The sequence below is a fragment of the Sinohyriopsis cumingii genome, chromosome 1 (genome assembly GCF_028554795.1).
Source record: "Sinohyriopsis cumingii isolate HCF-2022 chromosome 1, ASM2855479v2, whole genome shotgun sequence".
In the NCBI taxonomy this organism is placed as follows: Eukaryota; Metazoa; Mollusca; class Bivalvia; order Unionida; family Unionidae; genus Sinohyriopsis; species Sinohyriopsis cumingii.
In genome coordinates this window covers 144114661-144186749 of record NC_142961.1, presented here as the reverse complement: position 1 = coordinate 144186749, position 72089 = coordinate 144114661, and the positions used below count along the sequence as shown (strand labels likewise).

Sequence of the window (72089 nt, the reverse complement as noted above, 5' to 3'; positions counted from 1 at the left end):
ACGATTCATGCCTGAAAACACCGTGGCTGTCATCAGTCCTCAAACGACCAACTATGTCAAACGTCAATACTCGGTCAAAGCCTTACGTTGGTTACATTACTTGTGCGATAAGGAAGACAAGTGGATTCAGCATGCCCGCAATGGAGGGGGCGAAAAGACCATCGGAACGTATTCGGTCGATGGCTGGGACTTAGAAAACCCCAAGATCGTGTACGAGTTTAACGGTTGCTTATTTCACGGATGTCCCGTCTGTTACCCTGACCGTGGCACTAAAAATCAGTTTTTGCAACGAACCATGGAAGACTTGTACCAGGACACTTGTGAGCGACGCCTAAAGTTAGAACAGCAAGGATACCAAGTGGTGGAAATGTGGGAACACGAGTACGATCACCGTTTGAAAACCGATCCCGAGTTTAAACGCCTCGTGGAAAGTTACCAGTTCATGGACCCGCTGAACCCGAGGGATAGTTTGTACGGAGGAAGGACCAATGCCACCTGTTTGCTGTACCAAGCCGACGAAGAGAAAGGAGAAGAAATCAAATACTTGGATGTGTGTTCGCTGTATCCCTACGTGTGCAAATATTGTCGCTTTCCTGTAGGGCACCCGCAATTGCTGACGGAACACATCGACCTGAAAAACATTCGACAATACGAAGGCTTGATCAAGTGTAAAGTTTTGCCTCCCACGAACCTATACCATCCCGTCTTACCTCACCATTGTCAAGGCAAACTGATGTTTCCCTTGTGCCGTACTTGTGCCGAAACGTGCAACCAAGACCAACCTTGCCATCACAGCCAGGAAGAACGGGCCTTGACGGGAACCTGGGTCAGCGTAGAATTGTTCAAAGCTCTGGACATGGGATACCAACTGTTAGAAGTGTACGAAATTTGCCACTTTCCCAAGACACAACAATACCACAAGGGTGACCCCACACAGAAAGGCATTTTCGCAGACTACGTGGATGCCTTTTTGAAACTGAAGCAAGAAGCCAGCGGCTATCCTTCCTGGTGTCACACTCCCGAAGACCAAATAAAATTCAAAGAGAAATACTACGAACAAGAAGGCATCACTTTAGACCACATCGAGAAAAACGAAGGCAGGCGATCGTTTGCCAAAGTGATGTTAAATTGCTTGTGGGGTAAAATGGCACAACGACCGTGTTTACCCAAGACGGAATATTTGACAGAACCTTCCCGCTACTTCCAGATGATTCACGACAAAACCAAATACATGAAACACGTGGACGTCGTTCGAGAGAATTTGATCTTGGTCAATTACGAAGAAGATCTGGACTTTGTACAAGACGACCCTTTTGGAAATGTCATCATTGCGGCTTACGTGACAGCCCATGCTCGCTTAAAATTGTACGAAGCGTTAGAACTGTTAGGGGAACGCGTCCTGTACTTTGACACGGACAGTTGCATTTACATCCATCACCCGATTCAACATCACCCTAACATCGAAGGAGACCGTTTAGGAGCCTGGACAGACGAGCATCCCGACGACAAGATTCTAAGTTTCGTCAGTGGCGGTCCCAAAAATTACGGCTACGAATACCGTGACAAACAAGGAGAAGTGCACACGACGTGCAAAGTGAAAGGACTGACTCTGAATTATCGTACCAGTCGTGTGGTCAACTTTGGGGTATTGAAAGAAGCCTTGCAATCGGAAGAGGATGGAAACTTTAAAGTGACCACCTATCAACCGAACAAAATTGTACGTTTACCCACTCACCACATCGTCAGTCGACCCTTGGAAAAAGTCTATCATATTGTATACCAGAAGCGAGTTCGACTTCCCAATCATTTCACCTTACCGTACGGTCACGTCGGTATTGGTCTGTATATAAAAAAGGAACCCTAGGCAAGATCGATAGTTCATTGTGACTACCAAGACCGAGCGAACAAGATGAATACTTTCAGAGAAACACAGAACAAGTTGTTTAGAAGGGCACAATTCAAGTGTGAGGCTTCGGAAGTGGAATGCGATTGTGAGCCTTGCGATAGGTACGATGCTGTACGTTGTGACCTGAGCGATGCCGTAAAGCATCATGGGAACTTTAGTGTCCCTACCCCTATCATGGAAAGTGATGCTGTGCGTGTCAAACCTGAGGGATGCGAAAGTGATGCCGCTCGTCCTCTTGGACATTTTACTGGGTTTCGTTTTAAAGGGGAATGTTCACCTTCACGTCTACCCCCTTACGGATGTCATCCAGCCTTGAACAAACTCCTGTTCCTGTCACCCAACCCTCATCGAAACGAACCTGTGAAAGACGAATATTCGTTCCCTGTGCGTTTGTCGGAATTCTGCGACTTTGAAAATCGTCTTCAATCGTTCAAAGGAAAATGGCCAAAGTATCTGGGAGGACCGACCCCCGAAGAATTAGCCAGAGCCGGATTTTTCTACTTGGGCGAAGGAGATAAAGTCAAGTGCTTCAATTGCGGTGTGTCACTTCACCACTGGGAACCGCAAGATTCGGCCTACGTTGAACATGCTCGATGGTCACCGAATTGTCATTACTTACCTTTAGTGGGACCGAGACATTGAAGTAACTTCTTACCATAATAATCTGTTCATAGATACTTTACAAGAGAACATTCGTGCTTTGCCTGTGGAGTTGAGAGAACGCATTTATCGAGAGCTGGTCAAAATACAAGTGAAACGTAAAGAACAATTGCATCCGTTACGTCACCGGTGTTTGAACCACTGGTACCTGAAGGCTATACAAGGATTGATTCAATTGAAAGTGTTCCATTGGACAGACATTGATGAACGATCCTCTAGTTTTAAAAAGGATTGGTTTGGTATGGACGATTCTACCTACATCATTGTAAACGTACTGCATCGAATTCCAGAGGAAGATTTAACGAATTACCAACATCTTGAACACAATGTCAACTTAGTGAAAGAGGAAACTTCTGAACGAATTGTAATGTGTAGATTAGTGACTCAACGATTTAAATTTGACACTGAAGTGAAACCATGTTTGTGCAAAGAGTACATTTCTTGTGTCAGACCAAAGAGGATTTAGTATGACCTATTCATGGATACTTTGCTAGAGAACATTCGTGCTTTGCCTGTGGAGTTGAGAGAACGCATTTACCGAGAACTGATCAAAATACAAGTGAAACGCAAACTCAAAGTGATTCGTCCGTTTTTAAATTATGCTCTGTTCCAAAGTACAAGAAGATTGATTATGAGTGGATATTACATTAGGCACAAAGGTAAACGAGGCTATTGGTCACCACCCAACGATTCCAAAAAACAGTGTATATAATTATGGATACTTTACAAGAGAACATTCGTGCTTTGCCTGTGGAGTTGAGAGAAAGGATTTACCGAGAGCTGGTCAAAATACAAGTGAAACGTAAAGAACAATTGCATCCGTTACGTCACCAGATCTTTAACCACTGGTACCTGAATGGTATAAGAGAACTGATTCGTCAGAAATTCTTTCAATGGTCAGACATTGTTCAAAACTTTGAGGTCGCTAATGATCGACATGTTCATAATTATGGTTACTTCGAGATTCACCTACAGCAATACATTGAGGAAGACAAGGTAAAGGATTACCAACATTTGTTACGTGGAATCTACTTAGCGGAAGAGGAAACTTCTAAACGAACTCTGACGTTTCGGTTACAGTATGCAAGATTTAGATTCCCTACTGGAGAACGAAGATCTCTGGCTAGAAAGTACGTGTATTGCATCCAAAAAAAAGAGAATATAAAAACAGGCTGCCATGCCACGGTTTATGTCACATGTCATCCAACAGATTCCGTGGAAGGAGCTCAATGACCATATTCAAACCGTGGATCATTACCATCAATTATTACAAGAATTTTATCCATTCAATTTTGGACGACAAGTGGTGTGTGTCTTAGTGACTTGTTTTCTGGGATTTCGTTTACCAGCCGATTCCTTGTGGACTCTTTACGATCAGTACTTACCACCTCCATGGCCTTAAATGGTCACGAAAAACTCCTTTTGCTCAAAGCCTTGCGTTTTCATTTGGATACTTCTCGACCTCAACAGGAAAAAAAGATTCGTCAACTTTTAGCTACCCAAGACGTGTATGACGATGTGTGTGTAGCTTGTGACTTACATCCCCATTGGACAGATGTCCGTGCCTGGAAAGAATGGGGTTTTGAGGCTTGGACCCAAGAAGTGGCCCAGTATGCACGAGAGTTGTTCAAGGAAAAAAGTTACTTTTCAACCCGTGTTAGTAACGGTGCCAGAAGAACGCGTCACCCAGGACGGGACTGTCGTGGACAGGCCTGAAAGACCCTTTCGGGAGGACACTTGTGTGACCTTACCCCCTACTATAGAACTGGTTAGAACATTACCCAAAACATGTTGTACAGACACTTGTTTTTATTCCACGTTCATCGTTATCATGTGCCTTTTATCATTGTACTTAAGCCTTTGGCTTTTATGTATTTTTGTCTTTCGTATTCATGTTTGATAAAAAACATTCAATAAACGTGTTCTGAAAAAGTATATAAACTCTTGTCTTGTTTGTTTTCGTGTCACAAGTGACATTTCTCACACCATGGCTACCTCTGCTGTCTCTGCTCCCTCTTCCTCTACTGTCAAAGTCATCGACGAACACTTAGATCGTGCCAGTTGGGAGGCTTTGTATCTTCGCCATCCCTTTAACATGCTCATTGCTGGACCTAGCGGTTCAGGCAAAACCGAATTCGTCAAACGTTTGATCGAACATAAACATCATTTGATCGATCGACCCCCTCAACGAATCGTGTGGTGTTACAAAGAGTGGCAATCGGCGTACAGCCTCTTGCAAGAAAGTCAAGGCGATTCCATCGTGTTTGTGGAAGGCATTCCTAAAGAAGACGATGGCATCGTCTCTGACTCCCGTCTAACCCATTTGGTCATTTTCGACGACATGTTAGGAGAAGACGAAGAAGAAATTAAACTGTGGTTCACGCGCAAAGGGCATCACCGTAATGCCAGTGTCGTTTACATCACCCAAAATTTGTTTCAACAAAGTAAAGCACATCGCACCATCAGTCTCAATGCGCATTACGTGGTCTTGTTTAAAAGCCCTCGAGATAAATCGCAAGTGCAAGTCTTAGCCAAACAGTTAGGAACGCCTTGGCTGACTCAGGCGTACGACGATGCCACTCAAACGCCACACGCCTATTTACTCGTCGATTTGAAACCTACGACCCCCGAGGATTTGCGATTTCGTACCCACTTGTTTCACCACTGGTGCCAAGACGGAGGGCCTGTCCTGTACACGTCTCCGTCCTCGACTTCATTTCACTCCCCATAAAAAAATCTATAAAAACCTCAGCCCCTTTTTCGTCTGTCTCACACAGTGTGAACATGACGTCCCTTCAGTCGCATCTTCCCGTCAAATTGATTCGTGCCTTGTATGGCATCAGTCGAGAAAAAAATCCACAAACACGAGCTCGTGTCTTAGAAGCTAGTCTCAAAGAAGTCTTACGATGGTTCACGGTGACGGCACGTCAAATACTCCAAGGAATCATTCAGATTCCTCATCAAACCCAACGCTTTTTCGATCGAAACAAAGTTGCTTTGGTCCAACTGGCCGATCCCCGCATCGACACTCAAACCAAAAAACAAATCATTTTGAAACCTGGAGGGAGCGGTACTCTAGGAGGGGTCATCATTCGCTCACTCTTAAGATGGGATCCTAATGCCCCCAAAGTTATCCCCAAGACAAAAGTCCAACGAAGCCCCAAGAAGAAAAAGAAAAAGACCAGGTCCCCAAGAAGAATAACTTCTCCAGTGGCAGGACCCTCCTCTTACCAGACACCACCCCGGAAAAAGAAAAGAAGCCCCCAGAAAAAGAAACAGAAAAAAGTCCCCAGAAAAAGAAAAGTCCACAGAAGAAAACTAGTCGCAAGAGAGGCACTTCGGCCAGGACGCAACCTTACACTCGCAAACCACGACCTGTCTCCGGCAGCCTCACGTTTATCCACTTCTCCGTTGATGTCACCAGGAACTGAAGAGAACTTGGAGACGTTGATCACACCAAGAACTTCTCCGTTGATGACCTCCAAAAGAACTTCCCCAGTGGCAGGACCTTCCAATTTAGCGGCAGTGGCTGCTGCTCACAAAGTACCTTCTCCCAAAATCAAAGTCCATGAAAGATCGGGCATGTTACAAAGTTTACTGGATTTGTCCAAGCAAGAACTGGCTCGATTTAGTCCGTTGCGTACCCCTTCACGACGTGTCATGCCTGTCCTCAAACTGATACGACGTAAAGACAATCAGTGGCGACGCGTTCCAGTATAAAAAAGACCTGTGACCAAGTCGGGGTATCAGTGAACTTGTAAAAGATGTCACCTCCAAGAAGCCACAAAAGAAAGAGACAAAGACAGACGCGTCATCCGACAAAGCGCTTAGCCAAGCATCGACGTTACCCTAAAAAAAGACACAGTCGTTCCAAGAAAAAGAGGCGTCAACAAAGGGGAGGATTCCTTGGCGATTTTGGGAAAAACATTGTCACCTTTATGATAAAGCGATAGTCCCAAAAAAAAGATAAAAGGGTGTGTGTTAAGTCATCGACGTTAGTGTCTGTTTGGTGAATGTCCCGGAACCCACAAGCAAAGATGTCACCCTCCAGAAAACCCCAAGGAAAGAAAAGAAAAGGACTACCACCACGTTTAGCCAAACATGGGGACATGTTATCTGTCCTGTCCAAAGCTTCTCCACCCCTACGAAAAAAACTCATTCAAACGGCCTCCAAAGAGGTCATCGATACCGTGTGCGAATGTTGTTTGAACGTTTTGAAAGGCACGATCCCTTTGTCCAAACACCAGAAACAATGCTTAGGCAAACATCGTCACGTTCTTCGGAAAATGGTTCGAAAGAAAATTCCCATTCGTCAAAAAAAGAAGATGTTAGTGCAACGTGGAGGTATTTTGCCTCTCTTGTTAGGCCCCATACTGAAAGGAGTCTTGGGAACCATGTTGGGAGGACTGGTGGGAGCAAGATAAAAGGCCTTCGGAAGTCCCAAGATCTCAGAATCGACCCCTGACAACCCCATGGAAGGACGAAAACTAGCTTTAGTGCCTTACAAACGATGGATGGAATACCATCGGTGGCAAGAACAACGCACCCCTCATTTACCTCCCAATCCCAATTTGAGCGAGATGTCCCAGTTACAACACGAATTGCAGTCCTTGATGGATCGCCAAAATTTGTCCGAAACAGAAAAATCGCAAAAGTACGGTCAACTCTTGCAACGACTGCAACTCTTTCACCAGAAAGCTTTAGACGAAACAGCTCTACCCACTTTGAAAGATTTTAAGACCTTGATGAAAAGTCCAGCACCATCACCAGTAGCAGTACCAGTACCAGTACCAGTGGTCAAGACAGAAAAAGGAAAAGAATTTGAGCGAGATGTCCCAGTTACAACACGAATTGCAGTCCTTGATGGATCGCCAAAATTTGTCCGAAACAGAAAAATCGCAAAAGTACGGTCAACTCTTGCAACGACTGCAACTCTTTCACCAGAAAGCTTTAGACGAAACAGCTCTACCCACTTTGAAAGATTTTAAGACCTTGATGAAAAGTCCAGCACCATCACCAGTAGCAGTACCAGTACCAGTACCAGTGGTCAAGACAGAAAAAGGAAAAGAAGAAGAAGAAGGGTTTCAAACTCCACCAGAAAAAGTACGCAAGTTAACAACACCACCTACCTCCAGAATTGGATGGATTAAAAAGATGATGGCCACCCCTTCTTCATCACAAGAGAAAAAGAAAGTGAAGACAGAAGTGAAGACAGAAGTGAAACAAGAACCGATATCCCCTCCTCTTCAACACCTATTGTCGGTCGCACACGCAAAGCCTTGCAATCCAAGAAAATACCCCAAGAGAAAAAGAGTAGCCTCTTCCAAGAGTGGGTGCCTTATTAACACACAAACACAAAAAAATGGAAAAAGTCTTAGCCAGCATTTACTACGATCCCTCGCATCCTGCAGGTTACGCAGGAGTTCAAAAATTGTATCGTGCTGCCAAAACTCGACTGAAAAGTCTCCGTTTACCTCAAGTGCAACGATGGTTACAAGAACAAGCTACCTACACTTTGCACAAACCCATTCGACGAAGGTTTGCCAGAAGTCGCACCCGAGTGGAAGGCATCGATCATCAATGGCAAGCCGATTTAGCCGATGTCTCTCATTTGGCCAGCTACAATCGTGGTTACAAATATTTGTTTTGTGTCATCGACGTCTTTTCCAAATTTGCCTGGGTCGTGCCCTTGACTTCCAAATCGAGCAGCGAGTTAGTGCGAGCCCTGCAACGGGTGTTGAAACAAAGCGGTCGTCACCCTCTTCGATGGCAAACGGACAAAGGCACCGAATTTCTGAACCAAGCTTTCCAAAAAGAATTAAAGAAACGTGACATTCATTTTTTTACCACCGAGAATCCCGAAACCAAAGCCAGCATCGTGGAACGTTTTCAACGCACTTTGAAAGAACGCATGTGGAAATATTTTACGCATCACCACACTCTGAAGTACATCGACATCTTACCGCACCTGGTGCAAGCGTACAACCAATCTTACCATCGAAGCATCGGACGTGCCCCGGAAGACGTGACTCCCGAGAACGAAGTGTTGGTGTTTGAGCGCCTGTTTGGTACGTCCCCGACGAGGGCTGTCCCCAAGAAAAGTGGAGAGTTGACCGTAGGAGATTGGGTGCGCATTGGCAAAACCAAACGCACTTTCGACAAAGGTTACTTACCTAACTGGACGACCGAATTGTTTCGCGTCACTGGACGAGTGCATGGCCGTCATCCTGCCGTCTATAAATTGGAAGACATGAACGGAGAAGTACTCAAAGGAACGTTTTATTTGCCCGAGTTACAACGTGTCACCAAAAAAGAAGACGACGTGTACGACATCGAAAGCATTCTCGAACGCAGAACCCGTAAAGTGGGCAAACGACGTGTCAAAGAAGTCAAAGTACGTTGGAAAGGATATCCACCCAGTTTCGATTCTTGGATCGACGCTTCGCAAGTCATCGACTATAAAAAGAAGTGACCATCATGCCCTTTCACACATCAGACGCAGCTACGTCGACCACTCCTTCTTCCCCTAGTTCTTCTGTGCAAGATTTACAAAAACAACCCTTGTGGGTGTGGTGTGGAGAACGTGTGCCTAAAACGCAAATCGTCTTTTTCTGCCAAATCTTCGTGGTGTATTGTGTCATCGGGGCAGCCATCGCCAATCTGAGTTTGCAACAAGGAGACAAACAATTGTGGACCATTTTATTGAGCAGTTTCATCGGTTACCTGCTTCCCAATCCCTCCCTGAAATTCTCCTCGAACGGGAACGTTGTGTCCAGTGCCACTGTCAGTGCCAGTCACCAGTCCAACCATAATCAGAACCCCATTTTGGGCGGAGACACGCCTCTGACGTCCAGTAATATCCCCTCGGACAGCCACAGAACTCTAGAATTATGAGTCACCAAAACCAATTTTACTTGACCTTACCCAGTGACAGTTCCATGGAGGTGTTTCCCAAGAACACGTTGTGCTGTTACACGGCCAAATTACCTCAAGCCATCCCCTTAGATCACGAAGCCCATTGGGAAGTGGCTTTAGTAGAAATGATTCACCCGACCCAAGTCCTCAATGTCCTTAACAATCAAAATTATTTTAAGGTGGAAATTCATGACAAACAATTGCAAGATGAGTTGGATAAGATTGGCACATATACCAATAAAACCTATGATGACAAAACTAAAACGTGGACCTACAACTTGCTGATTCCCCCAGGCTATTATTTAAGTGGTCATCATTTGGTCAGCGCCATAGCCTCCAAGTTTAATGGCGTGTTTGGGGAAGCTTTTAAGAAGGACAATGTCAAGAACAAAAGTGTCACCATGGAGTACCACAAAGTAGCTCGTCGCTTCTTGATGAAATTTGAGCGAAGTAAAATCGTGTCCATTGTATTTTGTCCTGAATTGTTTGACATGTTGGGCGGAGACATGGAGATGAGGAAGAGATTAGAACAAAAACAAAATCCCGAATTACCAATCATTTACGACAACGAGACTTTTGGCCAGTATTTTCGTACCCCGGTAGAACTGAACCAAGGACTGAATTTGATGTTTGTGTATTCCGATGTGGTGGAGTACAACGTGGTGGGACACACCTCTGTGCCGTTACTGCGTGTCATTCCTTTCAAAGTAGATTCTGCCACGAACGCTGACGAAGAAGGTGGAAACACTTACCACGTCCACCGCGAATTTGTCCATCCTCACTATTTGCCGGTCAGCAAGTCGTATTTGGACACGGTCAACATTACTATAAAAGGAGATTTGGGACAAAATATTCCATTCACCAAAGGAAAAGTCACGGTGAAACTCCATTTTCGAAAACGGTTGTCTCACGACTCGTAAGCAAGTCATGTATCCAGTGTACCGAGGGGTTGCACGACAGCGAGGACACGGTTTAGGAGACATGTTAAAATCGGCCTTTCGTTCGGTGGCCCCGGTGTTGAAACCGATGGTGACACGCGGATTGCACGCCTTGAAAGATGCGGCACTGACGCAAGGCAAAGAATTTCTCCAAAATGTCATCATCGACAAACAAAACCCTAAAGAAGCCTTCATGAGGGCAGGCAAAAATGTCTTGCTGCAAACGGGCAAAGACATTTTAGGCCGACGAGACACACCTATAAATGCCCTGCACGCTACCGAGTCAGGCATTCAGCAAGGACAAGGCAGAAAGAGACGACGACGAAGAAAACACCCTTTCACCAGACTTCAAGCGAGAAAGGCCAAGAAAAGAAGAACCGTTCGAGACTTAGACGTTTTCGATTATTGAGAAAGAGACAAAAAATGATGCACCGAGAGTCTTGCGCTTGTTCCAAGACGGAACTGGATCTGTTTGCCATGCCCCCTACCATGATGACGATGCAAGAATCCCAGTGGGTGGAATTTCATCCCGTCTCCTCATTGACCGATTCCGCTCCCATCGAGTTTGAAATCAAAGGACAACCCGAAGATTACATCGATCTGAATAGCAGTTACTTGTACTTGAAAGTCCAAGTTCTAGAAAAAGATGATAGTGGAGTAGATGACGCTGACGAAATAGCTCCCGTCAACAATTTCATGCATTCCTTGTTTAGCTCAGTGGATTTGTACTTGAATAACAAACTAGTCAGCAGCAGCATGGATACTTACCCTTACCGTGCCTACCTGGAAAATCTCTTGACGTACGGAACAGATGCCAAGGATAGTGATCTCAATGCCTGCGTGCTGTGGGTACCTGACGAAGCAAACAAGTTCGACAAAACAGATGGAAGCAATTCCGGCTTTGAGGCAAGAGAAGACAAAATCTTAAACAAGAGAAGTTTAGAACTGATGGATCGTTTGCATTTGGACATGTGGTTGCAAGAGAAATATTTGCTGAACGGGGTCGATGTTCGCTTGAGACTGAATCGCAGCAGTGCCGCTTTCCATTTGCAGGCTGCTGATCCTGCTAAGGCTCCTAAAAGCACAATCGTGGAGGCCAAACTCTACGTACGACGCGTAGAAGTGTTACCCAAAGTGGGTAACGACATCAGTCAAACGTTGAGCAGAACGACTGCCAAGTATCCCATACGACGTGTGGAAGTGAAAACGTTCACCATTCCCGCTCAACTTCATTCCATAATCCAAGATCATCTGTTCCAAGGACAGTTACCCAAACGTTTAATCCTTGGTATGGTCTCGAATTCAGCCTTCAACGGAGCCTTCCCTGAAAATCCTTTCAACTTTCAACACTTCAACGTGAAGAAAATCGAAGTCAGTCGCGATGGCAAGACCTTGTGTACCAGACCTTTCGAACCTGACTTTGCCAACAAAAATTACTTGAGATCGTACTTGTCCCTGTACGAAGCCACCGGACAGTTAGGAACCAACACCAGTCACGGCATTGAGTACGAAGATTACGCAGGAGGCTATGCTTTGTGGGCTTTCGATTTCACTCCAGACCAAGGCAGCGACGAGGGACATTTCCACCCTATAAAATCCGGCCAGATTCGTGTGGAACTTCAGTTTGCAAAGCCACTGGACAAGACAGTGAACGTCATCCTGTATGCCGAATTCGATAATACCATAGAAATCAACAGTTTGAGAGAAGTCATTCTAGATTATTAGAAAGCCATGGAAGACTGTTATCCCTCTTTACCTAGTGGAGAAACTTTGGAGATGGAATGTGAGGAGACCGTGGAAGGAGAAGAACCCCAAGACAAAGACGAAGAAGTTGTCATGATGAAGTCGAGATGGCCAGAACAAGAAGCCCATTTAGTCTCCTGTTTTGCCAAACACTTGGTCGATAAAATGACGGAATTGATAAAAAAAAATTGCTATGGATGTCAAAACGATCATCCCAGTCAAATTCAACACGATAAATGCCTGATGTTAAGTCAAGAAGAAAAATTGGACGAGTATCTGGACGAAGCTTGGAGTCTCATCTCGAACAAAGACGTGTTGCATCAGTGGTATAAAGACTTGCGTGAACATTCTTGTCCACCATTAACCACTCAAGAGATCCATCGTATCGAAGCTCTCCTGAATCAGAGTGAGGAAACAGAACAAATAACCGTTTATTCGTCAGACATTTTCAAGCAAAAAGTCAGGATCGAATTGACAACGTATTATTACCTGTGAAGAAAAAAAAACACACACACAAATCAATGGATACCTGGGAACTTTATTACCTTTTGAACCACAGTTCGTATACGTCTTCTTGGAATCCTGTCGTCTGTGCTAAAGATGAACTCCCTCATCGCAAACCTAAAGACCATCAAGCTTACGTGATCAACACGGACGACAGTCATCTCCCAGGAACCCACTGGGTAGCCGTCTACTTTCCTCAAGAAGGATGTGTGGAATATTTCGATTCGTACGGATTGCCCCCTTTGGAAGACGATATCATCGACTTTATGAGAAGAAATGCTCAAACCACCCGATTCAATAACGTGAAATTACAAGGCACAGATTCTTTGGTGTGTGGACAGTACTGTGTGTATTTTCTGCATCATCGCAGCCTGGGCTATTCCTTAGAACATTTAGTGACTCATTTCGATCCTCGTTCTTCTGCTAGAAACGATGTGAAAGTAGATCGATGGTTTTGTGACCATTATGCTTATCTTTTGTCTCAAGCTAGGAAACGTAGTGTCCATCAATGGCCTAATGATTTCCAACAGTGGAAATCACAATTTCATTCACAACGTTGTCAGCCCTGTTCAAAGTAGATTGTCTATTGAGAAAAAAATGTTTGTGATTTGAAAAAAAAATTGTTTGATGTTATAGTGTTGGATTATTGTTAAAAAATGTTAGAGTTGTTGTTTAGTGTTAAGTGATTTTTGAATAAAAAATGTTGTTTTGAAAAAATGCTTTTGTCTTTTGTTTAACTATAAGAATGTTGGATTGATGCTCTTTGATTTCTTACTATCCCTCTCATGACACTCACTAAACGTTGCGGCTCGAAAACCGTGTGTGGGATGTTTTCCTTCACGTCCGCGCTTTGACTTTAAGAACCGGGGTTGTTTCCAGTCTAACCATCCATTGTCGACTCATCCTCCTACGAAGATGTGCTCCAAACTAGCTAAGCTCAACGAAGCCTACGTGAATTTGCATAGGGTCAGACACAGTCTGATACCGAAGCCAGAAGAAATAGAGAATGTGAGAATGTTAAAAATCACTGAAGACCTGATAGAAGAGCTCTTCAGAGAAGAAATGAACAGGGAAAAAGAAGAATGGACAGAGAAGTACAGACTTCAGAGACAGCAGCAACAGCAGCAACAACAGCAACAACAGCAGCAGCAACCTGAACCTGACAGAGGCTTTGTCGATTGCCGTATCGACACCAAAGGGTTCTTCTTCTCTTTCCGAAGAAGCAGACCTATCGCCAGAAAGTCTATCCTCAGAGGACATCGCATTCTTAGAAACTAAAAAAGAATGCCATAGCAAAACAAAAAAAACAGCCCTTTTCAGGGCTACCCAATACTCTAGAAAAGAAATAACGATCAATTTGCCAATGTGTGTAGGTAGAGTAGTGTGAAAATAAACACTAACTCTTTATTAAAAAAATGTGAGGGTATATGTTTGTGTGTTAGTGTTAGTAAGAGCTAACGTAAGTTGGTGTGGATAGTAGATTAAAATGATGTCTTTTTTTTGGTGTTTGAGGTGTATATTTAGGGTTAAATTGGATTGCTTTGCGTATGTAAATAGTCTATTGAAGTGATTTATAAAAAATTTTAAAATAGTGATGGGTAGCATAAAAAGTGAGTGAGTGTTTCTTTTAGGTCCGCGCGTTGTTGTTGTTTTTTGGTCATGATCTAGGTAAGATGAATTTTATGTTTTTAGGGGGATGTTTTCCTTCACGTCCGCGCTTTCAGTATAAATTGAAACTCGTTCGGCAGTCCAGCTACCCTTGTTGATTGATCAACAGTAAAAAAATGAGCAGCAGACTGACTAAATTGATGGAACTTCAGATGCATCTGGAGTATGCCAGATACCTACTGAACGAGCTGACTGCGGAGGCCCTTGTGGAAGAAGTGAGAATAGAACAGGAGGAGGAGGAGAGAAAAATGAAAGAAGAGAATGAAAGAAAGAGAGAGATCAGGTGTCACCCTATGATGAACCCTGTGTGCAAGGTGACACCTGAGGCAAGGACATCTCGCCAGCCTGCAACTGAACCACAATCACAACGAAGACAAAGACAAAGAAGACAGAGGGAAGAAGAAGAAGAAGTGTTCACTATTCCGCAAACGGAGGAGTGGGATAGTGAAGCCACTCAACCCCCATCTGCTCTTCAAACAAGTCATGTGAATTGGACTAATGATTGGAGTAGACGTTGTGTCTGTGGTGCCAGACCCGGAAGGTGCCACCATTAACCAGGGCCTCTTAAGTTAAAAAAAACAGCCCTTTTCAGGGCTACCCCAATACTCTAGAAAAGAAATAACGATCGATTTGCCAATGTGTGTAGGTAGAGTAGTGTAAATATAAACACTAACTCTTTATTAATAGTGGAAGTGTATGTGTTTGTGTGTTTGTGTTTGTAAATGCTGAAGTAAGTTTGTGTGTTTGTGTTTGTGTTTGTAAATGATGAAGTAAGTTTGTGTGAATAGTCGATTATGGGTTTATTTATTGATTCTTAGCGTATGTAGAGAGTATAGTTAGGGTTATATTATATGAAATGAGAAAGTAGGGGATGTTTTCCTTCACGTACGCGCGTTGTTGGGTCATGATCTAGGTAAGATCAATTTTATGTTTTAGGGGGATGTTTTCCTTCACGTACGCGCTTTCAGTATAAAACTAACAGTGTTGGCCATTGGAAACCATTCTACGGAATAAGCAAACAAGAAGATGCCAGCAGCTTCAGCTTTATACAACGATCTTATGGGAAGTTGGTATTGGATGGTGGATGGATTGAGTGTAGTAGAAAGGGTTGAACAGGAATGGAGGTATGCAGTGACAAAAGACTTTGTCTCAAGACAAGTAACCAGCCTTCACTTATCCGTAAATATTGTAAAAGAAATGATAGAGGATGAGGAGAAGAGAATCAGAGGTTTAATTAACCCACCGTATGTCAAAGTGGGTAAGTTAAAAGAAGCGATAGATCATGTGACGAGTGCAAGGTGCTTTCTAGAAGACATTGTAGAATGGACAGATTGGTGTTTCGCGAAGTGGGGGTTAGAAAAACTTAAGAAAGCTGAAGAACTAATGAGGAATGTGCTGACCGAAGAGGTCAAGAAGATCAAAGAAAAGTGGTCAAAGGAAAGAAAAGAAGAAGAAAATAGAAAAAAAAAGGATGAATTCGAAAAACTGAACACAAACTGGATGAAAATCCAAGAGAAGTTCCGGGCCATGGGCCACCCGGACTGGCTGCCGGAAACAAAAAAGAAAAAGAAGAAAGGAATGATGGACAAAATAAGAGGATGGTGGAAGAAGTTAAGAAGTTAAAAGAAGAAGAAAAACCCAAAGGCCCTTTTCAGGGCCAGCCATATTTCTCGAAAAGAGATAGCCTTTCCATTGCCTACCCCTTTTTTTAAAAAAAAATAAAATAAATACCCTCCCTGTTTCAATTTTACATAGACCCTATACAGTCCCAAGGGTTTTTGGCCATGTTAAATTTACATAGACCCTATACAGTCCCATGGGTTTTTGGCCATGTTAATTCCCATAGACCCTATATTGTCCCACGATTTTTCTCCATGTTAAATTTACATAGACCCTATATTGTCCCAAGGGTATTTTTAATGATAAGTCCCATAGACCCTATAATATCCCCCTTCACTACTATTGATGTACTTTTAACATTCACTAAAAACATAAGAATTTCAGAGGAGAAACTGTATGTGTATTGTCAAATGCATGAAACTGCGACTTAATTTTAAGCTTTTCCCCCTTTGTTAACTGAACATAGAAATTTCAAGATATATACATAACATTTCCTATTATCACCCAAGTGTGAGATATGAATATCTGTCAACTTCAGAGTGGGGTCATGAAGGTAGAAACTATGTCGGTGTGCTAAAACTTTCATTCTCTACACCAAAATATAGCAAGCAATATGCCATATGCATAATTATTTCTAAGACCGTTCCACTGGTGACATTCAATATTCACAACAGTATGTTTATGAATGATTCCTCTGAATTCTATCTGCTCCTGTGGAGTTAAATTACTTTTAAGAATACATGTTGACATGCTATGCAATTGTTTATGAAACGTGTATTGAAACGTAAATGATATTCATAAAAATAGGGGTGCAAACCTTGACAGCTACAGAAAGTGCAAGACAATACCCCATATTTAGTAAGTCAAGTCCAAAATATGCTACTTTGTCATGATGTAAACAGTTTTCACACTGAGGTACACAAGACTGTTACATTCAAAGAGCATTACATACAACACTAAGTGATATATGGAAAAAGGAAGGAAATATAATGAAGCTAATGCATAACAATTATTTAAATGTACCCAAAGAAATAGAAATATATAATAGATGTGGCTGACTGCACCAAACAATTTTTATCAATTTTCCTTAAGAGGGCAGGGGCCAGTTTTTATGTACAAACTTAGTGCCGCAATCAGCCACCTAGTATAAAAATTCAAACGAATACTGCAATAAGATCTTATTCGAGGTAAAGTCAAGGATATGATTCAGAAAGAGAGAGAGAGAGAGAGAGAGAATGTAATATAATATTAACAAATAAATCAGCCATCATACACATCACACAAAAGAAAATTCGACGGTACACCATCGCAGAATATTTGCATTTGGAAATGGCGCATGTTTCAGACTGAATTATTTTTGAAGTAGTGCTTCATCAATCGATCGCCATCGCATATCAACAAATATACTTCCCCATCTCCAAACCCCAGCCCCTCTTCTAACCTTTCCGCTGGACAATTACCCAGGGACCAGAACCTAAAATCCATTACATATCCAATGTTCATTCCGGATTTGGTATTTATAGAAGAAAAAGTTAATATCTTTAATGGCGTAAAATAAATTATCTATTTATTCTATATCCATACCTTTCGGTGATTAAAATTAATTCCGTTGTAAAGTACTAACAAAGATTTGAAAACTGTGATGACATGCTTTGGTGATGTTCTATTTTTATCCCTTTTAGAGGCCACATAAAAATGGACCCCCTCCCCCGCAAAACATGCGCTGTAACAATCATGATTTGTTATGTATTTAAAACTCTTCTAAAAGGGGAAAGTAAAGACAGAAAGATAAACTTGATCAGCCGAGAAAAGTGCAAATATATATATATATATATATATATATATATATATATATATATATATATATATATATATATATATATATATATATATATATATATATATATATATATATATATATATATATATATATATATATATATATATATATATTTATATATATATATATATATATATATATATATATATATATATATATATATATATATATATATATTAATCTCTTAACCCCACTTGTAAGGGGGGTGAGGGGTAAGAGTTGGTGGGGAGTGGTGGGGTTTGCACTCAAATTTGAGCAGCTTAATGACAACCTATATCCCAATGTCAAGTCTGCGTGTTTTGAAGCCGTATCTTGAAAAGAACAACATTTTTTTTTTCCTTTCAATAATGAAGAAAGAACATCGCTGCATTTTGACCGTTTACCATGTCATAGGGTCGCTGACAAAGTCGGAAACCTACTGCAAATCCGCATCCGTTATAGAACTCATCTTCAGTTTCAGCTGCTATACCCTTAATAATCTCAGAGTTTGCAAGAAATGTGACGAACGGACGGACTGACTCACATACCTACCTACTGTCACCTACTTTAAGTAATAAATTAGAAGTATTTCTATGGATGAATATCATGAATATCAATATGGTGTTTTGCATTAAGACTACAGGCTACAAACCGACTCGGTATATTTTTTGTAGCATTTATTTCATACTAGGTATATTTATATTTTTTTCATACTCAGTATGTTTATAGAATTTTTTTCATACTCGGTATATTTGTAGCATTTATTTCATACTCGGTATATTTATAGATGTTTTTTCATAGCTGGACTGATAATATAGTACCTAACTGTATGCATCAAGTACATTACAAAATGAAATGTTTGCACTACATCTCTTGTCGAAACCAGTGTTTCTGAAAAGATTTTGGAGTAAAACAAGTTCTATAAAAATTATTATTTTCAAAGAAAAAGGTTGTGATGTGACCAAAGATATGTGACGTCCAGCATCACCTGAGGTGAACAGTTTATACTCCACCAGTTAGATCAAACCATGCCACTTATGTAAAAACTGGAAATGTATAACAAACCTTTTTATTAAATGTAACTATTATGAATGTCAGTTCCTGGTTTCTCTTCTTTTTCTTTCTACCTTGTTTATATAGTTCTTCAAAAACCACGATGCTTTTCATTAAATATAAGGTATGTAGAGTATGGTAACCTTAAGGTAATTAACACAATGTAATAGGACTGTATGGAATGTACATGTACATGTACACGATGGAATATGACTATGGAATGTACATGTACACGATGGAATACGAGTATGGAATGTACATGTACATGTACACGATGGAATATGACTATGGAATGTACATGTACACGATGGAATACGAGTATGGAATGTACATGTACGTGTACATGATAGAATATGACTATGGAATGTACATGTGCACGATGGAATATGACTATGGAAAGTACATGTACACGATGGAATACGAGTATGGAATGTATATGTACACGATGGAATATGAATGTATGGAATGTACATGTACACGATGAAATATGACTGTATGCAATAGTCGTATCGATGTACACAGTTGAATTTGACTGTATGGAATATACATGTACATGGCACGATGCATACATACATACATACATACATACATACGCATCTCCATAGGTTAGTACGTGGGTTCGGGGATTACAGTACACATTTGTCACATTTTACACACACACACACACACACACACACACACACACACACACACATAAATATGTATGAAAAGATTTCACACACAAACTTCTCACTCACATATGCAGATATATACGCTGTCATGGTGAGATGTTGTATCCAAAAACAACCGGTAATATGGCCTCTCTTTGTTTTGTGATTTTTCCGGGGGTTTCATGCGAATCGTGAGAAGTTTGACATCCTATTCAACCTATTGACAAATTCTTTCCTTTGCTGAATAACTCTTTATATGAGCACTTTTTGTTTCCCTACTGAAGTGCATTATGTTGACGATAACACTTTTCTTTCCCCAGTGAAGTGCATTACTTTGAAGATAAAACTTGTTTCCCCAGTGCATTACGTTGAGATAAAACGTTTATTACCCAGCCCCCCCCCCCCGTGCATAACGTTGAAGATACAATTTTTGTTTTCCCAGTGAAGTGCATTACCTTGAGGATATACCTTTTGTTTCCCCAGTGAAGTTCATAACACTGAAAATAAAACGTTTGTTTCTCCAGCACTACGTTGAGGATAAAAGTTTTGTTTCCCCAGCGAAATGCATTACCGTGAAGATAAAAGTTTTGTTTCCTCAGTGAATTGCGTTACGTTTTATGATGGGAGTCGAATTTGGAAGGGCAACCTTTTGCAGTAACGAGGCAGCAAATTTTAAGCGCTTGCTTCCTGCGTGCACATCATTTCAAACTCATTCTTTTCTCTATCCAATATTAAAATATGTATCTTAATCATCGAACTCAGACAACGAACGCTAAAAGTCCGTGCAGAGAGAGAGAGAGAGAGAGAGAGAGAGAGAGAGAGAGAGAGAGAGAGAGAGAGAAAGAGAGAGAGAGAGAGAGGGATGGAGGGAGAAAGAAATAATAAAAACATGCACACTATATTATTTATTCACTCAGATCATAAAATATGTTGGAATATAAAGTTCAAGTACAAGGCGAATAATTAAGCATTCTTGTAACATCAGTTCAAACGAGGTCGAAATAATATGAGATGCAGTGACCTATTAAACATAAAGCTAAACCATGCATAATTCTGGTTCCGGTTTCTCTAAAATTATCAACATTTCTGCTTAGTTTGAGAGTTTAGGTCTTGAAAGAAGATCTTGCCATGACACTTCCGACCATATCAGACTAGAGCACGAACTGTGAATTGTACTCAGTACAGGATATGTAAACAAAATCGGAAGAACTTCTGTCAAACTTACACACAAGGATTCCATTATATTGTGTATCATTTACGTACCCCTATAAGTTGTAATGTCTCCAAAAGTTTCTTAGAATGACATATTCTAATGCAAGTTTGTGGATACTTTCGTTTTATGACCATTATTTAATCATTGAAATGCTCCGTTATACTTTTAATGCGGAATATATAAACTGCTCTGTACTAGCGATTTTGCATAAAACAGCAGATCTGACTCGCTTGTAGCGAAGTCGGTGGAGACCTTTTAGACTGAGATGGCTTACTTTGTATTGATGATAGGCAAAATCGATGAGCATAGATCCAATATTTTGCTTCATATTTTCTTCAAAAGTACATTAGGATAGCAAGAAATGTATGTTTCCCCCATTTGCTGCCTTCAAGATAGGGCCGAAACAAGTCCATGTAAATTTAGTATACTGTATGTACATAGTCTCGTGTTCGATACATGGGGAAGTAAGTGTAAAACCAGATATTGGCGTCCTTTGCTTAGATGTGACTCAAGCAGCTATTCCAATTTTAGTAGATCCTACTCCATATATTCCGTGTTTTGTTTACATCTAACTCAAGCTGTCCCGCTTTCTGTGTACATCTGTCTTAAGCTAATCCATTTGTGTGTACATCCGACTTAAGCTATTCCGTTTGTGTGTACATCTGACTCAAGATTTTCCGTTTTTGTGTACATCTGACTGAAGCTATTCCGTGTTTGCGTACATCCGACTTAAGCTATTCCGTTTGTGTATACATCTGACTCAAGATTTTCCGTTTTTGTGTACATCTGACTTCAGCTCTTCCTTGTGAACATCTGACTCAACCGATTCCGTTTTTGTGTGTGTAGATTTGGCTCAAGCTATTCCGTTGTTTGTCTGCATCCTCAATATTGAGTACAATTCACCGTTCATACACTTGTCTATTCGTCCATTGAGCCTGGAAGAATTCTAACAATTTTAACAAGAAAATAATAGACAAAACTATTGGTAGGAACTGCTGACTATGCGTACTTTTATATCATAATGTGCTTCCAAAGGCTTGATTGTCAGGGCCCATGGTGAGAAATTCTTAAGTATGCATGCAATAATGTAATTACACAATATGTACAGAAATGTTAAAAAACTGATTATTTTTGCTGTTCTTTTTAAAGTAAATAATACAAATAATTCGTACTTTTGCACGTAGCACAGACAACTCACAATATTCTCAACCAAAATTTTGGGAAATTTAAATAATATAAATATTTCCCTGACTTTCACTAAGCTGAAATCATAAAACCGTTAATAAATATGTGTATATTTGTAAAGAGCGTGAAACAGAGTTTGCTTTCTTATATATGTTGAAATACTTGTCAGTTTACATTAGAACTCACATACAAGAAAAAAAAAGCAATGATGGATACAGACTGCCAAACAATTGGTTAATAAAAGAGCATAAAGCCACACAAATAACAACACAATTGGTGCAGTAGAAAAAGAAAAAAAAAACATTTTAATGACTCACAGTACTAATGGTATTGAAAAATGGGAACCATTCTGGAAATCGGTGAACATAGAACAAAGTATATATGGGTTTGGCTGGCCAAGATTGGTAGATAAAGAAAGTTAGATTTTGGTACAAATAATCGTTTGAGAGCTTATCCTAGGGGGGCATCTATACTAGCAAATATGGGTTTGACCACGAGCACTCAGAAATTGAAAGTTATTGAAGTTTGAATATCATGGTGTTTACATAGGTTTACCATGAGAAATGAGTTAGTACCTTGAGTTCTTAAAGGATGAGTATGTAAATGATAAAGGTCGACAACTCTGAAAAGCAAACTAATCTTGATCCGAACTTTGTCATTATGATGACACAGCAATTCTTCGCTAACAGAGTTTATTTGCTTTGCCATGACGGTTGAGTGCTCGTAAAATTTAACTATTTACATTTTCCGTCAAACTATTTTCATGCAGAGGTTTCGTTTGTTTACATTTGTGAGGACTGACACAGGGATTATGTTTTTAAATCTGTCTGAGGAATTAAACGGGAATGATGCTTTTAAAGCGGTCTGATGTCAGCTGATGGTATGGGTGATAAGAGTAAGTTATATGGGACAAAAAATGTATTTGTAAGTGTCTTCATTAGTTTGGAGAATTCTAAAATATTGTAGATCATATCGTCTAGGTCTAGTATCAGCTGGTACGAGTGTCTAGGTCGAGTTTCAACTGGTATGAGTGTCCAAGTCTATTATCAACTGGTATTAGTGTCTAAGTGTAGTATCAGCTGGTATGAGTGTCTATGTCTAGTATCAACTGATATGAGTGTCCAAGTCTATTATCAACTGGTATTAGTGTTTAAGTGTAGTATCAGCTGATATGAGTGTCTAGGTCTAGCATCAGCTGGCATGAGTGTCCAAGTCTAGTATCAGCTGGTGTGAGTGTCTAGGTCCATTATCAACTGGTATTAGTGTCTAAGTGTAGTAACAGCTGATATGAGAGTCCAAGTCTAGTATCAACTGGTAGGAGTGTCCAAGTGTAGTATCGGCTGGTATGAGTGCCTAGATCTAGTATTTTCTACTTTGGTATGTTGGTATAGAACGCGCGATCATGTCGAAATGAAATGTACCGAGTTTTACATAAGCGGGCAAATTGAAAATCCATTTATCACATAAGATATTGTTGTTTTCCTGGAAAGACATTGTATTGCTGGCAATGAGGTGTTCAAGTATGTTGCTATGGAAACATGTAAATAAGATGAGGTAATATTTGTGTCATTTAAATAAACCCAAGCCAAAAATAAAATAATTCATAAACCCTTTCAAATATCTAACAAAGCAAACAAACAAAACAAAACAAACAAACTGGGAAATATCTGCGGTGATTTTTGTTCATCTGTCTGTAGATAAAGATTTCTCACAATTCTCTGTCCAAATTGTACATCTGTCTGATATGGTTGTTTTATATTCCTTGGACTATTCCATGGAGTTCAATATATACTGGGATTATTGTTTCTGTAGGGAATTAGAACTAGGTCCTTTGTCTGGATTGGATACTCGGAATAGGGAAGACATGATCTGGGCACTGGACTGCGGAATCCTTACAACAAACAGTCGGAACTCTTGCCAGCAGTGACTGTTTTTCGATTTCTTCTTTCAGAGCGCCTACTTGTATTTCTAACTGTTGGGACTAAAATAAACAGCGGATAATAAATATAAATTCTTCTATATTTGTTCAAAAGATGGTAATATAACTGATTTATTCAAAATCGAGTTCATAGTTTAGCAGCTTCAACACTCTGTAATTATACACAGAACAAAATTTTTAATCATAAACTTATCAGAATTTTGTTAACTTTGGTTTCTTTTCATGAACTTTAATCTTAATACTGTATAAATTTTGTACTGTGATTGATTTGATGGAATGTAAAGCATGGTCAAATAAGTAAAGAAGAAATTCTACCAAAATATTGTCGGATGAACTGTTCTGTGAAGTTGTAAAATACGCCAAAAATGGAATCATGAGGGAAACATATAATACACAAGTATTCAGGAATTTTTAAAAAAAACCTCTTCCTTACCTTGAGTTGTTCTCTTTCCAATCGGCGTTTCAGTTCTTCAATATCCAACAAACGAGCGTGCAGATTGCCCTTTTCCTGTCTTAACTCTGAGATTTGGATCACATTTCCACCAAGTTCCATTTTCAGGATCACCACCTTTTCTTCCAGATCCTTCTTCTGCGTGGCTAGTCGATCACGATCCTTTCTTATGGCTTTTAGCTCTGTGGACTTTTCCATAAGCTGCCTCAGGAAGGCATCTTTGTCTCTCACCCTGGAATGAAGCTTGCCATTCTCCTTCCTCAGACGTTTAATCATGGCCTCCTGCTCTCTACACACAGACTGAAAATTGTCGCATCGCTCTTGCATTTCTGTCGTCCCGGAAACGACGTTCCGGATCTGGTCACCGAGTTTGGTAGCCAGAGAAATATTCAAGTCTTGTTCTCTGAAATATTTACAAAATTACATACGTACCGTTTACAATATTTGAATTACATGTTACTTGTTTTTGTTGCTTTGTGTGTAAGTTTTCGTGTGATGCGTTTTTTTTCCCGGGGGATTAGAGGTTTACAGAAGTTATATATATATATATATATATATATATATATATATATATATATATATATATATATATATATATATATATATATATATATATATGGTAACGATCTAAAATGCAGTGAAAAATTCAGAAGTCTTCAAGAACTAGTTGGAGAGATGTGTGTTTAACATTTTCTACTTTCAACCACGGATCACGGGAGTGAATTCTGCTGAACATTTTGCTTTAAAAAAAAGTATTTTGGTTTGACCAGTTGTGACTTCAACGCTGCTTAAAACATTAGGGTTTTGATCTATCTTTCTAATCTGTGAAAATTTATTCTTGTCTTCCAAGTATTCGTAATTCAGGGAAGAAATTATATACCCGCTGTGATTACGTCTTTGCGCATCTTGTTCTTGAAGTTGCCTTATTTGTTCATCAATGTCCGCACGCTGTGCGTTTAACTTTTGAATGGTCTCCACGAGGTATTCTGTTTCCTGTTGTAGATTTCTGTAATCCAGTCTGTAGATTTCAGACTCTCCGTCACGATGACTGACATTTTGCTGCAGGCTATCGGTACCATTCTCCTGAACTCCTACCTGATTGTTCTCTCTTTCCACTTGCACTTGCTCAGAGACGTGAACTGTTGTCATCTGGCTTCACCTTCTGTGGAAAAAATCCACTATAGAAAGGCGTGACCAGAAACCTAAATAAAAAAGAACACATCACACTATTGAGAACTCAGGTGAATTGTAATGGAAAACAAAATGTGCGTATAGTGGAAACAAAATATAACAACTACTAAGACTTAAGTAGACCAAAGTTCACTAAACTTGCTTGTATTTTTCCTTGCGTTTTACATTAATGAACGCTGAGAAAAGATCTTATATGTCTCTAACTTCCTTATTTATATAAAGGTTTTGCTTCTCACGAAGAGAATTCCTTAAAACATTGTACTCATAAACAAAACAATGAACTCGTATTAAAAACACGAATCATGTCATACTACTTGCGTTCCTTGACAAAGTCGTCTTCCGCAAAACGATCCCAGTAAAAACAGCGTATATATCTGGACTCCACGAGTCCACTAGAAGCAGGGCATATTATCTAGACTCGACGGACCCAGAAAATCCATCATATATTACCGGTACTCCACGGGCCCAGTAAAGTGTGTGTGTGTGTGTGTGTGTGTGTGTGTGTGTGTGTGTGTGATTTGGATTTTTAACGTAGCTTTAACAATTTTTCAGTCATATCGCTATGATGTGTGCAGTGTGACAGTTTATAGTGATGTCTAGCACTGGGGCATCATGCCTCAGATATGTAGCATGATGTCCCACCCAGTAAAAGTATCCTGACACCAGGCCGACCAGTCCTAACACTAACCTCTTAATGCTGAGCGCCAAGCGATGCAGCTCTGAGTACCATTTTTGTAAGTTTTTGGTATGATTCGGCCGGGGATCGAACCCACGACCTCCCGCATCCGAGTCGGACGCTCTAGCCACTAGGCCACCGGAGCGGTTCGGGCCCAGTAGATACAGCATATATGACCAATGACTCCACTGCCCAGTAATTACAGCATATATTACCGGGACTCCACGGGCCCAGTAATTACAGCATATATTACCAGGACTCCTTTACAAAATCAGGATAGTATTACTCTGTAGGTCAAAGCGAATGAAGCATTCACACCAACAAACTCAAAGTTTAGGGAAGATACGGTATTTAAACGATAAAAGCATTCACACCAACAAACTCAAAGCTTAGGGAAGATACGGTATTTAAACGAGAAAAGCATTCACGCCAATAAACTCAAAGTTATGGGGATATACGGTATTTAAACGAATGAATAATTCACACCAATAAACTCAAAGTTTAGGGAAGATAAGGTATTTAAACGATAAAAGCATTCACACCAATAAAATTAAAGTTCATGGAAGATACGGTATTTAAATGATAAAAGCATTCACGCCAATAAACTCAAAGTTATGGGGATATACGGTATTTAAACGAATGAAGCATTCACACCAATAAACTCAAAGTTTAGGGAAGATACGGTATCTAAACGAATAAAGCCTTGATGTAGTTAATGTAGCATGTTTCACACAAATGTATATACAATTAAAGGACTATACAGTTTTACTCTGTGGATAAACACGAATAAAGCCTTGATAGATTGCGCTTCACACCAATATACACATATACAAGGGACGATATACGTTTTGAACCAATTCATTCTCAAAATCAATCGAGCTTTATCATAACAAAATAATATTTTCACGTTTATTAGGTCATGGCCAGATACTTTGAATCTGAAATACGATAAATTTTGGTTATATCCGGCCTTAACTGAAAGGCCAATTTCACAAGCCCGTAACTATTTAAAAATGTCCCCTAAGTAGTTAGTCGTCTAGATGAGTGCATGGCAGAGATGATACAAAGCAGGGAACCAGACTATTTCATGCATTTCATCCTGAGGGAAAAAAGTGTTGTTGTTGTAGGTTTTAACGCCATTTTTCAGCACAAGATAGGCTATACATGGCGGCCAATATAAATGGTAAAGGAAGCACCTGGGTAAACCACGGAAAGAAGCAGCGGGGGGGGGGGGGGCGAATCCGACATTTTGTCCAATCGTCATTTGGCTTAATTGATACCTTCTGCACTCAGCGGATCCTGTGTCGTCAGCGCCTGGTAAAAAAAAAGACGACGTCGTCGTCGGGGGATCGTCCAATCGTCATTTGGTTTAATTAACACCTTCTGCGCGTCGATCCCCAGCGTCGTCAGCGTCCGGTAAGCACATCGACGACCGCGTCGATGTCATTGCCCCCCCCCTGCTGCTATGATCTTACAAACAGAGTGATCACTAACTCCTCCTCTTGCAGATCAATTAGGTTATTTGACTGATCGGTAATTCTAAAATTAATTCTCGTTAAAAACCGATCATGGCATCGCATATAGACCGGATTAATTGGACTCTCAACGATTAAGAATCCCGGAGGGGCTGTTGGTGAAAATGAATAAAGGATATACCCCTGTTGAGCCTGATTTGATTGCTTGGTATCCACCTGGTAACTCCCTTCGATAGCATCACACACTAGATTGATCGCTATCACCGATGCGATATTTACGTTGTACGGGGCAATATGCCTACCATCATCTCCGTTATCGTGTCTGAGGATATGAGTTGATGGATTGAGAAAATCATTAAGAGACTTTCTTAGTTCTGGCGCGTTGTATCCTGGAAACCTAAAATCGGGTAAATCGGCTTCTGCGATATTATACTCGGTTAGGAATTTTTGTTTGTTATCATCGCTGCTATCGGATATTGTTTTAACGATTCGTTCATTGATATATTCCATGTCTGATATAAGTTGATTTAACACCTCAACGTGTTTTTGTGCTTTTGTTTCCCGTAGTTGTTCTAGTTGTAATTGGTAATAACGATTAATCTCGGCAAACGCATCAGTGATATCATTTAAACCAACTCTGGCCGCGTCGGACAATTTAGGAGTTTGCTTATACGGAAAATGCCATTGCATGTTATTCCTGTCTTGAAATACAAACCTGCTGGGTAATAACGCGCCTTTTATAATAGATAAATCAATTCGATAATTGGGATTAATCTCATGATACGATTGCTTGTCCGCGGCGATTTCATGAGGTGGATTCTTAGGCCATCCTAGTATGGTTCTTATTGAACTACCATAAATATCAACCATATACCCCGGTGTGCTTATTTCAATCGTCGACGATAACGTCGGTTCATGAACCGTAATAGCGATTTTTGATTCCTTTCCTGTGATCGATTTTATCCTGCGCTGAAATTCTTTATTGATTTGTTCTATTTGGTATGACCCAGTTGGTATTGTAACCTCATTCCAGTCTGGGGTCCCATCGGGCTTATTTGTCCATGCAAAAACCAGCGAGTTATTAGGTTGTTGTCCGTTAAATGCGTCCGCTCGGATATTAGGCCAACTGTGATATACTCGCAATTTTGCCAGCGCTATTTCCTTCACTGGAACCGGTGATGGGAAGTTCACACTGAATTCGGGTTTCGTTGACGTTATCGATATCATATTTGTTTGTACCGGAGTGGTATTCTCCGCGATCCGCTGAAGTAATTGAAACCCTTCGGGGTTCAGCGACATTATTATTATTCGTTGTTTTTAGTGTCTAATTTCAACAACCAGGTGGTTCCGGCTTCCAGTTGAAAATCCTCGATTTTTGACATCGCGGAGCTGTACAACTGGACCATCGTGGAGAATTCAACATCGGATATGAACAAATTATCAATCGATAACGAGATCAACCCGGATAATTTCGAGTACGCGTCGGATACTATTTGATGTTTTACTGTATACTCGTCGAGTTTTTTCTGAAAACACGATGATATCTTTTTAGTGATTGCGTTGGCGACTCCAGCAATTGTTGTCATCGCGGAGATAGCGATTGGAACAGCGATCGGGGCTATCGTGGTTACCGTGGATAAAATAACACCGGTACCAGCTACTATACCCGACACCGAGTACACGACCGCGTCGATGGTGGTTATTTTTCTGCAGTATTTTTTTATTTTTGCGCGGTATTGTTCGGAAAGCGTTTTCAAATTCGCGGAGAATTCTTTTGCGGTATCGAATCGATATTGATGTGACGTCGGTGATACCTCTGATTCAATTACCCTGGTGGTCATTTTTATTTTAAAAGAGCTAGTGTTTTTAATTAATTAGATTCGCTACAAATTCCACATACCATGTGATGTTTGCCCCGGCTAAATTTCCATCAACGGCATAAATTGTAAACTGTTCAGTTGCGTTCCTGTCTATAATTGTTGATATTGTATTGTTAAACCCGGATGAACTCGACGATAATATACTAAACTGCATCATTGAAACCAGTGTCAATCGATAAATGCCCTTAACAGTTGCGGTAATATTTACTGTATTCTGTGTAGGAGTCCAATCGAATGATCCATGCCGAATCGTGTATACTGTGTTGATGATGTCCTCATGAGGGGTTTTTATTTTTTCGAATTGCTCTGCTACTCTCGGTAGTCCGTCTTTAATCGCTTCAACATCAGTTCCGATTATTTCTATTCTCCGCCAATTCGCGTCCATATTATTCTTGTTCGCTGCAACATTAGTTTTGATTGTTTCTATTTCCCGTGTATTCTCGGTTATACTTTTTTTGTTCGCTGCAACATCAAGTTTGATTGTTCCTATTTCATATGTATGCACGTCTATACCTTTTTTGTTCGCTGCAACATCAGTTTTGATTATTCCTATTCCCCGCCAATACGCGTCTATATTCCCTTTGTTCGCTTCAACATCAGTTTTGATTGTTCCTATTTCCTGTGTATGCGCGTCTACACCCCTTTTGTTCGCTTCAATATCAGCTCTGATTGTCATTATGTCCTGTGTATGCGCGTCTACATTATTTATGATCGTTGTAACATCAGTTTTAATTGTTTCTATTTTCCGTTCATGCGAGTTTACACTATTTATGATCGTTACAACATTAGCGCCGATTATTCTTATTTCCCGTCCATGCGAGTCTACATTATTTATGATCGTTGCAACATTAGCGCCGATTATTCCTATTTCCCGTTCATGCACGTCTACACCATTTCTGTTCGTTGCAACATCAAGTTTGATCGTTTTTATTTCCTGTCCATACGCAGTGATATCATTTATAGTTATTGTAATCTCATCCGGTTTGACATTTTTTTTACCAAGGAATTTATCAACGGCGCTATCAACCCTGTTAAAATTTTTTCGTAACGTGTAAAATTGGCCCGACAGCGTTGTAAACTCCGAAATAGTATTTTTTATTGTTGCAAGATTCGGTTCGGTTACCGTCGGGGTCCCGAAAAAACTAGCGGTAGTGAGTTGTATATCGGTGACAGATTTTTTCACCTCGGTGACAGATTTTTTCACCTGCGCGTCAAGTTCGGTCACCGATTTATCCAACCTTATAAAACCGTCTTTGACTAATGTTACCGCCGATATATGTTCACCCGGTTTGAGTCGTCCGTCGCTGGTATACAGCGCGATAGTGTCCTCGGCGGCATCACGCCGTCGTGTTAAAACGTCATCCAGCGACACATTACTGGATTTCAATTTACCCTGGCGGTCTTGAAATACAACTATTTCACCTGGGTCAACACTTGTTAAATTCAACGTATCAGCGATTTCATCCTCGATTAGTTTTTTTATGTCATCGGTGGCGGGCGTTTCCGTGGACTCTTTCAGCGCCGAAACCGGTCGTCCCCAGATATCAATCATCGTTATTGTAAAAAAAACAGCGTTTCTAATTAACCCGCCGGGCCTCTACGACCCCACTAGTGTATTCGTTTACAACCACATGAGGTGGTTTCCGCGATGATGAAATGGCCGCGAGTACGTTCAATACCTCACGGCCGCATATCGGTGGGTCACTTAATCACTGTGTTCGCAGCGTGGAATAAAAAACCCGGGCTGAACACGCCCGGGCTGAACACGCCCGGATATACCGCATGAACTCTTTCGGCGGGGCCAACCCGTATGAATCAAAATAGACGATCGCACGCGGATCAATCGCGTATGCAACCCAATGAGTTCCCGCTCCGGAGGACCCATCGAGGTTAATTATGCCGGTTTCAATATTCCTTGGTGCCGCCGGTAATTGATCCCTCATAAAAACACCTCTGAAGTTTTTATCGCTAACGCGTTTGCGGCGTCTATTAAATCAAAATTAGACATGGGGGTCATTGACCCCCGGGTCAATAAACGGCTCCCGGTAGTCTTAGACCCTTTCCCGAGTACCATGAATACGGGGTTCCCGGTAGTCTTAGACCCTTTCCGGCTACGGGTCGTTTTTTTTTATAGCCTTTCCCGGTCGCCTTCTTCAATGCCATCCCCGCCGCGGTACCAACGGCTCCTAACGCCGCCGCCTTAGCCACTGCTGGTGCGGCCGCGGCAATCAACGCTGAAATCGCAGCTAACAGCGGAAATATCCCACCGGTCTTTTCCATGTCTTTGATCGCTGCGGCCGAGAAATCTATTTGAACACCCTTTTTATTCTTCATCGCATTATTGAAATGTTTTATTTGACGCGCCGTCAACGATATCTTATGATTACCACCTGCCATCTGTGACGGCTTCAGCGTTATTGTGGTCCCGCATTGTTTAGCCGACTTTGATCGTAATTTCTTGACTTGACCATCAGTCAACTCTACACTGACGACACTATACGACATTTTATTGTAAACGCGTTTGTGCTTTCAATTACATGTTTTCCACTGGTGCATCAACGATTCTCATTCGTCCGCCAACACCTTCCAACAGCATTGATTTATCGCTGAGAATGACAGCAACCGCTCTATAATTGGCACCAGCCGGGGCTATACGAGCTCTAAAGTGTATATCAACGACGGATTGTCTCGTTAAATCAAGATGCTCCAACGAAAAATAATAAATCGGATACAGTTTTTTAAAATCAAGTTGTGATATTTGCAAACCAGTGTCGACGTTTTGATCACGACCCATATATGAAAGCAATCGATGGTACACACGTGCGACATGGTTGTCGCCGTAATTAAGCTGTATATCCTCGGATGGTTCCTGTTGTCCGTTTATTCTCAGCGAAACATCCCTGACTCCTAATTGATCAAATATCATATGGCTGCGTTCTTGATTACCCAATCGTTCCCTATTCTGTAGCGCTATGAATATATGACGCGGGGCTGAAACACCCTGTTTTGACGCCAAGTGCCATGTAAACGTATCGGCGACGTTATCCTCTTTAGCATCAGTTGTTACCGCTAGCCAACTCAACAACGATTTTCCCCCCTGTTCCATAAATGCTAACAATCGTGCTTCCGTGGTAACTGATGGAGTCAGCACCGGCATCCACAATGCCATTTTAGTTAAAATGACTTTACCGGCAGCGACGCCAGCAGCACGCCATATTGCATTGTTATCATCGCCCCTTCGCGTTAGCGCGATTGTATGCTTAGCCCCATAGATGACTTTTCTAACATTTCTGCAGAATCCAAATATGTGATGGAGTGGAATCGCGCATGAAAACTGTCGGCGTGGTCTTTGCAACATTGTTACTCGTGCTGCGAATCCCATATTGTAATTATCGTTAAGACTTTTTATAATATTGAAATTAGCGCCTGGTCTTGCTCTGCGATCTGGATTGGCTGCTTCAGCTTGATCAGCAATTGCGGTATCTCTTTCTACCAGCACGTTAACGTACTGAAAATGGTCAGCGTTATCGGCGGAGTCCTTCGCAAACATCATAGATGGGCCCGCCGATCTTGTATAATCGTCCGAATATCTCGCTAACCCAATTATCGTCGTTGCAACATCAACCTCGCGTTCTATTGACTCAATTTCTCGCCCGTCAATAAGATATCTGGCGCTCTCAAATAACGCCATGATACCGTTGTTGACGAAACCAACTCGAACATGATTGTCATTTGCGTATGGTGCATTATCGGCGGCATTTGTCACGAGTTCTCCCTCAATTTCGATAAACGCTTCACACGGCAGAAAATATTTACTGGTATCTTGGACTTGAAGTTCAATTCGCGATCGTAGGTCGGGTTGCGCTGCATAATAAGAATAATATTGATAATCACGGACAGAATCATCCCTGCGCACTGGGGCGTCCATATCAAACGCGGGGTCAGCGGTTCGCGCAAACATTTCTATTATTATTCATGTCGGTGTTTTCAATTGCGATTTTTTCGTCGTAAATTCTTTGAACTCTGTTTAAGACCACTCCCCCGCTATTGCGTTCATGGGCGCGTTGGTGGATGACTGAGTCGCCAACGACTCTAATTTTTCTTCCACGGCGTTATTTATTACTTTACTGACATTTGCAGGCATCACCGTCGTTGATGGCATCACCGGTGGTTTCTGTTTTTTTCTCCTCACCAACGACATTAGTTTGTCCCGCGCGGCTGAAAGCGCCTTTCCGGCAACATCCCCAATAGCACTAATACCCTTATCACGAATAACATCAATAGCCTTCATTCCTAATTGTTTGGCTAACGGCGCTACTTTTGGAGCCGTTCTTGTAAATAACCCCGCAATGGTGCTACCGAGACCATCTCCATAGTACGCGCGGTAAACAGGCAATCGCGAGTTTACCACGTAGACGAGTACTGGTTTATCGTGGTTGTAGTGTATGATCATCTTTATTATAAAAACACCGGTTTTTCAATTAGTGATTGTGATCACCAGTGATTGATCACCCCCTTCCCACCGCCGTGTGGAAAACCGGAATAAATTTTATCAAAATTTCCTTGGGTTTTTACCCTCGATAAAAATCCGGTTTTTTCCGGTTTTTTCTTGATTTTTGGTCATTTTTTGTTGCCTATAGTCGTTTTTTATTCGATTTTTCAGCAAAAACATCGATTTTCTCTAAATGATTTCCTGGGGATTTTGCCCTCAAAAAACGGTCAAAAAATGGCAAAAAACGGTCAAAAAATGGCTAAAAACAGTCAAAAAACGACCAAAAACGGTCAAAATTGACGCGGATTTACAATATTATATAATTTTGCAAACGGTTGACGTCAGTTTTGCAAAACAAAATCGATCATCAGTATGGAGGAAATGTCATAATTCCTATAAGAAATTAATACTGACATTTCCTCCATTACCACTGTCATGTGGAAAACCGGAATAAATTTTATCAAAATTTCCTTGGGTTTTTACCCTCGATAAAAATCCGGTTTTTTTCCGGTTTTTTCTTGATTTTTGGTCGTTTTTTGTTGCCTATAGTCGTTTTTTTCGATTTTTTCAGCAAAAACATCGATTTTCTCTAAATGATTTCGTGAGGTTTTTGCCCTCAAAAAATTGTCAAAAACGACCAAAAACGACAAAAAAACGGTCAAAAAATTAACAAAAACGGTCAAAAAACAACAATTTTAATCGTCCACTAACTCGTCTATGAGCGTTCGATACGCACTAACGTCCATGATACCGCCCGTAAATAACCGCTTGCAAATATCAGCGGCCTCATTGATTATTTCCGGAGAGTTATTTCCGGCTCGTTTTCCTCCGATTAGTACCTCTAGCCGTGATATATCACTGAGAACACTATTAGGACAAGCGTTTTCAACTAGACCACTACCACTTGGATACCCCTCTCCGCTTGTTTTTTTAGAACCAGCTTTTTTTTGACGTTTTTCTTTTCGCTGTTCTTGTTGTTGTCGTATATCATAATCATCAATTCCTTTTTTAAATTCTTTATATCCCAATTCTTTTGTATCCAAGCGATCAATCTCTTTATTCGTTTTATACAACTAATTAACCCAGTCATCTCGTTTTATATTACTGTTTTTATACTCGTCTTTTAAAAAGTTTTTTCTTGAATGATAGCTTTGAGCGGCAGAATTACCAAAAACCCTATACTCGTCGGATTTCAGTAATTGAGGTCGTTTTATTTGTGCTATAGCCTTTTCAGTGAGTTTATCCATAAAGGAAACCCCTCTTTGAGTGGAAATTTTTTGAAGTTCACCAACATCACCCTGTTCAGAATCATCAATATCAGCTAATCGTTCATACTCTCGTTGGGTTTTTATATCACTGGAAAGTTGTTTTATCCGTTGCTGTGTTTGTTCTGTCTCTGCTGCTATCTTTTCAAGTACAGGAAAAAGAGGCGCCTCTTTCCGTTCGCCTTCCTTAGGAATATCTCCATATATTGCCCGTTCTGATGCCGCCGTAACATCTTTGGTCGCTTTAGTTACCGGGGCAAAGAGTTGTTCGCTTCCAACAGCAAAATCAGTTTGCATTTGCTGCCGTGTTTGAAGTTGTTCTCGGACCCTGTCTCGTAACGGTATGAACTTTTTAAGCGCCGCTAGCCGCTCTCTGGCTAGCCGAGTAGTAAGTGATTCGCCTACCATTATTGCAATTGCGAAGCAATTTCTAATTTCCCGCCGAGTGTGCCATCGGGGGCTCCGTCTATAATCCTTCTAATGTTTTTGATCTTGCTAGAAATCTCCCGGCGTCGTTCATAAACACGTCCGAGTTTTTTTCGTATTATTTCAACGGCAGTAAATAGTCCAATGAATGCATTTGCGTCATTGTGGTACAGGTTCTCATTAATCGTATGTTGTAATCGTTTTATAAAAAAGTACTCGCGGGCCAGGGTGAAACGCCCCCGTTTCGATTGTTCGTTAATAATCTCATAATCGGATAATATTTTTTCACTGTCGAGACCATCAGATAATTCAATTCCTTGATTTTTTAATTTTGAAATCTCGGCTAATATATTATTGATGTCTTCGATATTCATTATTCTTATAAAACATCTTGTTTTTAAATAAAAAAAAATGAAACCCCGCGTATCAATCCCGAGGTGTTTAATAATTCGTTTTCTTCCGGAACAGACAATAACGTTTCACACTGTCATGGCGACTTCGTCAGCGCCATGGGCGCCGGTGGCCTTATTTATATATGAAAATCGAATTCTGTGGCTCGTCTTTTTTGAGATCGCTGTTTTAGTTATATTCTCTGCAACATCTCGAACTGAGGCTCTACAAATATCGAAATATTTTCCTGCCTCATTCATCGACTGAAATATTTTTTCCTCGTGCGTTGACGTATCAAACGATTTGACGCCCCTTGCTTGCTTTGAAAACTTGCCAGTTTGGCCTTTTTTATTGTTTTCACTCTGAGAGATGGCTTGCAGGTTTGTAAGAGAATTATCAGTCTTATTATTATTAATATGATCAATAACGAGACCGTCGTTGATCAGTCCGTTAAATGCTTCAAATACCACCCTGTGAACAAGATAAATTTTCCCCCCGGCACCAAATATCAAATACCCGTGATTATTTACGGTGCCAACCGGTTTCTTCAGTCTACAATTTCTAACAACACCGTCGCGAGATGCCTCGTAATTAACGAGCACAGGATGCGGCTGAAATTCTTGGTCCATTTGTATAATAATACTACTTGTCTAATTCATTATTTGGTTTAATTATAAACCTTTCAACGTAGTCTTGGGGGGTTTTAATGACGAAGTCAGCGGTGGGGTCAATGACGGCGTTTTTTATTCGTTTGTCATAATAGCGTTTTAACTCTCTGTATCGCTTTCCGCCACAATTAATACACAACTGCGATTTTCCTCTTACACCAACGTGGCAAACCAAGCACGGGAGGGGGCCAAGAGAACCATTACGAACGCTTTGTAAATGATACCAGCAGAATTCACCTCTACATGATTTATTGCACGGGGTTGTCGACCCAATCATCAACCATTTGCATTTATTCATTATACTATATTCTTTTATTTAAATACTTGTTTTAATTATATGGATGAGTTCGAGAGATTAGCAGCAATTAAGCCCTGGAAAAATATTAGGTTTAATCTCGATAGAGTCCTCAAGGACGTACCAAAAGCGTTAATAAACGATAAAACCCTGTTAAATAAAATACGCGATTGTATCGATGAATTCAAGCGTGATGGTACATCTCATAGTTGGTCAACATTTCGAATTGATGGCGTTGTTGATGCTACCATGAACGACAACCGCGCAGCAACGATAATATCACAACTTGACGGTAAAAAGTATTTCTTCAGAGTAAAATTCATTGTCCGGGTGGAATCAGGTGATTGGATCATACGTGATAAATTTGAACCAGTTCTCAGCGACAAGAAAACAGTCATTGTCAGCCGCGACTCCAAGCCGGGGTTGTTAACCGGAATTGACAAACCATACTATGAACGAGCGTATCCTGAAACAGCAGTTGTTTATGGAATATACCCGCTAAATAAGAAACCTGATATCCGAAAACTGAAACCAATGAAACAGTCAACTGGGATAAATTGTGTAGCAGAACGAATAATAGAGCATTTTACAAATGCATGTCGAGGAAACAAATTGACTGATTTACGACGTAGCAAAATCAACCAGTGGGAACTAACCGTAAAAGAGCGTGGAGCAACCATCAGCGACATAGCGAGATTAGAAACATCGTTGAGATTTCCAATAACCGTTACAACGATAACCGGTGAAGTATTATACGAATCGAAGTATAAATCAAATGGGGCCCCAATCAAAATTATTGATCATAACGAACACGCATGGACGCCCGCGATCACAATATTTCCACGGGATAGAACAGTAAAGTATATACCCGAAGAATTCTCCAAGGATGGTTTTCTCGCGGAGAGGAAACTATTTGATGCTATTGCCTACTTGTGTAAAAACGACCCTGTATCAGTGTGGTTACTTCGCAGCGCTGAAAACGATGCAAATACCTTTGATCAGTTTGTAAGACCAAACGGTGAATTATATCGCACTGAAGCATTTCACAACAGGATGAAAAAAAACCGCCATAGAATTTGAGGAGCATGATGAACAACTGCTAACAAATTGTTTTACGATTCCATCGGTTGTAGCTCATGTTGCAGCAAGGAAAAATGCGTGGAGACCAACGCGCAAGGAATTTCTGCCGGATGTACAATCCAGTTGTTTGGAATACTATCACGGTGGACTATGGAACACTGAATACAACCGCGACGCTATGATCTCGGTTGATATGGTTGCCTGTTATCCAGCGAGTTTTCTCGGGTATGGATCCGCCGCTGAGTATTTCAAACGATTTGGACACCCCAGACATGAAATGACTCGTGTTGCTATTAATGGACCACTGCCTGATTTTGATTTAACCGGATTAGCTCGCATAGTATCATTTGAATTCGCAGCAGGACTTCATCGCTGTTGCTATATTTGGATCGGTAGACACATGGCTGAAAAGAAGTGGCTGCCAGTAGCGCTGCTACGGTATATGATTGATTGTAAAATGCTAGTTTCGTTGATTGTCAGTGACGCGATTATATCATACCGGGCGCAGACTGAAGTCTGGTTACCAGAACCGGAGCGTCTAGATAGCATAATTGACGAATCCAGAAAACACATCGATGCCGACGAGGAATATTTCATCGAATGGTCCAGGAAAATATTCAACCAACGAAACCGCGAGGCAAAAGATCTCGGTAGAAGAATAATTGGTAAGTTCACACAAGGTGGAAAAAACCACGACTACAAACGATATTGCTCACGGCTGATTATAGATGACGCAGAATATGATTTCGTAATCAAGGACGCAGTGGCAAAAAATAGATACGTGAACTGTGAAGCAGCTTTCTTGTCCAATGGAACAAGGTTGGGTACAGTTGTTACCTACAGCGATGGAGACAGCCCGGCATACCCGCATTTGAGGGCGTCTATGCTGGGTTACGCCGCTATCAATTTATTCTCGATGATAAATAGATTCCCCGACACCGCGGTTAGAGTAGCCGTTGATTCGTTTTATGTTGACGTAGCGTATAAGGAAAACGTAGCCGGGTTTACTAGTCCGGACGAGAGTTGGGGTACATGGAGAATTAAAAATGAAATACGACGCGATTATTCACCATCAGCAGATGTCACCGTTGAGAACAATTACTTACGCGGTGATAAATTGTCAGAGTGGTCCAATGCACCACCGTGTTCTGATCCAATTTGTAGACATAAAACAGTTTATTTAAGCGGCTGTGGCGGGTCAGGAAAGACGACTCGGGCAATTGAATTATTTCGAACGCGGGCAAGTATAATCGTGCTTACACCGACCCATAGACTAGCGCGAGAGATAAAACAACGAAATGTTGACGCCGTTACTTATCACAGCTTTTTTCGATACAGCGGCGGTGAGTGGACTCCTGATCGAATGGGCGAAAAATTTATTCCTGAGGTTATCATCTGGGATGAGATATGTACTGTTTCGTTAGATGTTTTACAAATGTTTCTTGAGTGGTTGCTGCGCGCGAATACAGCGGTGATAATGTGTGGCGACCATGGCCAACCACCACCATTTGTCGGCGAGGGTCCACATGATTGGTTAAAGGGTTTTGTGGACTATTATGAAGAAACCGATACTGATTACCGGGCACTTGATGAACAACTGCGCGAGGTTAAAAAATTAATCAGATTGCAGCCGGATAAAATTCAATGTGAAATAATCCGCGAGGTGATTCCGGAAACGCCGTTAAATGAATTCTGGGAAACATGGAGACCAAACGATTTGATTGTAGCGAGTAGAAAGATAGTCAGGGACACACTTCAGCGGAAGTTGTTTACGTTGCATAAGGAAAAGTTTCCAACGCGTCCAGTGCCGTTATGTTATAGACCCGCGGATACACGGCGGCAGAACATTGAAGTTGAGATTCCAGGCCGGACAGAAAAACAAATTCTCGTGCTGAATGATATTGTGCTCGTTGATATCAGCGTCGTCGAGGACGCGCTACGTGCTGATAAATCCCCGTGGACGCTAGGATACGCAACAACAATACATTCCTCGCAGGGACTAACCATCACGGACACAATTGTTTGGATAGTTGATAATCGCATCGAATGGTCGAATCTAGTCTATCTTGCAGTGTCCCGAGTACGGAGGATAAATCAGCTTCGAAGAATTGTTGTTGACGGAGTCAGTGACGGAGTCACCATCGATGCAAGCGTCATTGATAGAAAACTCTCGGGTTACCGCCAACAGGATAAAAAAAAACAGCGGCGTTTTGATATTGATGCCGAATTAATAATTGCGTTACGACAACAACAGAATAATCACTGCGCGAGTTGTAATTGTGTAATGCGCTGGCGCTATTCGGATAAAGACGCTCGCCAATTTACCGTGGACAGGATCGATAACAGTCTCGGTCATGTCAAAAACAATGTGAGGTTGACCTGTCTTGAGTGTAATAGACGCAACGGCGCTAGTTAAGACCACGCGGGGGCAATTGAGTATCGTCAGGTATCACTTGTAGTTGCTCGCGTGTAAACCCCCGCTGTGGGGCAGTTGAATCCAGTCTATAGATCGGTGGTCTACCAGTTGATCGTGTTATCGTTGATATGTTATGTGTGGTAACACTCCAAATAGGATCAGTAGCTCTTTTTTTACCGCCTTCAAGCTCTCCTGGTTCATACAGATATCTCACGGTAACATCGCCGAGAATCGGCTTGGAAACGCTATCTAGTTTTGATCCTCTGGGTATATACTCGTATTTAATCGCGTCGCTGGGCTTCATGTTGATTGCTCGGGTAATCTCGTTATTTAACGCTGCAATTACACCTGGCAACCTTTTGACTCATTCACGAGATCGTTTTTCTTGGATGAATTCCTTCGCGTATTGATATCCAAATAACCGTTCAGCAAGAGTCCGATTGAATCGTTCAACAATTGCCTGATCACGATGTAGCGCAGTATGACCTCGTCGTACCGCGACGCTATGATGTTTCAGCGTTGATAAAACAGCGCCGCGAAATTCACTACCAGGATCAACTTGTAATAGATTTGGCCAGCGCAGAGGACCTCTTCGATAAATTCTCTCAAACGCAGCGGCTACTTCAGTTGCTGACTTTGTTTTTAACGGCTCCGCTTGTTTGTATCGACTTGCAACATCAACTACAGTTAGCGCGTATTTGTAACCGTTGCCATGCGGCAGAAATAGTATATCAGCCTGATGAACTTCATTAGGTACGCTGACATCAAAGCGCGAGAAGTTGATTTGTTTAGGCGGTGGTAGATAGATTTGCCATATAGCCTGTTTGGATAACCAATTAGCCGCAGTGGCCTTTGTTACCTTTGCAGCGCTTGCAAGCTTACCAATTGCGGCCTTCCCCTTCCAGTATCCTCTCGGAGAATAATAGATGGATTCCATATTGTTATTATAAACGCTAGCGTTTTCAATTACCAGCGCGAGAAGCTCCGCTTCCAATCATTAATTTACCTTTCATGGCCGATTTTACCAACCATGAGGCCAATTTTTCCTTGAAGGATTTATCAGGAATAGCATTTAGCGCGTGAATTAATTTTACGTCCGCGATATGACGCTGTTGCAGATCGCTACTTTTGTAAGCAACATCATGAACATGACACGCCTTATCGATAGCGTTTATTGGATACTCACCGGGTTTGGGCTGATTTTGATCATCGAGTCTGATATCTAATCGCGTTCCGGGTCCACAGTAGCTATATCCTGGGAGGTGTTTTTCTCCTGGATACTTTGCCCACGGGGGTCCGGGGAGTTTTGATAACTTGGCTGCAATATCACCTCCTCGCTTTTTTTTAAAACATCCCCGGGTTTAATAGAAATAAATCTAAATTTCTTTGTACCGCATTGTACACACTTGCCAGTAAGCGCCGATCTGTTATTTCTTGTTGTAACGGTTGTCATATCATTTGTGCCAGTACGTACTCTACACTTCACACAATATAGATCCATAATTTATGTATAGAGACATGAATATAATTGACTTTTCAGCGACTAAAACAAGAGAACCAGTTAAGCATGTTGCAGCGCTACCAAACTCGATCCGGATGATTATCATCGGACCATCTGGATCCGGCAAGACGCAATTGTTACTCAATTTAATAATGAGATGGATGAAGTGGGATAAGTTGTATTTGGTTGCTCCTAGCGTAGATGATCAACGATGCTACGAGGTGTTGAAAGATTTCAACGAGAATGCATCAGCGATCGCTAAAAAAAATGTCATCGAGTTTATTACAGATATCAATGATGCACCGGGTATCGATGATATTGATGGCGACGTTAACAATTAAGTCGTGTACGATGATGTTATGTTAGACAATCAAAAAAACCCAGCTAGGATATTTTCCAGAGGCAGGCATAAAAACACTGACGTGATATATGTCACTCAACGATACACTCAGATTCCAAAAGTAATCAGAGACAACTGTAATATTCTTGCTGTATTCAACGGCGTTGATACACACACGCTACGAAATATTTGGCAGACATGGTGCGGCGGTGACATGGACTTTAATGTTTTTCGAAACTTTTTTAGTCATGCTCAGTCGACCCCACATGGATTTGTAACGATAAATTTACATGACCCTCGGACACGATATCGTATCGGACTTGACCAAATATTCGGTTAAATTGCAAGTAGCCACTTAGCAGCAGGGGGGGCGATGACATCGACGCGGTCGTCGCTGTGTTTACCGGACGCTGACGACGCTAGGATCGGCGCGCAGAAGGTATTAATTAAACCAAATGACGATTGGACGATCCCCCGACGACGACGTCGTCTTTTTTTTTACCGGGCGCTGACGACACCGGATCCGCTGAGTGCAGAAGGTATCAATTAAGCCAAATGACGATTGGACAAAATGTCGGATTCGCCCCCCCTGCTGCTAAAGAACCACCGGCTCACGAGAAGCTACTCGTAAGCTTTCTCATATACCCAAATTGGCTGAACTCAAGACTCGAACCCACGCAAGGGTGATCCGTAATGGTTAGCTCTTTAGACCACCCGGCCACTCGGGGCCCCCATATATATATAATGGTCACGGTTAAGTCCTTTTGACCAAAATATCCCGTGATATGGTTTCTCTCTTGATGGCTATGTTCTAGTGAGATTTCCTCCATGATTTTTGGGAGTTTCCAGCATATCTAGATAATTGATATATGTTTTTATATGTATATGAACATGCCGTACATACTCATTTATAAGGTGGATCAAACTGAAAACAGCAGAGGCCCAGATGTACAGCTTCATAATGCGCCGGCAGATCATGGTGTATGATGTTTATTCAGCTGATCAGTCCTAAAGGACTGCAAATACCCAACTCTGGGCAAGTGGGGATCTGACTTAAAAGTGACTACGGTATTTACACTAGCGTACAAACTTGAAAGTCACCTTTTCAGGAAAGACATTTGTCATGAATTGTATACATTTAAACTTAAGACTTCGATACGATCAGTAACTTATTCTATTCTAGACTTTAATTGATCGCGGATTAACATTATTACACAGGTCAAACTGTTCTTCATACCAGACTATTTTCCAAATGGACGGAAATATCAGGAGTTTGTGTAAACATATGTTTACAGTGACGTGAATAAAAAAATGATCACATTTAATTTCAGTCAAATTCTGTTCAACAATCAGGGACGTAGACAGCGATCACGGGCCCTGGGGTAAGAAACACCCGGGTCTCTCCTAGTTCTTGTTCAAACAAAATGTTTCCGTTATAAAATTAAAACGTGTTGTTCGGCCCGGGTAACCTTACGAGCCCAGGCCTTGGGTATATATCCCCCGGTTGATAATTATTTCAAATGTCTTTCAATATTCAGAAACGGTGGAAACATTTGACAGCCGATCAGCATGATATGTAAACATGTTAAAAGAGTTTTATGTCAACACGACAGCGGACCAGCATGATATGTTAACATTTTAAAAGATTGTTATGTCAACACGACAGCGGACCAGCATGATATGTTAACATTTTAAAAGATTGTTATGTCAACACGTTTGCTGTTAAATGCATAAATCTCATCCAAAATTATATTGGAGAAATCGTTGATTTTCATAAGTAACTTGGTTATATCAGTGGCGGATTGGCGTCATTTTGTACAAAGAAGTGGATAGAGGTTTATTTAGTAGTCTCTCTCCAATGTTGTCAGATTCTTGCTTAGAGCGCCTCCTTTATATAATAAGTTGAAAATGGACAACGTTGCCATGCAGCGTAGGGCGGGTCAAGAGCGTCACGACATGAACGGCATATTGACATTATGTTCTTATATGTACGACACTGTAGCATAACAGGTATCACCGTACCAATTGTTTTTTCAGAGACCTCAATGCTGATGTTTTATGAAATAAATATACTTTCTATCCTACCTCAGCATGCATGTCATAAAATATGTTCCTACACCTTAAGATCCGCCCACCTGGGGTTATGCAATTGGTACCGTTATACCAACACAAGCATTTACAACCAAGTGACAATAGTGTAGGCAATGTTTAAAAGCCTGTACAAAGTAAAAACCTGATATGAAAGCGGAAGTATTTATCAGGTGCAAACAAGTCAGTAGATCGCGTCTGTATGCCAACAGGTATCCATAGTTCCACTCGTTCGATCACTTCCTAGTAAACATACATTTCATTCTTTGAGAAATTCGTTACGTCTACTCATACCATACAGAATATACACTAGATACCTAAGTTAATGCAGGGTGCGTTATTTATAACAAATACCATATCTATTTCATTTTATTTTTATTGATCTATTTGATCGAATCGACAACAACAGCAAAAGCGTCACATTCTTATCAGTACGTTTTAACAACAAAAACAAAACATAATAAAACGAGAATATTAAGGAAATAATACGGGCGAAATAATAACACGAGTGGATTAAGGAAATAATACAGACGCAATAATAATACGAATGTATTATGACATAATAATAACACGACTGTATCAAGGACATAAAAGGACACCATATGAATCTCAAATGCTGAAATGTCGATATCATTATGAGTTTTCAAACACATGAAGCTACTGTACTATGAAAATAATGCGATATATTGCCTGAAAGGTTTGTACATTTTTCCACTTTACCCATAATACAGTGTACACTTCACTCTTCCGACTGAACAGGACCGTCACTGTTTAAAAAAAGCTCAGTAAGCAACTGAAAAAAGGAAAGATATAATTTTCTAGCGAAATTATCTCAAGTCATATCAACCCATATGCTCGATAGTTGTCTGTGTAAAATATCATATATCACAAAAACAATTCAAATTCAAATACAGTTACTATCATATAAATACTAAACAAAGGGTTTATATGATTGTTTCTTCATACACGTCGTATGCTAGTGAGATTTTTCAAAACAAATAAAAGTTCTGTCTAGCGACTTCAAAGAAATATCTTGTATCTACACTCATTACAACATTAAAATTCTGTAAGGACCTCGTCAATGACTACTCCTGAAATCAAAGTTAATTAAATTAAGAAATCTCAGAAAGTCTAACTCAATCTACCTGTACAGATGTATTCCTATGTCCAAGCTGACAGCGCTAAGGCTTAAACCAAAGGAAGTGAATTTAACAGGTCTTAAATCGGTATATTTATTAAACCAGCTTGACGCTATTTACTGAAACAAATTTGCATGTTAAAGGCGCCGGCGGAGACCGGATTCGAGCTGATATATATATATATATATATATATATATATATATATATATATATATATATATATATATATATATATACCTGTTAGACTGGTTTTGTTGTTATTTTGGTTCGTGACAAGCAAGATCGCTTGTCACGAACCAAGATAACAACAAAACCAGTCTAAAGGTGTATATATATATATATATATATATATATATATATATATATATATATATATATATATATATATATATATATATATATCCATCCGGTCTCCGCCGGCGCTTTTAACATGCAAATTTGTTTCAGTAAATAGCTACAAGCTGGTCTAATAAATATATCGATTTAAGGCCTGTTAAATTCAACTTGGAAGTTTCTGAAAGGAAAATGGAGTAGAGCACCGAGTTTAGTGTAGACAGAGTGGCTGAAATTCAGACGATTTTGGAATTTCTGTCCTGATATTGTCGATCAGTATTTAGCGGCTAAAATAATAAATTGACGTTAAAATCTAGTGTTCTTTTATGTCGTGTCTGCTTTGATGAGGAGAACTAATGAAAAAGAATGCACAAAAAATCGATCATTGTTTTGTTATTTCTGTCGACTGGCTTTGAACTGGTTTACATGTCAAATGTGCCACAGATCAGTAATTCCTTATTACATTATACGGAGGATTTGTTTTCTAAGTCATTTTCCTTACATTGTTTTGATGCAGCCTCCACTTGTAATCAGATTTGAATTGTGTCGCCATTAACTCATAAAAGCCGAGTGTTACCGAAGAACTTGCACAGTGTGTACATCATTGTCGACTCAAACAATAAAGATTATAATCTCTCTCTCTCTCTCTCTCTCTCTCTCTCTCACACACACACACACACACACACACACACAGAGTTGCGTACATTAATGTAGACTAAAAAATGAGGACAATAATAGATCTTTCACACACACACAAATAGTTGTGTACATTATTGTACAGTAAAATGTGTATGTGTGATTTGGATTTTTAACTTAGCTTTAAAACATTTCAGTCACGTCACTACAATGTCTGCAGTGTGACAGTTTATAGTGATGTCTAGCACAGAGGCATCAGTCACTAAACTTGCTTGTAATTTTCCTTAAGTTTTACGTTAATGAACGCTGATAAAAGATCTTATATGTCTCTAACTTCCTTGTTTATATAAAGGTTTCGCTTCTCACCAAAAGAGTTCCTTAAAACATTTTACTTATAAGTAAAACAATGAACTCGTATTAAAAACACGAACCATGTCATACTACTTGCGTTCCTTGACAAAGTCGTCTCCCGCAAAACGATCGCAGTAAAAACAGCATATATCATCTGAACTAAACGAGTCCAATAAAAGCAGGGCATATTACCTAGACTCCACGGACCCAGAAAATCCAATATATATTACCGGGACTCCACGGGCCCAGTAAAGTGTGTGTGTGTGTGTGTGTGTGATTTGGATTTTTAACGTAGCTTTAACAATTTTTCAGTCATATCGGCTACGATGCAGTGTGACAGTTTATAGTGATGTCTAGCACGGGGGCATCATGCCGCACACATGTAGCATGAGTCACATTATCCTGACACCAGGCCGACCAGTCCTAACACTAACCTCTTAATGCTGAGCGCCAAGCGAGGAAACTGTAAGTACCATTTTTGTAAGTGGGCAGGGGCCAATTTTTATGTACAAACTTAATGCCGCAATCAGCGACCTAGTATAAAAAATTTAAAAAATCAAATACTCAAGTGAGGTCAAAAAGGTCCATATTTTTAGATACCTATATTAAAACAAAGCATAAGAATATTATCCACTTGACCAGAAAAGTCAATGGCAATTCATAGCAGAAGAAGTGTATTCACGTCAACCCATATTTTATACATGCATTTTTCACATCCGAAGACCATTTTTGACAGCATGTGGTGCTCACAGTGCAAACGCAAGCCCTTTCCCTGGATGAAAATGTTGAAAAACACTGTCTACTAAATAGCTTGATGTAATTCAGAATAGTTGTCATCCATGCCGTTTTTGAAATATTCTACTTGCCTTGAATCCACCTGTCTACTGCTATGGGTGGCTAGCTCTTCTTCCTAGCCGACTATTGGTATTTCACAATCAACATACTGCAGAGCAGCTGTGGAAGGTGTACATGCCTGACACCAATTTCAAGAACAACACAAGCCCGAAACACATATTTCACAAATATATCCATATTTATAAATAGTAAACAATAATAGCTGAAAAAGTCACACCATAACCTTAAGTTAAGAAATTTGGCAGGGGCCAATTTGCGAAACTGGACCCTGCCACCTAAGGCTTTGGTATGACTCGGTCTTGATGCTTTGTCGCGTTGGTACTTTTGTTGAGCTCTTTCAGTTCAAGCATACTTCATTTCCCTTAGTTTTACAACCGGATTGGATTACCAGTCCTCACAACTTGGAAAACGCCATTTCCGTAAATAAAAAGTGTTGTATTGTAAACACGGACAGCTGTAAATGAATATTGCAATAAGATATTATTCGAAGTAAAATCAAGGATATGATTCTGAGACAGAGAGAGAGAGAGAGAGAGAGAGAGAGAGGGAGAGAGAGAGAATGCAATATTATCAAATAAATCAGCCATCATACACATCACACAAAAGAAAATTCGACGGTACACCATCGCAGAATATTTGCTTTTGAAAATGGCGCATGTTTCAGACTGAATTATTTTTGAAGTAGTGCTACATCAATCGATCGCCATCGCATATCAGCAAATATACTCCCCCTATCTCCAAACCCAGCCCCTCTTCTAACCTTTCCGTTGGACAATTACCCAGGGACCAGAACCTAAAATCCATTACATATCCAATGTGCATTCCGGTTTTGGTATTTACAGAAGAAAAAGTTAATATCTTTAATGGCGTAAAATAAACTCTCTATTTATTCTATATCCCTACCTTTCGGTGATTAAAATTAATTCCGTTGTAAATTACTAACAAAGATTTGAAAACTGTGATGGAATGCTTTGGTGATGTTCTATTTTTATCCCTTTTAGCGGCCACAACAAAATGGACCCCCTCCCCCGCAAAACATGCGCTGTAACAATCATGATTTGTTATGTATTTAAAACTCTTCTAAAATGGAAAAGTAAAGACAAAAAGATAAACTTGATCAGCAGAGAACAGTGCAAATATATATATATATATATATATATATATATATATATATATATATATATATATATATATATATATATATATATATTAATCTCTTAACCCCACTTGTAAAGGCGGTGAGGGGTAAGAGTTGGTGGGGAGGGGTGGGGGTTGGTGTGACTGGGTTTGCACTCAAATTTGATCAACTTAATGACAACCTATATCCCAATGTCAAGTCTGCGTGTTTTGAAGCCGTATCTTGAAAAGAACAACGGTTTTTTTAACAATGAAGAAAGAACATCTCTGCATATTGACCGTTTACCATGTCATAGGATCGCTAACAAATTCGGAAACCTACTTCAAATCTGCATCCGTTATCGAACTCATCTTCTGTTTCAGCTGCTATACCCTTAATAATTTCAGAGTTTGCAAGAAATGTGACGAACGAACGGAATGACGCACATACTTACCTACTTCAATCCTACTTTGAGTAATAAATTAGAAGTATGTCTATGGATGAATATCGATATGGTGTTTTGCATTAAGACTACAGGCTACAACCGAACTGGATGCAAAAAGAATGACCTACAATTTAACTCTATATATATATATATATATATATATATATATATATATATATATATATATATATATATATATATATATATATATATATATATATATATATATATCAGTTGATGCCACTAAAACACTTGTGTGTTCATTAGTACTTTCAAGACTGGACTATTGTAACTCAATTCTGTCTCGTTCATCTCAATATCTGCTCCAGAAACTTCAAAAAGTTCAAAACACAGCTGCTCGGATCATACTTAGAGTACCACGATGATCAGAGCAGACCTTCCCGCTGCTCTGTACCCTACACTGGCTATCCATTCGATCCAGAATCAAACACAAAATTTGTTCTCTGTGCTACGTTTCACTGTCGGACTCTAGTCCAACATACCTATCCGACCTCACCCATGTGTACACACCAGCAAGATACTTACGCACCTCTTCTGACAATCGTATACTCATTATTCCCACTATGAAAACAAAGTTATATGGACAGCGTTCTTTAGCATACCAGGGTCCAGCAACATGGAATGAATTGCCCACTGAACTTTGACACAAAGACACAGTGATCCCATTCAAGAGGGCTCTCAAAACTCACTTATTTCGACTGCAAGAACAACCTTAAAGACTGAATAATGTTTCCTACCTTAATTATTCTCAGCATGTTTTTTTAATGTTTTCTAATTTCATGATGTTTGTTTTTGTAAACATTGCATTACATGTTTTTTATCTTATAGGTGTTGTCTAATGTTGTCAAGCGCTTTCAGCTTCTAAAGATTAGGCGCTATACAAAGTCCTCATTAGTATATATATATATATATATATATATATATATATATATATATATATATATATATATATATATATATATATATAAAATTTATTTTATACTCGGTATACTGATAGAATTTTTTTCATACTCAGTATATTTGTAGCATTTATTTCATACTCGGTATATTTATAGATGTTTTTTCATAGCTGGACTGATACTATAGTACCTAACTGTATGCATCAAGTACATTACAAAATGAAATGTTTGCACTACATCTCTTGTCGAAACCAGTGTTTCTGAAAAGATTTTAGAGTAAAACAAGTTCTATAAAAATTATTATTTCAAAGAAATAGGTTGTGATGTGACCAAACATTTGTGACGTCCAGCGTGATGCTGACGCTATACAAAGTCCTCATTATGTCCTCAGGTGATCTGAGGTGAACAGTTTATACTCCACCAGTTAGATCAAACCATGCCACTTATGTAAAAACTGGAAATGTATAACAACCTTTTAATTTAATATAACTATTATGAATGTTAGTTCCTGTTTTCTTTTCTTTTTCTTTCTACCTTGTTTATATAGTTCTTCAAAAACCAAGATGCTTCTCATTAAATATAAGGTATGTAGAGTATGGTAACCTTAAGGTAATTAACACAGTGTAATATGACTGTATGGAATGTACATGTACATGTGCACGATGGAATATGACTATGGAATGTACATGTACACGACGGAATATGAGTATGGAATGTACATGTACATGTACACTATGGAATATGACTATGGAATGTACGTGTATAGGATGGAATACGAGTATGGAATGTAAAACATGTACATGTACACAATTGAATATGACTGTATGGAATGTACATGTACATGTACACGATGGAATTTCACTGTTTGGAGTGTACATGTGCACGATGGAATATGAGTATGGAATGTACATGTACATGTACACAATTGAATATGACTGTATGGAATGTACATGTACATGTACACGATGGAATATGAGTATGGAATGTACATGTACATGTACATAATTGAATATGACTGTATGGAATGTACATGTACATGTACACGATGGTTGTTTGTTGTTGTTGTGGGGTTTAACGCCATTTTTCAGCACGATAGGCTATACATGGCGGCCAGTATTAATGGTGGAGGAAGAACCCGGAAAACCCCGGAAAGAACCACCGACCCACGAGAAGCTACTGGCAAGCTTTCTCACATGCCCACATTGGCTGAATCTTAGACTCGAACCGCCGCAGACAGAGGTGAGATGGCAGTGATCCGTAACGAAGAGCGCTTTAGACCACTCGGCCACTCGGGGCCCCCATGTACACGATGGAATATGTCTATGGAATGTACATGTACACGATGGAATATGAGTATGGAATGTACATGTACATGCACATAATTGAATATGACTGTATGGAATGTACATGTACATGTACACGATGGAATATGTCTATGGAATGTACATGTACATGTACACGATGGAATATGACTGTAAATACTAGTCATATAGATAGACACAATGGAATATGACTGTATGGAATGTACACAGACAAAACTACATATGTGTTTTGTTCCAAGTGGGCAGACATATCTAGTTCGATACGGTGTAGGAATAGGTCAAGGCTGTCAGGTCGAAACTTACGTTCTTGCATAACCCCTTTATATTCACATATTCTTTTAATATTGTAATGTTTACTTTAAAACAAAATGGCGGCATTTTGACGTTTTATGAAAGATATTGTAACAACCCTCTGAAAAATCCCCATATACGTAACCAGGGCTATAGTAGATTTCTTTGTTTTTAAAAGTATGTTACCACGCAGATAACACTGTGAATAAAGCGCATGTCACAGAGAGAGAGAGAGAGAGAGAGAGAGAGAATATTTCGTAGCTGCAAGTTCCAGAGCAAGCCGACATGGGTGTATGTTGAAAATTGCAAAAATGTATATCTCGTAGTGATTAAGTTCCAGATTAGTAACTAACATTCGTTTTATGACTTTTTCTGCCCCGAGTTAATCGAGTATATTTTTATTCTGATTGTTGTAATTCAGATTTAACAATGACCATCGGATAAGAAACAATCGTTTTGGGAACATGTTTTTGTGCCTGGTTTTAAGAGCTCTGTATGCCTACGTGATTCTGTGCAATGAATTAGGAGGAGAGACATATACTGAATGAATGCAACACAAAGGAAGATAACACTTGTTCAATGTTTCAAGCAAACTATTTTGTTTTAAAACAATTTCACGACGGGGGAATTCGACGAATTTACAATAAAGGCGAATTATGGGAATTACCTTTTAATAGTCACGTTGCAAGAAATGTTATGCGCTTGTTGTGATGTTTCCTCTGACTTGCAAAACACTTCAACATTTATCCAATCTGTAGATGCTGTTGCAGTATATCGCTAAAAGAACTCAGTCGCTTATGTCCGGTGTGTGTGTGTGTGTGTGTGTGTGTGTGTGTGTGTGTGTTACAAACTGAGAAGAACTTGTTTAATCAGACACATTATCATAAAATTTATTTGTATATAACGTCCAAGAAAAGACCAAAATATCAGGCGTTCATTTACAACTATCTAATTGCATTTGACATTGCATGATATTTAACTAAATGGACAGCAAAATGGAGACGTACCTAGTTATAATAAGCGGTCACATTGTCTCGTGTATCGGGGAGCAGATGTTACGCCAAATAATGGATCCATTTGCATAGACCTGATTATGACATATAATACTGAGACCTTGTCTTCATTTACTATCTTGATTCCATATAACGTTCATGCACTTGTCTATCGTATGAAAGACTGTTAGTTAAATTAAACAATTTTTACGTAAAGAACAAAGTTTATTAGAACAAAGGACTTTGACAAGTCCGTATTGTGTTTATTAGAAGTAAGGATTATTAGCAAGTCCGTATTGTGTTTATTAGAAGTAAGTATTAGTAAAAAGTCCGTATTGTGTTTATTAGAAGTAAGGATTATTAGCAAGTCCGTATTGTGTTTATTAGAAGTAAGTATTAGTAAAAAGTCCGTATTGTGTTTATTAGAAGTAAGGATTAGTAACAAGTCCGTATTGTGTTTATTAGAAGTAAGTATTAGTAAAAAGTCCGTATTGTGTTTATTAGAAGTAAGGATTAGTAACAAGTCCGTATTGTGTTTATTAGAAGTAAGTATTAGTAACAAGTCTGCAAACTGAACCATTTAAGCAATAGATATATAAAACACAATTATCTCATAAAAAGTGAGAGGGGTGTCATATTCAGATGTGAAATCAGAGTTTTCATTTCTTAATGTCAGATATTCGTAAAATTCCCTTAGCAGTACATGTACTGAATAATAATAATCAAAACGAATTTTAATTTTAATATTACCATCATGTTACGACACTTCATTTCAATTAATCTTCATGAAGTGTTTTCTCGATTACATTAATTAAACACTTTTGTTAATTACCGCGAAATAAAAAGACAATGAGCTTCTCGAAATAAATGCCACCATTGAATTTAAATGCCTTAATGTGCTTTCCTAAAAGCTTAATTGTTCACGGGGATATCGACTTTAAATGCCACAATGTGCTTTCCTAAAAGCTTAATTGTTCACGGGGATGCTTTGGAATACATGCTCATGCATAGGACTGATTAAAAAGAATAAAGTAAGTTTAGAATTTTGTTAAACCTTTAAACATTCTTTTCTCAATAATACGTCTTTTGCGCTTATCACGAATAGTTCATACACTTCTCTGTCTCAAATGCGAAAATACCAAATAAAATAAACTTTCATTATAATTCCATTCCATGACTGTCATCACGTTTTGGTCACAATATAGTTAACATATATAATTTTTCTTTAAAAGAAGTAAGTCAATCAGATAAATTTACTTTCATACCAGTCTAACATGAAAAAGAAACCTATACTGTTGGCGTATACAATATTTGAAAACGACACAGTAAGTATAAGTAAGTAGGGATGTTAAAGCGGAATTATTTTGGATGAATGTAAGCAGTGGAAAGGAAGATGAACACTCGTTCAATGTTTCAACCAAACCATTTTCTTTAAAATAATATTCACGAGGGGGATTCAAAGCATTTATAATATAGGTAAATGGCAGGAGTTACCTTTTTGTATTCATGAGGCAGGAAAGTTTAATTTGTCAGAAAAGTATAGAAAAAATTATAATGACCACAATGAGTTGACAACATTTGCGATCGCAAAAAAAAACAACAACAAACAAGTAAGATAATGGATGAACAAAAACGATCTGCAGCTCTAAAGAAAAATAAAACCAGACAAACAAAACACTTTTATGATGCAAAGCACTAATAAAATGTCCCTCGCAGACTCAGATGAATAAAGTGTCCCAAAAGCTAAAAGTTCATTTAAACAGAAAAAATGAAGGAATGGTATTTATAGTTTGCACAAACTTTGCATAGTCGACCCAGTCTTGGTCGAAACCTTCAAACCTTATATTCATTTTAATTTTTCCAGTAATAATCAAAATTTAATTTTTAATTTTGTACATCCCAATTAAAAGTACAATCAAAGGAAAGTACAACTTTAAATAAACATTTTCTTTGACAAAATAGCTTTGAATTCATGATGTCTTTGTTTTGAAAAAAATATCGAAAGACATCTTTTGAAAGTGTGTTTACTAAGAAACATTTGTAAATTTTGCGTTAAAAATAAATAAATGAAACATAAAATGAAAGCCGATATTTCGAAGAAGTCTAGACTTGAATTTGTGTGCCATGCTCATTATCTCTAATTTTATCTATGTTACTGAAGAAAGCAAGTCCGGTCCCAAATTGCCCCGGACCGCATCAATGCCCTATCCTCACAGCGAATACTGACAACTGTAGAGATATTGACCCATAACTAACAATGGTGCTTTGTACGCAACGAAGAGCTCCAATCGTCAGAGATCATTCGGAGTAAACAGTAAACCGTGTCTGTACAGTAGAAATGTTGATACTTGCATGTGTAAATAATTTTAGATAAATTATATGCAAGTTTACGTCAACTGTAAATTGAGGCATAACATATTCTTGCAGTTTTGTTATTTTCATAAATAATTTTTATGACAAATATAAATAAACACCTCACTTAGATCATATAATTCTACCCCGAATGACAGCTTGCATCTATAGGTCTATACACAGGCGTGTGTGATTTGGATTTTTTAAATAGCTTTTTTTTATTTAAAAAAAAACAGTTCTATCGCTACGATGTCTGCAGTGTGGCAGTTTATGGCGATGTCTAGCACTGGATCATTATGCCGCAGACATGTAGCATGATGTCCCACCCAGTTACATTATCCTGACACCAGGCAATCCAGTCCCAACACTAACCTCTAAATGCTGAACTCCTAGCGAGGCAGCTATTAGTACCATCATTTTTATAAGTCTTTGGTATGTCTCAGCGGGGTTCAAACCCGTGACCTGCCGCATCTGAGGCGGACGCTCAAAGCACTAGGCCACCGGAGCGGTCTAGTGGTAGGCGAATTAACATAGCATAGCTAAGTGATTTCATTAAAGGGGACGGGAAATCGATGCATAAATGCGAAAACACACATTCTATGAATATATGAATAGAATATTTTTGTGTCTTTCTGATGGAAAACTGATTCGTTTATGGATTCTCTGTGACGAGAACAACCAGCTATAGTGACAACGTGGTAAGTGATATAGTCCAATGATGAAACGCGGTACAGGAGGTCATTAAGAAGCTTACTTCAAAAGTCCTACTGTGACTTTCATTGTTGAAGTTAGAAAATATCACAAATATAAAGACAGAATTTAACATCGAAATAACACCAAAAAACATGGAAAAATCATTCTTAAATTCGTTGTCACCATTATGATCAAAATACAGTTGGTTTACTGAAACCTTTTTCATCTTTCGTGAAACGGTATCAAAGGCATGCGATATCAGATAGCACACTGTACCAGATAGCACATGGGACCAAGGAGCACATTGTATCAGATAAGCACATGCCATCAGATAGCGCACTGCACGAGACAGCACATTGCATCATACAACACAAGATATGAGACAGAACAATGTATCAAACAGCACATGATATAAGATAAAACATAGAATCAGATACCACTGTATCAGATAGAACACCGTATCAGATAACACATGATATAAAATAGAACATCGTATCAGATAACAGATGATATCCGATAGAACACGATATCAGATAGTACATGATTTCAGATAGCACCCGATATCACATAACACACTGTATCAGATAAAACATGATATCAGATAGAATACCGTATCAAATAACACATAATTTCAGATAGCATCTGATATCAAATGGCACACTGTAACAGACAGCAAAAGATATCAGATAGAATACCGTATCAGATAAACATGATATCTGATAGAACACCGTATCAGATAACACATGATCCAGATAGCACACTGTATCAGATAAAACAGTATATCAGATAGCACACTGTATCAGATAACATATCAGATAGAACACCGTATCGGATAGCACATGATATCAGATAGCACACTGTATTAGATAACACATTATATCAAAGAGCGCAATGTATCAGATAATTACATGGCATCAAAAGGCACACGGTAGGAAATAGCAAATGGAATTAGACAGCACATTGTTATTTCTGCTTTGATCCTTTAACTTGTTTTAACTAGGCTTGATCCGTGCACTGGAGTTTTAAAATAATAGATGTCTCTTGACCTCAGTCATTGAACATTACGACGAACATGATGAAGACATTATATTCTGAGTCAAGTTTATAAATATTACGAAGACCCAACGATTTTACTATAAAAGCTACAGTTAAAAAGAAACAAGCAAGATACCAGCACAGTATTCTACGACTTGATGCTACTCCGAATGCCTTACAAGTATGGCAATCTACGACTTGATGCTACTCCGAATGCCTTACAAGTATGGCACTATTTAACAGAATCTTTGTCTGAGAAGATTTTATCACTGAGCTTCCGACATCCTTTGGGCTTATTATGATCGAGGACTTTACAGCATGGTCAGTACATGGTCTTCTTTGCATTATTTATACTCTCTGGGTCAAAATAGGTCTTCCAGGTCGTGTAGGATTTAGGCGAGCAAACGTGGAATCTGCACTCGTCACTGTAAAGGGATTTCTCCGGAAGAAACAATGCAGCGCAGTTCTTGCAACTTTTCAGAGCGCTTCGTTCCAGGATGAACTCTTTCCGACTGCCCCTTCAGGTTCGTCTTCTCTTTAGAACTGGCTCAGCCGAACCCAAAAGGAGTCGCTGCTTATGTCTTTCAGCGTAGAATCCTTTATCTGGATATTTTGAATAGGGAAAGCTTTCTCGGGGTCAAGGAAGATTGCATCTTTCAAATGGAGGGATGAAATTCTCGCTTTCAGTGCCTGTTCTTCTAGTTTCAGAGAGCCAAATTGTCCCATTGTTTGACCTTTAAAAAAAGACAGCAAATATATCTTTAGGTTATTGTGTCTATTAACATTGAACCATGTTTTCTTAGTATTTCCGGCTCAGTGAATGAATTCCGTACCCACATAGATGAGGTCCGGGTGCGACGTGTTGTTCATGCATATGTCTTCTATGTTCTTCAGTTATCACATCATTGTCCTTAAGCTGTGCGGTTTGTTTCTGAACAACCTTCACGAGGTATTTGGCTTCCTGTTGCAGATTTGTGTAATCCAAATGGTAGATCTCAGACACTTCGTTATGATGGTTGACATTCTGCTGCGGTCCTTCAGCTCCCTGTGTGTCAACTCCTCCTGGACTACTCTCTGTCCCCAGTGTCACCTTTGGATAAGTCGATTGTTCTTTTCTGCCTTCACTTCCTGTGGAGAAACATATTCACTTTTAAAAGGCACAACCACGAGTTAAACTCCAGAATACTGGGGGCTCAAGGTAATTATAAAATCACAAAATACAGTTAGAATCACGGGATATAGCAGAGGACGGTATGACGGAAACTAGTATTAGATATCTTCTTTGCAAAAATGTTCATTCCTACAGAGGGTGAACTAACAATAGTATAACACTGTGCCAGTTTTCTCCACAATACTTTTCAGAAAACTACCCTCAATACCGCCCATAAAGAAAATTACCCTCAATGACTGGCAAAATTTGTAGATTTTGAACAGGAATTTTCGCGTCTACTATCATCTACCATAATCAAACTTGACTTTCAGCTTCGTGACCTGTTTTTCCAGATAATGAATAGTTATACCCATTAAACAGTATTCAAAAGGACTTCAAACTTAATACAGTATTCAAAAGGACTTCAAACTTAATGCAGTATTCAAAAGGATTTCAAACTTAATGCAGTATTCAAAAGGACTTCAAACTTAATACATTATTCAAAAGGACTTCAAACTTAATACAGTATTCAAAAGGACTTCAAACTTAATACAGTATTCAAAAGGACTTCAAACTTACTAGCAATTCAAACAGGAAATGCAAGACATATAAATATTAATAATTTAAGTCCTTACGTAATGAAGACTAGTTCTGCATACTTCATGTCTCTTAACTTCCCTTTCAACTGTATAGATTTATTTTCCAAATTTTATTAAATAACTGTTTTTTTTTCTCCATGAAACCATCTTCATTGTAGTAAACCACTCATATTTACGGTCGCATAAAAATAGTTACGGTCTCTTTTCCAGGTTCAATTTTATACACAAAGCAAACCAGCTCATGTTTACTACATGACGTTAAACGTCTCACCTTTTCTACCTAGTCTGAAAAAAGCGGAAGGTTTATTAATTATATATAGTCCGTTTACAATTAGGATATTATCCTTTACAGAAAAGTCGACAAATCTGCAAGAAGTAATCAATCTAGACCACCCTGTCGCATGCAGGCAAATTATAAATGTGATGATTCGGTTTGCATCATCTTTCTAAACCTGTAACTGGATTATTATAATTATCCTTAGTCGTTGGTTAATATGGGCTATTTCAAGGTACGGGACATCTGATGTAATGAAAATGATATGTAAACTGTCATTTCATATCTCAACATATATAGTTATACAATATAAATTTAATTTTGGGACCAGTCCATCCTCAGATCAGTAGGGTCTGTATTTTCTAATCTGATTAAAAACTAGATCTGAGACACAACCGATTCGGGCTTTTTCAAAATAAAACTAGCGTTTTTAAGTTCATTGCAAATCAAGATCATATTTCAATAAAGCTTTGTGTAACTTTTCAACGGTGCATTGAACATGTACATAATTCGAGAGGCCATTGAGGGGAGCAAATCAGCATAACATATACGTCTTACTATCTTTTATTAAAAAGCCTGACATGTACCAAAGTGGGCAGATACGTGGTACCTGTTTTACGCGGAGCTATAAGTGTCCTCTCTCTCTCTCTCTCTCAGATAAGATAGGCGATTTAATTTTCAAACAGGAAACGTACAAATCCAATCGATAAACAAGCGAACTATCTAAAATATATCGACGACCACTAATAAATAATATGGATGATGATTATGGCTATGTTCATGAGACACTTCCAGCCATAATGTGAATATTGGGGTTGAGGTTTTAGTTTCCACAACCTACTGTACTTTAATATCAAGCAACAACTCTGTTAATATGTTCCATAGCCAATTAAATAATGAAATTGTCAGAATCTCGAATATATACATGTTCAAAAGAGTTTTTTGGGGTGGATTTAGTGTCCGACCATTTAGCCTTATATTTTTTTGGGGGGGGGGGGTGTAACCTGAGATTCTTTGGAAAAATAAAATTCAGATCCTCAAAGATCTCGAAAAAGTAATCTTGCTCTGATTTGTACGAAAAACCCAACGAATTGCAGCAATTATATTAGCTGAAAAAATTTATCATCTGGAGGTTAAAAAAACAAGTATCCTAGTTTGAAAGAAAATCCTAGCGCCACACACGACCCACAAATTAGGTGATGGATTCACTGAAAAGGTCTTGAAGCGATATTCATTCAATATGCAAGCTGTCATATGACACCTTGTACTACTTTTACTCCAAGCCTACACACGGCGAGTTTCGTTTATCGCTATTGGAAGCAACATTTTCAATATAACCATAATGCACTTGTGAGCTATACATGTTGTGCAAAAATTTATTCAGCAAAAATCGCTGAAAAGTAGCAATTTCTTGAGACAATCATAACGATCAGTTATCATCAACTCCCCAAACATCACGGCTATTTCTCAATTTCATAAAGATAGCGGGCATTAGGTAATAAAAAGAAAATGGCGTTCGTAAATTTTGACATTTTAAAATTTTCACGAAAACCTATATCTTGGGGTTGTCCAAATTCAGAAGCAATGAGGAAAAAGACGTTGCGACTAAAGGAGGCTCAGCGAACAGCATATCAGCTTGCAACCTAAGAAAAGGTTTCGGGTTCAAATCCTATAATCAGATCAACCTGCTTCGGCGATCATGGTTTATCCTTGGACAAGGCATTTTCCTCCAATTGCATCTACAATATATAACCTACCTGTGTTGCTGTACTGTAAAACACCAATCTTCCCCTCACTGATGTAGTAAAAATAGATCATGCAATTACGAACAGACTGATTTATTATTTGTTCTTGATCTCCTGAAATGATTTTATCCGCGAAAAGCATTATTGTGACCTGCTGATAAATTGTGCCGAAAAGTATTTAGAAATGTTAAAATATTCACACCAAGGAAGGCTTTATCGGGGGCTGGCCTTTAGCAACACCCTTTTGGTCAATTCCGGTTTACTGTCGGAAATAAATTCTACTCATTCGCTCCATCATTTTTTGTGAAACAATGCAGCGTACCACCGTACCACGTAAGATGAATGTTCCTTTTGAGATTTATGCGGAATGTGAATGTTTGAAATTTCCACTTCCGATGCGCACTGACAGTTTCAACACCATCGACAATACTCAGTCGAAGAAAACAGAAGTAGCTGAACAAACTCCATGCTGATGTTGCTACATTGTGGTCAGATGTAATGTGGTGAATGAGCCACCAGTGTTGTATCGTGGCCAGGCCTCGGTTGGAGTGTGTTCTAAATAGATCGAAGTTAACCGCGAAATGTTGGTACAGTCATAACAGAGACATCGGATACTTTCATGGAGTTGACTTGGAGTATCCAAGAAACGTCCACTACCTTCACAACGACTAAACACTAGCACCCGAAGCTCGGACTGTACCCCAGGTCGCGGATGTCACCGTATAAATTCCAAATCATTGAGGAGTTGGGTAGCCAACATACGGAATGCGTCAGACTGGTTCCAAATATATGCGAGAAGGTTATTATGTTATACATGTCAGAAACCTGCAGGTATGTGTGTGTCCCAAATATACCGGATACTTCAGTTTAAACAGCATGCTTGGATGGCGCTGTATATACAAATGAATACGAATATGTGCACAAAGGCCATGAGCGTGTTTAAGAAAGATTTCTTAAAACTTCTGACCGCACGACTGTGGAAAATTTCCGAAAACAGATCAGAATTCACCTTGTCCGTGATATTTAACAAGACAATCTTTGAAAACGTATTGCAGACCCGGTATTTCAGTCACATAATATATCTGACGGCGGACTCGTAGCCGCACACAGCAAAAAAGCCAGTCTGACGTTAGCAAAACCAATCTAGATTGCAGAGTCCGTGTTGGATTTGTCCTACTCACGAACAGATGAAACTGTTTTGCCAGCATCGTGTCAAGATGTTCTACACGGACACAATTCATTTCCTACGCATATTACCACCGAAGCTGTATATGCGGCTATGGCATCGCCATACGTGTAAAACAATTTGACGTAAGTGATTAACCAAATTATCATTCGCTGCTTAGTAACACCAACAAAGAGTTGTTGGTAAGTTTAAGGATGAATGTGCGAAAAAGCGAATCGAAAAGTATGTTGGACTGTGTCATAAAATGTACTCGATCATGGGCGAAAGGAGTTCCTTGTGTTGTTCTCACGAAGGATCTCAAACATTATATTAAGGTAGAATGTTTGGATGAGTGACACTAATTTTCACACACAGAATAGCTGAGCCTGTTAAAGAAATATCGTATATGTGTGTTCATTGCGACATGGTGAGTTTGTCTCCGCTTGACACCAATGAATATTCCCTGATGAAATCACAACTTACGCGTACGGACAGCATGCGATTGTAAACCAACTTTTGACAGCGACCTAGATATAAAGATATAGAAAAAAAATTGTGTCTAGGTGAGTCTAATACATGCAATTGAACAACTGATTGATGCGTAATGGCGACTGTCTTCTGTCGAATCTCCTCAGCAGGTTTTAAGCCTATCGCGCATATGATTTCATTATTTAGTGCTAGAACGTCGGCTCCGAGACCTCGTTAAATATTCTTGTCCTATCTGATGTACAAATAATCGCTCCGTACATGAACGGTTAAATCTGTCCAAAAAATCGTGACCACTATGTATGTTAACATGTCCAACACGAACAAGCACGTTATATTTTATTAACAACGCAGCAATGTAACCAATAAATTTTTCACCTTCATCGACCTGCAACAGTCATGGCCATGAACGTGTATAAATACGTTTAAGCTAATTTGCGACACTTGCTGAATCTTTAGACGGTAATGGAGAACATTACTTGTTTCTGCTGGCAACATATATGATCGATAACACGTACTTTTGTGCGGTTCATCGTACTCGATCACGTGGGGGAATAAATGAAAGATCAGCCTGATGAACTTCGTTGAATGTTCTCTCATTAAACCGTCTACGGGAAATTTTTCTTGGCGCGGATAGGTAAATTTCTTACAACGCTTGTTTGGCCAACCATATCCGAGCATTTGTGTGTGTGATTTTTGCCGAGCATGCTAACGTTTCAACAGCTGAATCACCTATCCAATAACGACGAGGGCTGCAGTAAATTCCGCACCAAGCCCAATCGGAAACTACTGTTTTCTTTTTCATGTTTGTTTGTTTCTTTATTATATCAATATATTTGAAGTCCAGTGAGTTGACTCTGCCCGCCTCCAAGTAGAATGTTAGCCTTCAAGCCTAATTTTATGATGGTCCATATAGCAATTCTTTCTCTGAGTGTAGGATTAATTACATTCAAGGCATGGATGAGAGCTATATCAGTACGTTGATGCTCACTGACATCACTTGATTCATTATTAAGCAAGATCATGTCGGTAATATTAACATCGACACAATTTATAGGTGCTTCGTATTTGCAGCCGAGTTCACAGTAATTGTATCCAGGGATGCGCTTTTCACCATGATATTTACTTCACGGTCTCCCCGATACTTTTTCTAACGCAGCAGCAACAGAGCAGCCAGCGACTTTTTAAAAAAAATTAAACTCGTGAATCACTTGGAAATACTAGGGAGGTCGGTTCGAAGGGGAATAACGCACCGGAAGTCATTAATAAGGCTGCATCAATTTGTCATTGATTCCTTACTAACGATTTATGGAACCGGGGATGTTTCGCTTACGGATACACGAACTCATTGAATACATTGATGATGTATAAAACGAACAAAGTTTGTACAACACTAATGATGAGTACCGATGAACTTCAAAGTTCATACAACACTAATGATGAGTACTGATGAACTTCAAAGTTTGTAAAACACTAATGATGAGTACTGATGAACTTCAAAGTTTGTATAACACTAATGATGAGTGCTGATGAACTTCAAAGTTTGTACAACACTAATGATGAGTACCGATGAACTTCAAAGTTCATACAACACTAATGATGAGTACTGATGAACTTCAAAGTTTGTAAAACACTAATGATGAGTACTGATGAACTTCAAAGTTTGTATAACACTAATGATGAGTGCTGATGAACTTCAATGTTTGTATAACACTAATGATGAGTGCTGATGAACTTCAATGTTTGTATAACACTAATGATGAGTACTGATGAACTTCAAAGTTTGTATAACACTAATGATGAGTGCTGATGAACTTCAAAGTTTGTACAACACTAATGATGAGTACTGATGAACTTCAAAGTTTGTATAACACTAATGATGAGTACTGATGAACTTCAAAGTTTGTACAACACTAATGATGAGTGCTGATGAACTTCAATGTTTGTAAAACACTAATGATGAGTGCTGATGAACTTCAAAGTTTGTATAACACTAATGATGAGTGCTGATGAACTTCAATGTTTGTACAACACTAATGATGAGTACTGATGAACTTCAATGTTTGTATAACACTAATGATGAGTGCTGATGAACTTCAAAGTTTGTACAACACTAATGATGAGTGCTGATGAACTTCAATGTTTGTATAACACTAATGATGAGTGCTGATGAACTTCAATGTTTGTATAACACTAATGATGAGTACTGATGAACTTCAAAGTTTGTATAACACTAATGATGAGTGCTGATGAACTTCAAAGTTTGTACAACACTAATGATGAGTACCGATGAACTTCAATGTTTGTAAAACACTAATGATGAGTGCTGATGAACTTCAAAGTTTGTATAACACTAATGATGAGTGCTGATGAACTTCAATGTTTGTACAACACTAATGATGAGTACTGATGAACTTCCGATTTTACGTAAAATTAATGCTGCAATGCAGCGAGTTGTTGCAAATAAAATCTTCTACCCTCGTCTCAGTTATTACAATCTCATCAATAAAGACATAACCGTATGTGATTTTTCTCTACTCCAATCACCGCAGGTGTATCCTGCACACTCGAGATTATACTAGCGTCCATGCGCTTGTCTTAGTGGCTCTCTATATTTTCGTATTTTCCATAAGGTTAGATTTATAAAAGACCTTGTATATCTTGATATTGTTAAAGGAACATTTAATTCTCTTTATTTTGATGTACGAGGGGTGTATGAGTGGTGTATAAAATTGGGTTATAGAGCATACATCTTGGCCTTACTTCAGGTGTCCATCTATCGAAAAATTGCTACCTTGGTCATTTTCACTTCCTGGATTTGAAAGGTATATTGCAAAAGAGAGCCGATAACATTTCATTTTTTTTTAGTTTTTATATATTTTGTAATTCATTCATTGCACTTTCAGAAACTCTCATGTCTTCCCTATTTTAATCACTGCTAAAGATAGTGTACCTCAGACATATTTAGGATAATTTTTCAAGCCCAACTGAGCAACCATTTTACTTAGTTTTGATCTTAGATCATGTACAGTTACCACAGGTAAAATATCCAAGGATATTTCAGCCAAAGTACATGAAAGTAACATAGAGGTATGCCAACATTCTCTCCGGTGAGCATGTTGCAAACGCTAACAGCTTCACCTTATACCTGTTACTCTCTCAGAAGTACATACTATCTGTAGAGCGCCCACATTACAATTGGCCTAATATTCGATCACGACTGTTCGGTGGCCTTTCCGTAAATAACTTGTTCATGTTTTCATGAGACGATCGCGCAACCTGGAAAGTTACCGAACTTCCCACTGGTACGCATGACATCATATCAATCAATGTTGAGATCAGACGAAGAATTTCATTGTTGACCCGTAAATATTCCAAGATTTACACACGTGTGCACAAGCCCACATTCGGCTCTGTCCTCTCGAATCTCCATAGCTTATGTTTGATTTTAAACAGTGATCGCTAAAAACAGTTCCCGATTGGCCAGAAAAGCTTTCCGAAGACAAACGATTCTTACACATGGGATATAATATCGCGCCACAAATTATTAATATCACCACCACAGTACATGTTATTTTAACATGTAACAATATCCGCACTAGTTTTCAGGCTCGGTAAGTGGAGGAAATCACGGGGTAATATTTGATTTGGATTCTGCCCAAACGTTCAACCAGGATTTCTGTTTTCAATTACTCCCACGCCTTTGTATCTTCCCTGTCGCATTTCTCGGTTAACAAATATTCGCTTTACTCTTGTGGATCATGACGAATATACGCTAGATCTCCGTATGGATACCTTAACAATACAACTGTACTTTAGAGATCGACCAGACATTTAAATTTAATAAAATTCGTACCTGGACATGCGAGATTCGTGTGTATTGGAAACGAGAGAAAACCCGTTTACGCGGTATCTTATGGAAATGACCTTGGTCATGTTGTCCAAGGATTGTTCACAAACGCTCCCATGTCCTCACGATTTTGTCTTCTCTCGCTGCACCAATCGCTAAACAAAAAGCATGCGATTCGTTGATTGATTCGAAGACGTTGTTGCGGTTCGGTTGAAAAGTCTAGCGCAAACACAAATAACTGGTGGAATTTGCCCATTCCTCGCGTTAATTTCAGCATTGTTGGTATCTGCGGCTCTCACGGTTCCAAAAGCTTCTGCGTTATGAGCAGATGGAACGAAGTCCGTGATTACTTTATAAAAGACTATTGGTATTCGCATATTAGAGGAATACAAAAAAAGAAAAATTCTTCGACTACATAGGATGACTCGCAGAATACACTTTGGCAAAGGTCGTCGACAACCCGTAACGATGTCTAATGGCCTTTGGTCACGATTTATCACGCGTCCAACTAATTCTGATTTGCTAACGATGATAAAGCCAGTCCAACATTTCTGAGGTGTCATTATACGTGATGAACTCGTAGTCAAAAGTCTCTCAGGCGATGATTCTCCGCAAGAGGGAAACCGGCATCGTCAATTCTGGATTCAACAGAACCTGGAACTCATTAGATTTCATAAGTGTTAACGCATCCACATTTTGTATATCTTGGTTCGTACGAGCTCGTAACGCCAAAAGAACTTCTTGAGAATTTAACCCAGGAAGGAGAACGAAAACCACTGGTTTTTTTTTACTCTGCCCATACAACTCGGATGGACGGCCAAGGTGTGGACATGTTCTTGTTAAAGCTTTGCATGCACTCTTGGAAAGCAAATCTTCGTCAACACTAACTAGCTGGGTGATTTTACATTTTCCCTTAGATAGTACACGTAATAGTATACGAAATGTCTACTGATATTTACGATCTAAGCGCAGCCGACGCCACGCAGATGTCGATCAAACCAGGTTTGCCACCAAAGCGGATTAGACAGAGTTTTCCAACCGTGTTGTTGTTGATGTTGACCCAGGTAAGCTGGTAATTTTCCATAATCAAACTGGAAAACTTAGAACGTCTAATGCTGACATTCAAGATATTGTTTTGAAGTTGCTAGGCGCTCTTGCAAAAGTTTTGCCTAAATTGGGGGAGTTAGAGACATTTGTATGTCTATTGCGTTTAGCAAAGACTATGTTGACGATGCCAATGCTACAACAAAACAAGACGTGGTTGTACAGATTACAGAGTTACCTTCACCACCACGCGTAGTGACTTCATGGAGTATATTCTGGAACATATTAGTCAGCGAAGGAGAGGGAAAAGGATTGGAATAGTTAATGGCCGACTTATTGTCATTGCTGTCCGAGATTGCTTTGTTACACCTGATCCTTGCATCTTAAAGGTGCGCATTCTGGCTCGTGTTTGTTATCATAAGCCAATCTAGAGGAAATTGTTGGAATGAACATAATTGGCATAATGATAGATCAGTTGTGATACGTTACCCTAGAGGTGACAACGCTAAAGATAGTTTTACATATACCGTATGAATAGCATTAGACGCGATAGACGAAATTCAGTTCGAAAGACTCTACATCACGCAGATGGATACGTAGCAATCATTAACATTAGTGTTTAAAATTAAATTTTCCATTACATATAAGTGATGATTGTGAACGTGGTGATGAGGCTGCGGAATTTGTTGAGGAGAATTGTATCGGCTGACGAGTGATGTCAATGTTAGTGGTGATTTTGCCCCACTTGTTGAGGAATATTTGTTTCAGAGCGGTGTTAACAAACCCTGTTATACACTGAAAAATAATGTTGCTAAAACATAACACCTTGGTGTACCAATACCAACTCAAGGCCAGCTTGGTGCTATAACATTAATACATGAAAACAATCACTTGTTGACTATACAGCCAGGCATGAAAGCAAACATCGTTCACTCGAGCGAATAGCATCCAGTGTGTTTATCCCCTTTAGAAATGTAAACGGCGACAACAATGACGCATTACACACGGAATTGGCTGCATCTGCGGTGACAACGTTTTTACTGCGTCGTCGTTGTTGTAGTAATTTTAGTTCCAAAAATTAGCAACTGTATTTCCAAAACAAATAAATAACAGTTACATAGTTTTACACTAGCCGATATTGCTATGCAAAATCTTTCACGCAGGCGTTAAAACTTTTTTACTCCCCCATACTGGATAAACTTGCTTGTGACGATCGGGGGAAAAAATGGGGTATAGAAGGCGTTGAGCTATCTCAACTACCGAAATCTAAAATCCCTATTTTAATTTTAATCCCATGATTCTATTTTTAGAACAGTAATTTACCAGTAAGATAAAAAATCTAACAGTAATCCTGAAACTATAAAACGTCAAGTTGACAATTTCTGTTTTCTCTTACAATTTTGGCATACCGCCCAGGTTCAAACAATAAATTACGTGATCTAATACGAAGTTCAGTTAATGCTTTTCAACGTCTATTGTTTTCAAGTGCTTTCAATCTGCAAAAAGTAAAAATAGCTATTTACAACTGTTTTTAATACTGGCATACCAATTTGAAATACTGGTATACTACTTTTGGTAGTGTGTATATATATATATATATATATATATATATATATATATATATATATATATATATATATATATATATATATATACATATATATAATCGTCGTTTAATGATTTTAAAATTTGGTACTGAAATTATTGACTCAACCAAATATAATTCAAACCTAAGCTACATCATAAATTCTTTATGCCCGATTTAAACTGTTCTAATCCAAACCAAACCATTATCTGCCTCTTCTATGTATAAAACTAATGCTGACTTTCTAAATCTTTATATTTATGAAGAAAAAGATGTGGAATCTAAATGCATTTATTTTACTGACACACTGTGGAATAAACATGCACTCGCATGTCTTTCAGGTCACCTGATACTACTAGCTTCTACCGGTAATCTTGCCTTAACATGTCGATCGTTTTAAAGGTTTAGGAAACTGGTCACTCAAAACGTATAACTCTGGCTGAAAAGTATGCATTATCTCCCATGTACATTTCTCTTAATATAATAATATTTATAACAATTATTCCGTTTAATATCTGTAAAGGTACGCCCCTCACTTGCAAGGGGTGTGGGTTGATTGGCGGATTGTACCTTCTTTCAATGTGTCCGCTTTATTCGGTTCTCGTTATCTAGAAGATGATCGCCCTCGGTATTATTGCCTGGATCGAGCAAACTAATAGGTGGAATAAATAGAGATCTGAGTAGATAAATAGAACAGAATGACACGAGCCCCCGTACGAAAAGAATCAAAATTTAATCAATTACAACACTGGAGATAATACAATACATTCGGAAGATACACTTCTGTGGAATAAATCTTTCACCGAATTTCAAAACACAAATATATTTATAAAAATAGCCGATCTGTTCTACTAAAAGAATTTGTCATCATACGACAGAGTGAACAATCGAAGGCCTTGCCTCGTACAATTGCATAACCTGCTTAGCTCTGGTTCCCTCTAATTTCACTGTAGCTGGGATCATTCCTCCCCTTCTCGTTATCCGATCTTACTATCGGCATTCAAACAGATACCAAAGGTTATTTAGTCGGGCCAAGCATGACAGACCAAAACAATCCTAGTTTCATAAAATTAATGTACTTCCTAATGGCTCTTCAGTTCCGTTCTCGTCTCAATTACACAAATGAATGAATGAAATTCATTAGAGGTCGTAATTACGGAATTGCAGCGAATACACACATTCAAGTCTTTATCATACGTGAAATCATTTAAGATCGGTGAATTCAAACAGATTCCCGTAACTCATATCAATAAAGGTCATACCTGAATTCTTAGAATACCCAATTCCTATACAAACAAGACGATAAATTCGAACAATTCGACAATCTTATATAAAGAAAATTATTGTAAGAATTCCTATATATATAAACTCAACACAGTTATACTCATATTAAGAGAATTGATTTACGAATTTAAACAAACTAAATTCATGCACATATTATCAAATAATTCAGGCAAAACATTATATTGGCATAAACGAATTTCAAGAAACTTTGACGCAGATATCTTGTGTTGTTCTCGCTCCTACAGCCAAATTGTGACCGTTGAACCTTCAGACCTCTGGTCCCTTGGGTAAGTGTTTTACGAGAGAGAATATCTTTTAAATTCCTTTCGGAGTCCACGTACGTTTACTCTGGCAGCAAAACTTAGACTGATTAGAATTTTTCGATGTAGCGATATTTAAAACTAGGAAATTTAATGTGGGGAAATACGCCCCTTATTTAGCGTAACCAATCAGGACTAAATATATTTACCGCCTTTTATAACTAGGCGCCAGATATGGGGTCAATTTGACCTTCTACGTTGCGACTAACGGTTTATGGAAATTTTCAATTTTTGACAGTTCCACTATGAAAATCGAAGTTTAACCGTATCCCTAATAGTCCGTCTGGTTGTTATATAAACAAAAGTGTAATTAGCTTCCTACCGTCCCTGACCATACATTTAAAAATTCTTGCAGTATAGCGATTTATCAAACGCATGTCTCCATAAATCTAATTAATTTTTCTCTGGTCTGAAACTAATGTGTTCTTCCTAGAACGATAGAAATTTCCCCCCTCACAATATGTTGAAAGTTACGTTCCTATGCCTATCTAGCTTAATCATTTTCTTTTGTTGTCTTTCAAACTGTCTTTCAAACTGTAAAATGCAGGAATGATTCGTTTTTGTGTAGTAAGAGTGATTTACATCACATCAGCACTAAAATGGCTATATAGTGCCAACTAAAGGTAAAATTTGAAAAATATAAATATAATTGGCAAATTATTTAGTTGGATCAACCCTTCAAAATAAACGTAAACGTTAAATGTTAATGACAACAAAATAAAAGATAAAACGGAAAGATATTTAAATTCTGTAAAATCTATATATAAAGAAATAATGGTAATGCATGTCAAATGCTTAAAAGATCATTAAAATTTGTTGCATAACCGCAATCCCATAAAATCCGGAATATTTTTTTATTATCAGGAAGTGTGCACTCGTACAGTCTCTTCAAGCAGTTCATGTCCAGCTACTTCAGTCTCAAACAGTGAAAAACGACACACTCGACAAAACTGATCCACTGTCAGTCAGGTAATTGTGTTCAATACGCGATCGGCACAATAGAACATCGCGTCTCCGATTTGTTCATTCGAGGAATGTCACTCTCCACTAGTAGGAAATACTCTACTGTTCACTGCCATTCTCTCTCTCTCTCTCTCTCTCTCTCTCTCTCTCTTCTACTTCCATTTTGGTACTTTTGAACATCAGGACATCACTTTTTTCTCCAGACCTTCTCCTCGTCCCCACCATTCCTGGGGTTGGATGTTAGTGGCTAACTTCTGTTAAATAATGCACATTCAAAATAGTGCATAACAAAGTGTTAAAGCGTACAACTTATAAGAAATGGCACATGTTGATGTTTAAAAAAAATGTGGAATCTGAATGGATATTGCAGTTGCCAATGTTATATTGTAGACAGTGCTGTCAATAAACATGAGAGAGAGAGAGAGAGAGAGACAGACAGAGAGAGAACAAACATGCAAAAATCTAAGTAATCTCTGTAAACCTTATACAGATTTATTCGTATTGAAAGTTCAGGAAAAGATCACAATGTCATTTATTTACAACCATTCAAGAGTTGTTGAAATTATATGAGATCTCACACACTAATCGTCCCATTGCCCCGTGTATGGAGAAGCAGAAGTAATGCCAGACATTGGCACTGTTTGCATAGACCAGAACAGGACTTAAACTACTACGAATTTGTCTCCAATTAGCAG

At 39.2% G+C, this 72089-nt stretch overlaps 1 protein-coding gene across 1 annotated transcript; it reads right to left on the bottom strand.

The window, feature by feature from the left end:
• Positions 1–20368: 20368 nt before the first annotated feature.
• LOC149808073 (uncharacterized) lies at positions 20369–45697 on the bottom strand. Its single transcript, XM_089973320.1, has 4 exons — positions 45593–45697; positions 25145–25466; positions 24247–24667; positions 20369–23855 (listed from the first exon to the last, which is right to left on the bottom strand). Exons 2-4 carry the CDS (start codon positions 25411–25413, stop codon positions 23697–23699), a joined length of 849 nt encoding a protein of 282 aa, XP_089829446.1. The 5' UTR covers positions 25414–25466; positions 45593–45697; the 3' UTR covers positions 20369–23696.
• Positions 45698–72089: the final 26392 nt, after the last annotated feature.

Bases quoted from the DNA above. Each gene is read 5' to 3' on its own strand.
- LOC149808073 (XM_089973320.1), bottom strand. From the start codon at position 25,413: ATGACAACAGTTCACGTCTCTGAGCAAGTGCAAGTGGAAAGAGAGAAC. The intron at 24,668-25,144 runs GTATATAATTTC...TAAATATTTCAG, and splicing joins CAAAGACGTAATCACAGCGG to AGAACAAGACTTGAATATTT. The intron at 23,856-24,246 runs GTAAGGAAGAGG...TGTTTATTTTAG, and splicing joins TGGAAAGAGAACAACTCAAG to TCCCAACAGTTAGAAATACA.